Genomic DNA, 71,403 nt, shown 5'->3' on the forward strand with positions numbered 1-71,403 from the left:
TTAAGGGCAAGCAGTACAATAAGGAAAAAACAAGGCAGTAAGCAAAGCCCGGGGATTACTGTCATGACAGTTGTTTAAAAGGACTTGTCATAATGACCAAAATACTTGAGTCCATTTCCCAGTCCAAGCCCAAAATCTTGCCTGAAGCCTACTTCTTTTGTTGCACCCTAAGATTAAAATTCCTGCCTTACCCTCCTTCCCTATTATAGCCTAAAGTTAGATTCTTGCCAAAACTTACTTCCTTATCATGCCCTAATGTCAGATTCCTGCCTGAGCTTATGTCCCTGTCATGGCCAATGTCAGATTCCTGCTTGAAGCCCATTTCCTTGTCCTTGGTCAATGTCAGACTCCTGCCAAGCGGCACCCCAAAAGTCCCTCCATAGTGACATAGGAAGAAAGCTGTGCCCTTCCTCAGCACAAGCTTAGAAAGAAGGGCAGTTTCAGATCTAACACTCTTGGATGGATTGGCTGGCCTGTCTAAGGGGAGAGAACAAAGCCCAAAAGTAGGCTAGAGGTGAGTACAAAGTATGAGATCACCAGTGTGCATCCCAACCATTAAGATGTGGTGATGAGGCCAGCTCAGGCCTGCCAGGTTCTTCTCATGTAATACTCCAGCAGTATCTGAGCCATGTGGATGCTTATGACACAAAGAGCAGGCCACATTGATAGGACCAATGGAGTTAAGTGGAGCTTGACAGGCAAAGGGCTCCTGGTCACTGAAGCTCTGGCCAGCTTCAGGCTTGTGGGCAAGGGACAGGTATCCCGAGCTTTTGTCCCCTCTGCAAGAACACACTCGGGACAACCAGAATCTTCTGTGGCAAAAGCTTTATTGCTTCTTCAAGAGGGAAGTCCGCGACCCCAGAAAATGGAGTCACTTATATAGCCCTCAGCCATGGCGTTTCAGCACCTGATATGGCCTGTCAGCTCCTGATTCATTGCTCGCCCATAACCCCACTACTACGCCCCGATATGGGCAGTGACTAGGAGTGAGTTCACTCTCACACCTGCATACAAGGCTTGTTTACTAGTTAGGCACAGCAGAGGCCAGCGCCATCTTATAATGGCGATTGCTCGTGGCTCACGATTGCTCGCGGCACGGCTCTCCACAGACAGGGAGCAGGGCAGCAAAGACCCACCAGAGTCAGAGATGAAAGCTCTCAGTAAAGTAGCCACTTCTACCCTGGGACCCTGGCTGGGCTCCAGGGACAAAGGAGGAAAGTGACGTTGTTTTAAGTTTTCTCCAATCCACTTGTTTTCAGAAGACCTGCAGCTCAGTCGAGAGGTTTCACATCAGACCAGAAGTCCACAGAAAAGCAGAAAGGATAAAGGGTATAGTTTACAATCAAGTGTGTTCCTTGATCCTTTTGCAGGCCTGGGCACCTCTGAGCCTCAACTTCTTTTTTCCTCCCTACTCCTTCTTCCTTTCGTTTAAAGTCTCCCGAATCCCAGCAGGCTGGCCTCAGACTCGGGATGACCTTGGATTGCTGACCCCGCCCCCCAACATCCACTTCTGGGAATTACATGCATGGTCACCATGGCTGGTTTTGTTTGTTTGTTTTGTCTTTTTGTTTTGATCTAAACATGAGGATAGTCCTGAAATGTCTTGTGCGAATATAGTGAAGTCAAAGATGGCAAAGTGAGTAACGGAGTGTGCAGTTGGGACAGTCCATTCCTGAGTGCCTACTATATACCTGTCCCTGGCCAATGGGAAACAATCAGTTTGTGAAGTGGTGGGGGATTAAGGACATAGGACCTCAAACAAGAAAACTACTGCACAGTAACCAGTGTCAGAGAGGTGAGATGGGGTCACACACAGGACCAGGGCTTTAGATCAGGTAGTCAGAGCTCCTCTGAGGAAGGGACCTTCAGTTAAGGACTGGAAAATGAAAGGACCAGGTGCAGTATAAAGAAGGGAGGTATTCTGAGAGAAGATAATGTCGCCACGATATCTTGAGCAACTGTGAGCTTCAAAGGTAGAGCAAGCTCAGACTCGCATCCGAAGAGCTGAGACCTGGAGGGCAAGAACATTATTAAATGCCCACTACAAGCCAGACTCCACGCTGGCAGGTACTGTTCTCTGTCATCTCTCGGAGGGAAGGGCTGAAGCCGCAGCTCTTTGTCCAAAAGTCACAGGAATCTGAAGGGTTCCAATAGCTGGGACTATAAGTATGCAACACACACACACACACACACACACACACACACACACACATCAGCAGGGCAGCTCAGTGTTAAAAGTAGTCACTGTCCAAGTCTGATACACGAATTGGCCTGAACAGAATCTCCAGAACCCACGGTTGAAATAGAGAACTGACTAAGTGAAAGCTGTCCCTCCCTTGACCTTCACACATTTGTGGAGAGACTTCTTCATTTGCATTCACACTCAGCTCACACACATGCACACACACACACACTAATAAGTACATAAATAAAAATAGACATCCAAACATAAGATTTACATTACGAACAAAGATCTTGGTGTGCTGGCTAATTTTATGTCTACCTGACACAGCTAAAGTCGTCTGAGAAGAGGAGTCTCGGAGAATGCAGCCTTAAGATCAGGCTAGTCAGGCAGGGGTGGCGCACGCCTTTAATCCCAGCACTTGGGAGGGAGGCAGAGGCAGGTGGATTTCTGAGTTCGAGGCCAGCCTGGTCTTCAGAGTGAGTTCCAGGACAGCCAGGGCTATACAGAGAAACCCTATGTCAAAAAACATAAATAAATAAATTTTTAAAAAATCAGGCTATATTTCTAAGTTAGTGATCCAAGAGAAAGGATCCAGCCTATTGTAGGTGGTGCCATTCCTGGGAAGGTGGTCCTGGGTGCTATAAGAAAGCAGGCCGAGCAAGCTTTGATGAGCAAGCTAGTAAGCAACATTACTCCATGGACTCTGCATCACTCCTGCCTCCATGTTCCTGCCCTGTTTCAGTTCTTGTCCTGACTTCCTTCTTTGATGAACAGCAATATAGAAGTATAACTTTAATTTTTTTCAAAACCTAATTTTAATGATGGTTCTTTTTTTTTTTTTTTGGTTTTTCGAGACAGGGTTTCTCTGTGTAGCCCTGGCTGTCCTGGAACTCACTTTGTAGACCAGGCTGGCCTCGAACTCAGAAATCCGCCTGCCTCTGCCTCCCGAGTGCTGGGATTAAAGGCGTGCGCCACCACACCCGGCTTAATGATGGTTCTTAAACATTTTAACCTCCTTTCCCACCACCCACCAGAGATAATGGAAAAGAAACAACACCTGGCGGTGGGGGGTGGGAGATTAGGGTATAGGGGTCAGAGGGACGTGGACCTGTTTAGAAAGATTCTTTGAAGCAAGTCCTGTCCGTGTTGTCTGGAAATCAGCAGTTCAGTTCAAAGGTTAGCAGCAGCAGCTCGACCCACTCGCAAACACCTTACAGATAGGATACACCAGCAGTCCAGTTTGTTAGAGTTGGTATAGCAAACACGAATCAGGAGCAGTGGCACTACCTACCAGACAACCAGGCCTCAGCCTCCACACAAGTCAGCAGGAGGGACCTGGAAGGACAACAGAAGTTCTTGGCTGTGCCAATCTCAGGGAAGTGAAGATCAACAAAGATGAGAGAGACCCACAAGTGTTGCTCAGCTAGACCAATAAGCAAGCCAAGCTCAGTCCCTATCACTGTCTGTTGAGTCATAGATATACTCTCCAAACATCACATATCTCTCACGGGTCTCGCCTCAGCTGACGTCACTCTGCCAATCAACCCAAGTCTGTGGAAGCAGCAAGAAGCTGCAGTCAGGTCACCACCAGAAATTTTTTTAGAGTGTTTTTCCCTATGGAGTCCGGACAAATGCAGCTCAACTATGCACTGTAAGGCGTCCCAACAGATGTGTGTCGCTAGCAAAGAATCCTTCATTATGTGTCCTTTCACGTGCTTGCTTTAGCAGAACATTTTCTCTTCCTGTGTCGGCTTCAGCTAAACATTCCTTCATATGTTTGCCCCAGCAAAACACCCACCATCCAGCCAGCTTTCCACAGAACCCTTAAGTTTCCACTTCAGGGTACTTGTCAGCAAGAGTACCAAGCATCAGATGATAAATGAAGAAATGAAATGTTTGTGCTTTGTTGGTGGGAATGTTACAGCTACAATTGACATGTGGTTCCATTAGACTGACAGACAGAAAGACAGAGCAGTTACACGCTAGCCAGCAATTCTTTTTCTAGAAACACACATCAGATACTTGAAGGCAGAGACCAGTGTTTCTAGCAGCACTTTCCCACAATACAGAAAAAATGAAAGCAAGCCAGGGACTAGTGACAGATGGATGCATGCACAACGCATGGTTGACCCCTAAGATGAATGTGGTTCTGCCTCAGGAAGGAGGAAATGTTGACAGTGCTACAGTGCTGATGAACTTGAAGGCGTTTGTATTTAGCAGAACCACTCCAAAAATCCAGGTACTCTAACTCAATTCATAGAGGTTATAAAGGCTGGTCAGCTTTACAGACAGCTTGGCACGGTGGTACACAACTAATGTCTATACTCAATGAGGTAGAGGCAAGAGAATCACTCTTCAGTTTGAAGCTAGCCTGGTCTACATAGTCAGGCAGTCAGGCTTCTTTCTCTCTTTTCCTCTTCCTTCCTTCCTTCCTTCCTTCCTTCCTTTCTTTCTTTCTTTCTTTCTTTCTTTCTTTCTTTCTGTCTGTCTGTTTGTCTGTCTGTCTTTTTTCCTTCTTCCTCTTCCTCCTCTTCTTCTTTTGGTTCTCTATGTAGCTCTGACTGTCTAGGAACTCATCCTATAGACCAGACTGGCCTTGAACTCAGAGATCCATCTGCTTCTGCCCCCAAGCTCTGAGATTAAAGGTGTGCTCCACCACTGACTGGCATTATCATTTGTTTTTAAGACCCTGCTTCAAACCAAGTGAACAGGCCCAAGCTTATAAAGGCAGTGGAAAGGAGGGTAGGAACAAGAGTCAGTTTTTACAGGAACATTTTTAGCTGGGGAAGATGAGTTATTTTGGAGATGGGAAGAAATTATATTTGCCTACACTGTGAGTGTGTTTATCTACTGTGCATCTCAAAATGGCTAAGATGAACCAAGTTTGATGACAAATTCAGCATTATGAGGTGGGTACAGGAAGCTCTCTGTGATTTTTGTGGCCAGCCTACTCTATACAGAGAATTCCTGACCAGCTAGAACTATAGAGACTTGGTCTCAAACACCATCAATAACAAAAACTTAAGATAGAGCTATTTAACAGAAATCTGATACACATCTTGTGGTCAGTTCTGAAATGACTAGTGTTTGGGAAATACCATCTGAGCTAAAGCTCATCTTCTACAGCACTGGGGATCTACCCTGGGCTACTACCACTGAGCACATCTCCAATCCAAACTATACCTTCCTACAAATACCCACTGCTGTACCCAGTTCATGGGCTAAGGATGTGGGGAAATGGTTCTGGAGTTAGCTCAAGCATCTTTTAAAGAAAAAAGCGCAGTCTCAAAGTGGAGCTGCTCCTGAAACAGTCCAGGATTCCAGACACTTAAGTAACTTATCTGTAGACCCGACCCTCTGAGAGATCAGCAGAAAGTCAAACTGCAGTGAGCTGACAAGATTTACAGCCTACAGGGAAGGGATCTTGATCAACTTGGTATTCTCCCATGCTGCTTTTCTTATTTTTTATAGAAAGATATATCTTAACTCTAAATTTTTGAGGGGCATGTATGTGAGTGCCAGCCCAAGATGTTGAATCCCCTGGAGTTTTAGGCAATGAGTCAGGTGGCATAGGTTCGGGGAACTGAACACATGTACTCTGCAGGAGCAATAGATGCTCGTAACCAAAAAACCATCTCTCCAGGCCATAGGTTTTTTGTTTGTTTATTTTGTTTTGAAACAATGTCTTTCTCCTTAACCCTGGTTGGCTAGAACTCTCTATGCAGACCAAGCTGGCCTGGAACTCACAGAGATCTGCCTGTCTCTACATCCCAAATGCTGGAATTAAAGGTGTACACCAACAAACCCAGCCCTGTTTTGTTTTGTTTTGAAGATTTATTTATTTTTATTTATACAAGTACACTGCAGCTGTCTTTAGACACACACCAGAAGAGTGCATTGGACTCCATGACAGATGGTTGTGAGCTACCATGTGGTTGCTGGGAATTGAACTCAGTTCCTCTGGAAGAGCAGTCAGTGCTCTTAACTGCTGAGCCATCTCTCCAGCCCCTGTTTTGTTTTTAGGACAGTTTCTAGTAGCCCAGACTAACCTCCATCTCACTCTGATGATGACTTTTGAATTTCTGATCCTCCTTCCTCCATCTACCTTCCTGTTTTTTTGTTTGTTTGTTTGTTTTTGTTTTGTTTTGAAGACAGGGTTTCTCTGTGTAGCCCTGGCTATCCTGGAACTTACTCTGTAGACCAGGCTGGCCTCGAACTCAGAAATCCGCCTGCCTCTGCCTCCCAAGTGCTGGGGATTAAAGGCGGGCGAGCGCCACCACCGCCCGACTTACCTTCCTGTTTTTAAGACCCTGTTTGGTTTTCTTTTTTTTTTTTTTTTTTTGGTTTTTCGAGACAGGGTTTCTCTGTGTAGCCCTGGCTGTCCTGGCACTCACTTTGTAGACCAGGCTGGCCTCGAACTCAGAAATCCGCCTGCCTCTGCCTCCCGAGTGCTGGGACTAAAGGCGTGCGCCACCACGCCCGGCTCCTGTTTGGTTTTCTAGACAACACCAATGAACACACTAGGGAAGCACTCCAACACCAAGACACACTGCCAAGCCTTGTAAAAAATTCAATAGATTCATAATTCCAAAGATACACCAGGTAGGAAGGGTGTGTGACACGAGATTGCAACAATCCATCTCGTGTTAAACTTCACTTCCCACTAGCATTGCCACTAGCTGTCCTCGTGATGTGAAGGCTGCCATCGTCCCAGGAAGCTAACACTACACTGGAACTGGAAAAGGGGATCTTACTGTCTCTGCTCCAAGCAACGTCTCTCCTTCCCACTGGTTCAAACCAGTTCACAGGCCCACGGCTAGACAATCACTGCCAAAGAACTGGCTCTAATTTAATTCGTCAATAAAGCATGGGGGTCTGGGAGCTTTGGTAGAGAACAGTTCAGAACTTTGCGGTGGGCCCTGGAGGGAGGGAGGGAGGAGAGGGAGAGCCTATTCAAGCTGCAGCAGGAACCCTGGCATAGCTTCTGAGAAGTCAAGTGTGTAGTTTTCCGTAAAGCCAGGCCGAGAGCCACTCCGTAACCCCGACGCCTGTGGCTGTCCCTGCCCCAGGTCACCGTGTTCCTGTGTATGCTCTCGACCCGCCAGCAAAATCACAGCAGGGCTCTGCCCACTAGGCCAGGTTGAGAATTCGAGTTCTCTTGTACCATAGAGCAAAACTGATAGCTGTCAGACTGCAACTCCCAAAGACAACGCCCAGCGCAGCCTCAGGCGTGCCGATTGGTCCGTGGATCTACTTATCAGGACTCAGTAACCAATCACAAGGAAGGAGAGGAGGGCGTGCCTCCCGCGGACCAAGGGTTGCAGAAGGGTGGCAAATCCTAAACAAACGTCCTTTGGGACTGACTTTGTGAACCGAGAATCGACAAGCCACTCACGGCTTGGGCTTGCGAGGCATCGACCTGTGGCTGCTGGAAGAATTCCCCGCACTTCAGCCCGTAGGAGACTCGGGTTTCGGCTACTCCTGCCTGCAGCCCCTCTGCGAGGGCAGTCAGTGGATTCTAGGCTACGCCCCACGCTTCCTCATTGGCTTCTTCAGACACGTGGTCGAGTGGTTCCCGCCTCGGAGTGGCCTGAGAGGCGGTACGCGAAGCCGCATGGACAGCCTGGCGCCGGGCCGCTGGAGACGGCGGAGGACAGAGGAGCTGCCAGCGGCAGGGGACGCGGTAAGCTCCGGGCAGGGCGTAGGCAGAGGGAGGTGGCGTCCTAGCTGGCGCGCGGCGCCCGGGGCGTGGTCCTTCCGGATGACCGGCCGGCTGGACGGCGGAAGCCTGCTGCCGAGGCGGGGCCAGGGGCGGGGTCTGGGTGGAGCTAGGCAGAGGACAGTCCCGCCTCTCCCGCTGCGCTTGCGCAAAGATGAAGAGCTGTCTGCTCCCTTGACTTAAGCTGTAGTATTCTGAGTGTTTATGGAGTTTATGGATCACAACTTGTGCCACAAGTCCGCTCTGGCGATCTATCCTCATAAACAAACTGAAAGAGCCAAGTTAAAATTGGAAAGCGGGAAAAGATTTAAAACAGCTAGTCGGAAGAGGAACAAAGAGATTGAGGAAATCACTCCTAGTCTGACTCAGGAGTCCCGAAGTGAGACTAAAATTGAAATAGAGAGCCAAGAATATCTAAGAAGTCCGTGTCAAAAGTATAGTCTAGCCAGCATTGTCTAGGCTTCAGTGTCTTTTTTTTTTTTGGTCTTTTCTCTGTGTAGCCCTGGCTGTCTTGGAACTTACTCTGTAGACCAGCCTGGCCTCAAACTCAGAAATTCTCCTGCTTCTGCCTCCCAAGTGCCGGGATTAAAGGCGTGAGCCCCAATGCCCCGCACCTTCAGTGTCTTCTTGTGAAGGGGTCTGACAGAACTGTGTGAAATCTTTCTTTGAGACAAGTACCCCACCCCCACACCCCCACTCCCCACTCCCACCCCCATCCTGCTTTGGGACGCAGGTGTGAGATTCCTGGAGAAATTACCATTTCTTTGGAATCCATTGTTTGAATAGTCTGATAGTTGGCTAAGAGAAGGATCTCTGTAGAATGGCCTCATTTCTGCCAAGCCTATAAATGGAGCACTTTGAAAGCCCAGGTGCTCAGTCTGTCGCAGATACCTAACTTCCTGCCCCAAACCTCGGGAGAAGGCAAGGGGAAGTTAAGCATTCCTTTAAGGGGAGGTGGAAGTCTTTGGGTAGGCTAAGCTGGCTGTGCCAGGTGCTGCCCAGGAGCTGAGCATGCAAGGCATGTGACATGCAACAACCTCTAGAGTTCTCACTAGGTACCTGCACAGTTGAGTTACAAAAAAAATTACCAATAAAACAAAACAAAAGAACCCTCAATTGTTGCAGGATATTTGATCACACTCTTAAACCCCCAGATTCTGTTATTTACTGGGAAAACAGCCCAAGCACACACCTTTCATGCAAACGTTTTCAGCTTGACTGTTGTAAACAGGATAAAACAAAGTCAGCCATGGTCAATAGGCAGAACAAGCAACCGGTTGACAGGAAGTGAACATAGAAGTATTAAAACATCATAGAGAGTAAGGAGGAAGGCAGGAAGATGGACAGAGAGATACACAGGAAGTAGAAGAGAAGGACACGCAGTTAAAGGGTATCTTTGATGAAGGTGTGGGAGAAGGGGCATGGCTTTTGGGACATCGACTGAGGAGGAAGGTCAGCTGGGTGTTTTCTCTGTTTCTGAACAAGGAGACTTTCGTGCCAGCATCTGGCTCCCGAGTCTTCATTGGTAAAATGTAAGGATTGATTTCCTTACAAAGACTTAAATGTACTTAAACCGTAAACTTACTTCAAACTGCACTCAATGTTTTTTTTTTTAATATTTTTTTTATTACGTATTTTCCTCAATTACATTTCCAATGCTATCCCAAAAGTCCCCCATACCCCCCCCCCACTTCCCTACCCACTCATTCCCATTCTTTTGGCCCTGGCATTCCCCTGTATTGGGGCATATAAAGTTTGCAAGTCCAATGGGCCTCTCTTTCCAGTGATGGCCGACTAGGCCATCTTCCGATACATATGCAGCTAGAGACAAGAGCTCCAGGGTACTGGTTAGTTCATCATGTTGTTCCCCCTATAGGGTTGCAGATCCCTTTAACTCCTTGGGTACTTTCTCTAGCTTCTCCATTGGGAGCCCTGTGATCCATCCGATAGCTGACTGTGAGCATCCACTTCTGTGTTTGCTAGACCCCGGCATAGTCTCACAAGAGACAGCTATATCTGGGTCCTTTCAGCAAAATCTTGCTAGAGTATGCAATGGTGTCAGCGTTTGGAAGCTGATTATGGGATGGATCTCTGGATATGGCAGTCTCTAGATGGTCCATCCTTTCATCACAGCTCCAAACTTTGTAACTCCTTCCATGGGTGTTTTGTTCCCAATTCTAAGAAGGGGCATAGTGTCCACACTTTGGTCTTCATTCTTCTTGAGTTTCATGTGTTTAGCAAATTGTATCTTATATCTTGGGTATCCTAAGTTTTGGGCTAATATCCATTTATCAGTGAATACATATTGTGTGAGTTCCTTTGTGATTGTGTTACCTCACTCAAGATGATGCTCTCCAGGTCCATCCATTTGGTTAGGAATTTCATAAATTCATTCTTTTTAATAGCTGAGTAGTAGCACTCAATGTTTTAAGTAAGTTTATGGTTCTGTGTTGAGGCTTATGCATGGAAGAGGTTAGGAGTAGGCAGTTTGTTAGCAGAACGGTGCTACCTCTACTCCTTGCACATTGACCAGTTCATACTCAGTTTTCACCTTCATTTACTACCTCTTAGTAGTTTTTTGAGATAGAGTCTTCTCTAGTTGAGGCTGTCCTCAAATTCTGTTACATAACCCAGAATGGCCTTTCCTGAACCTGCTGCCTCCTCTCAGAGCTGAGATGACAGGTATGCAGCATTTAATTTTCCTTGCTGCTACAAGGCTGTAGACATAATGCATGCTGCTGCGTCTTTCCAGTCAGCACAACAAAGTGTTACTTTTACTTTAGGTTTCACTTTTGGAGACAGGATCTTTCTACCTATCCCACAGTGGCTTGGAACTTCCTCCCTTTGTAGCCCAGGCTGGTTTGGAACTCTCAATTGTTCCTATTTTAGCCTCCCCAGTGCTGGGATTACAGACATAGCCACCATTTCACCAGCAGGTAACTTTGAGGTTTTTGTTTTGTTTTGTTTCCTTTTTTTTTTTAAGATTTATTTATTACTATACATAAGTACACTGTAGCTGACTTCAGACGCACCGGAAGAGGGCATCAGATCTCATTACGGATGGTTGTGAGCCACCATGTGGTTGCTGGGATTTGGACTCAGGACCTTCAGAAGAGCAGTCAGTGCTCTTACCTGCTGAGCCATCTCACCAGCCCTTACTTTTGTTTTTTACCATAAGAAAGACTAGGGTAGGCGTGGCTCAGTGGCAAAGCAGGTACTTAATATGCACAAGGCCCTGGGTTCAATCTCCAGCAGCACTCACAAGAGAAAAGATGGAGCTGGGGAGATTAGCCAAGGAAATTCTTGTGAGTTCAATCCCCGGAGGTCAAATGAAAAAACCACGTTTGTAACCGCAAATGTCTCTGGGGAGTCAGAGACAGGCAGGTCCCTGGGGCTAGTTGATCAAAGCAGCCTAGTTTACTTGGTTAGCTGTAGGCCAGTGAGAGACTTTGTCTCAAAAAACAAGATGGATGGTGCCTGATAAATGATACCCAAGGTGGTCCCCTGGCTGCTTCTTAGCCTTTTATCTAATAATCCAGAGTGGCTTAGTTAAGTAGCTTCTTGTGCAGGGGCTTTCTGTCCTCTCCCTCCCTCACCTCTGGTGCTCACATGCAAATGCTTTTGTTTGGTTCCTGTAGAGCTGAGAATGGTCTCCAGCTTCTGCCCACAGCTCTGTGCACTGTGTACTTCTGCACTTTGTGCAGCTGTGCTGGCTAGTATCATGTCAACTTGACACAAGCTAAAGTCATCTGAAAGGATGGAATCTCAACTGAGAAAATGCCTTCATAAGACCAGGCTGTAGGCAAGCCTGTAGGACATTTTCTTGATTAGTGGTTGAAGGGGGAGGGCCTGGCCTATTGTAGGTGATGCCATTTCTGTGCTGGTGGTCCTACATTTTGTAAGAAAGGAGACTGAACAAGCCATGGGGAGCAAGTCGGTAAGCAGCACCCCTTCATGGCCTCTGCATCGGCTCCCACATCTAGGTTCCTGCCCTGTTTGAGTTCCTATCCTGACTTCCTTTGATGATGAACTGTTAGGTAGAAAGGTAAGTTGGATAAATCCACTCCTCTGCAACTTGCTTTGGTCATGATATTTTATCATAGCAATGATAACCTTAACTAAGACAGTAGCCACCAGCAGAGCTGAGAAAACACTTTGGCCAGAATCAGCATTTGGCAAGTGGTTCTTAGGCAGAGCAGAGCCAGTTGGATACCAACTTCTCATAGTACTCAGTATCCTGGCCTTGTAAGAGAAGTTTCTAGCACTGAGAATAGCTACCGTGGTAGCAAGTGTGGCAAATGGATAGCCACAGTGTCCCTCTGTTCCACTGGGCACCTGCTATATTCCATGCATTGCTGTGGGCATTGGTGATGTGACAGCCTTGGTTAGGTTAGGTTTCCTCTACAGAAACCCTGTGCCATTTGCACGGCATTGTAATTATTTTTCTATTGCTGTGAAGAGATACCATGATTAAGGCAACTTATAAAAGAAAGCATTTAATTGGGGGCTTGCTTGCAGCTTTGAGGGGTAAGTCCATGACTGCCATAGTAGGGAGCACGACAGGAATGGCACTGGAGCAGTAGCTGAGAGCATACATGATGAGATGACAACCACCAGACAGAGAGAGACAGAGACTGGAAAATGGTATGGGCTCTTGAAACCTCAAAGGTTGCCCCCCAGTGACACACCTCCTCCCAAGGCCCCACACCTCCTAATCCTTCCCAAACAGCTCTACCAACTTGTTCAAATATGTGAGTTTATGGGGGCCATTCTCATTTAAACCACCACACTCAGTCACAGGGATTAAGCTGGTCTGGCTGCTCACCTGTTGAGGCAGGAGAGACAAATTTAGGAGAGAGTCTGGCCCTATGGAAAGGAAGGAGTCACAGAGGTCTTTACTTGGTTTAGAAATGTGCAGGGCTTCCGTAGGGAAGAAAGGGAGCAGTAGGGCAGGGAGCCACCAGGGGTGTCTCCTCTTTCTCTGGACTGAAGTTTACCAAGGAGCGGTGTTGCGAAGGCCATGTCAAGTTGTGTGTGTGCGACTCTGAAAGATTTAGCAGTTCACATCAGACCATTTGGGGTTGAGTGCAGAGGAAGGGTTACAGGAATGACAGCAGCCTTGCAGAGTTCTGTTAAAGACAATCCCTTGAAGAGCTGCTCTGTGACAGACAGCACCACATAGGTTTATTAGTCACGTTGCCTGCCCACAGCATATGAATGTGCTTGCCACCAAGTTTTCTGTCCTTGAGTCCTCTCAAGACAGCTCAGTTCTGGGCAAGACAGTGGGGCAGAGCCAAACCTGTGATGCCCTAGTGAACCAAAACATGCTTCTCTAGCTCGTGAGTTCCAGGGAGAAATGACTGCTTCCTCTTGTAATTTTTCCATTTGTTCTTTAGAAACAGATTCGAAGAATATGTTGACTTCATAGTCTTCTGCTTCTCACTTTTACTTTTTTTTAAATTTAGTTTTAAATATCATGATTAAATTATTATCAGCATATGACCAACTCACATTAGGAAGGCATAGCTGGGTTTTGTGCCCCCCACAAATGCTAAGTACAAATATGAATGCACATGTTTTCCTTCCTTCTGGATGTAGGATGAGATTGAGATTTATAGGGGCTATGGTAAATATTTGCTTAGTCATCTAAAGAGCTTCCAGATTCCAACACCAAATGGTTTTAACACTGTCTGTCTCCCCAGCTGGGAGCTAGCTCCCAAGTCCTCCTCACCCCTGTCTTTTTGAGGAGAGCCTCCTAGCTTGGCGCGAAGTGTGATCTCATTGCTTTTAATATGCATTTCCTGGGCAGTGACCTGCTGTCTCCATTACTTCCTGGTCATTTGTCTGTCTTTTTAAGGACTTCCTCTGCCCAAACCTTGGTCCTCTGCAAGAGCAGCAGATACGCTGAACCACGGGTCTATCTCTCCACCACTATTCCTCTTTTTTATATATGCTTATAGAAGTTCCTTACCAGATTCATGGTTTGCAGAAACCCTCTCCCACCTTGAACCTTTGTGTTTTCTTGTAAGGAAGTTAGTTTTGACTCCTTCATTTAGATCTGTGTTCCATATCCACCAGCATGGCACAGAACAGGCTCAAAACAACTGGGTTGTGTTGCACTCAGTACTAAGTTCTCAGCACCCTTTGTAGACCAGCTTATTTTCCTCCTCCCAGGAATCACCTTGGCAGCCCTGTCAGAAATCAGTTCTTTGTAGATGGGAGAGTTTTTCGTGGACTTTCAGTTGATGCGTGCATTCATCTTTATGTTCGGACAGTACAGGCTTAGGCAGTACAGTATGAAAGGGAGTTCCCTGAAAAGGGCACGCCCGCGCTAAAGCTTCCCCACATTGATTGAACTTCTGTGACTGGGGAGAAGTACAGTGTTGCAGATCGACAGCTAAGATTCTCTTCAGCTGTCCTGAATAGCCACTTATCACCTACCTCTTTATCCTATGTGACACTCTTTTGCTATCAGATTAATGCGTTAATTTGGGAGACCGTTAGCTTCCATGAGCCCTCAGAACTCTAGAGGCTTCTTTACCTGCCTGCAGCATGCCTACCTGATACACCAGCGTGTTTAGTAAAAGCCTTGAGCTATGACTGTCTCTGCTCCCACGATGGACACATCATTCAGAGTCCATGGAGTCACCCAGAATAAACCATTTTTTCCCCCTCTGAAGTCAAAGTTGTGTTTTGCAGATCCTTTACGTAAAGTCAGTGTTGAGATCTGTAAATTGCAATTTTATTTTCACTTTGTTCTTTTTGTAGACTATGTCTGCTATTCTGGGTGCCTTGAATTCCCATATGAATTTTAGGGTCAGCCTTTTAATGCCTGCAGACAAGCTAGCCAGTGTTCTGCTGTGCTGAGGAGTGAGCTCAGGGCCTTGGTATGCTAGGTAGGTGGTCTGTAATCGTGGTCAGCTTGGAATTCACTATGGGGAACAGGTTGGCCTCAGACTTGTAGAGCTCTTCCTGGCTTTGCCTCCCGAGGGATTTTCTGTTGTGGTTTGCTTTTTGAGGCAGGATCTCATATGGCTTGGGCTGCCCTTGAATTCAGGATCTAGTCAAGGATGACCTTGGGTTTCTAATGCCACCCCACTGCTTCTGCTGAGCTGGGGTTACAGGCATGTGGCCTACTGTTTGTTTTCCACTTAGGTGTTCTTTGCTTATTTTGCCTGTTTTCCTCCTTTGTTTAATGGAGCATTCTTGTTTGATTGTGTGCTAATTCCCTCACTGGTTGGTTAGTTGTGGTTTTGCCGGTTGCTTGTGATCTAGTGTGCATCTTCAGTTTACACCACCATTGTGATCTAGTGTGCATCTTCAGTTTACACCACCGTTGTGATCTAGTGTGCATCTTCAGTTTACACCACCGTTGTAGGCGTCATCGGATCACCTCATGGCGAAGAAGCTCCCATCTCTTTCCTCTCTGTCTGTTCTTCTCAGTTGTAGTCCTGCGTTTTACACTGACCTACGCTCTCTGTGCTGTTCCTGTTTTACTCACCCTGGTCTTAATCCAATTGGACCCTGTTTATCTGTCTGGATTAGAAGAGATCTGATTATTGAAGGTGCCAGCTCATAGACTTTGGTTCAAGCCACTATACTTTAAAGAGGTTTCCATGGCAAGAATCAAGAGACCATAGATTTACTCACAAAATTCCATCATAGTTGAATTCTTCTTTTAGTCCATATTTCCTTCTGGATGTTGAGGGTCAGGGATTGGTTTGCATGTCTGTGTTGGTGATTGGACCCTCACATCCTTGAATGGGTGGTTGTATCCTTGGTACTCTAATACTGAGCAGAAATATATAATCCATTTCCTCCTGATTATTTTTTTGTCTGTGTTAGGAAATCAAACACTAGGTCTTGTACATGTTAGACAAGAACTCTACACTGGCTTTCATCCCTGGATTACTTTGAAAACTTCTGGAGGACAGTTGCTAGGGACCATATACAAGGCCTCATTTGTGGCAGACAAACGTTCTATTGCTAAGCTACATCGCCAGCTTTCTTTTTGAGACAGGGTCTCACTACGTTACCCAGACTGACCTTTAATCTGTCTGTAGCCAAAGCAGGCTTTGAACTTGTAATGTTCCTGCATAGCCTCCCAAGTGGCTAGGGTTAGAGGCCCATGCCAACAGGCATAGCTTGGTGTCTCAAACTTGATGGCATCTATAACCCTAGAGGTCAGCGAATCTCAATAATTCCAAGCATGGACATCATGAAGAAAATGGTGGCAGAGACAGCTAGTGAGGAAATTGCTCAAAGGTACTGATAGAAAAATTTAGAAGTAGCCAGAGACAAAAAGACACACTGTGTACTGAGACACAAACATACAGCTGCAACTTCACACTGGAAATGCTCCTGCAGGACAGTAGAGTTTCATCAATGACAGAAAAAATCCTGTCTATTTAGAATTCTGTACCCAGTGAAAGTTATCTTTTGTGTTCAGTTTCTGAACTTCTATTGCTTTTTTTTTTAAAGCTCACCAACCTTTTCTTTGAAAGTGTCTAATTTGCCACTAATTGCATATAGTGCATTTTTCATCCCAGGAATGATAACTTTTGATTTGGATCATGTACACACACATAACTCATGTCTAACATTTTGAGCATATGCAGCTATAGGAACTCTTTGAGTGTTCTCTGTGGGTAGAGAGGAGGGGACTGAGGATGAGATGAAGGCTTTAAGGCATACCCCATGACTTACTGTCAGCCCATGCATCCTGTTAGCTCATCAGGCTGTGATTCCACTAATGAGGTTAATACCCTCACTGTCCATCTCTTGGAACATGGTCCAAGTACATAGTCATGTGAGGAGAATTCTTAGTGCTTGTGAGAAAACTCTAAGAAAACAAGACAAGAGTCTTGTGACTTCAGTTTCTAAAAACAGTGGACTTATTCTTGGAATGTGTTTTCAGGCTCCTCCCAGGTATAGCAGATAGGAGTGAGTTGACTTCAGATTACTCATTATTGCTGCTGCTGTTAATCCTTTTATGCCTCTATGGAAAAACATGTTTTTGCCACGTGCAGATTGTCCTTGTGATTCTATACCACTGGAGAGAACTTAGGTTATTTTTAACCCTCAGAGTATAAATTGTCTGATGCTCTGGATAAAGTTGACTATTGCATGGGACTTTAGTCTGCCTCATTTATGGGCTCCATTCTTCCAGGTCCCACCACTGCTACAGTGGTAAACACCCATCACTCCTGGGATCCCATCTCAGAATACTGCTGCACTGGGATCAAGCCTTCAGTTCATGAGACCCTGGGGGACACCTAATAACCAAACCATTACAAATTATTATACCTAGTAATTTTTTATTAGTCATACATTGCCAATTAGAGATGTGGTGGTTTAAATAAGAATAGTTCCCCCATAGGCTTACATGTCTCAACACTTAGTTACCTGGGACAGGCACTATTTGAAAGGATTAGAAGGATTAGGAGGTATGGCCTTGTTGAAGGAAGTTTGTCACTGGGGTGGGTTTTGACATTTTAAAAGCCCATGCCAAGCCCAGTGTCTTTTGTTATCTCTGCTGTGGATCAGGATATAGCTTTCAGGTACTGGACTAATCCTCTGATCCAATTAATGCTTTTTTAAAATAAGAATTGGTCGTTGTGTCTCTTCACAGCACTATAACAATGACTAGGACAAGAAACATGGGTGACATCTACATTAGATAAAGCTCACCCCAGTCTGGTAGTGACTCTTGAAAGCTGCATTCCTGGAGCTCCCTGAACAGTAAGCAGGCAGTCCACAGAGTCTCTTGTTCCCAGCAATTATTTGCTGCTTATATAAACTCAGGGAGGGGCCTTGTGTATCTTGTAATTTTCTGAGCTTCCCAAGTCTTATAAAGTTGAGCTTCCTGTTTTCTTAGGTTTCTTTTTTTTTTCTAAGATTTATTTATTTATTATATGTAAGTACACTGTAGCTGTCTTCAGACACTCCAGAAGAGATTTCATTACAGATGGTTGTGAGCCACCATGTGGTTGCCGGGATTTGAACTCGGGACCTTCGGAAGAGCAGTCAGCCCTCTTAACTGCTGAGCCATCTCACCAACCCCTTTCTTAGGTTTCTAAAAAAGAGCTTCTCTCCAGGAGATATATTTCAATTCATAGGAAATGGCTACACCACACAGTTGTATCCAGTAAAGCTTATTCTGAAGGACTTTTTAAAAGTTTGCGCTGGACTGGAGAGCGATGGCACACCATGGTTAGGAGCATTGGCTGCTCTTTCAGAAGATTCCCAGCACCCATTTATCAATCAGTTCATGACTGTAACTTCAGTTCCGGAGTATCTAATGCCTTCTTCTGGCCTCAGTGGCCACCAGGGGCAAGCAAATGGCACATAGACACATATGCCGGCAAAAACACCCATATATGTGAATGAATGAATGAATGAACGAAAACATCCATATATGTGAATGAATGAATGAATAAAAACATCCATATATGTGAATGAATGAATGAATAAAAACATCCATATATGTGAATGAATGAATGAATAAAGACATCCATATATGTGAATGAATGAATGAATAAATAAATAACATTTAAGAGCTCTTAGCCCTAGAGTTTGCTTCTTCAGAACTCTTGAGCCATGGGGTCCAGGTGGATGAAGAAGCCAATATGGGGGTTGAAGTGCAAAGATGAAAGATAAAGTGTAGGTCTGAGTCTGCTATATGTACCCATGGAAGCTGAAGGAGCAGATATAAGGGATGCTGGGGCCAGGAACCATGTTGCGAGTTTTTAGGCTACCTGCTGCTGTCAACAGCTTGTCATCAGTAAATCTGGAACTTTTGTCACCATCTGATCACCAAGACCAGGATCACCAACATCTGCCTAGTTCATGACCAGAGCAGCCCCTACCCACCTTTGTGCTGAATCCGTAGCATTCTAGCCACCTCTATTCTCAGGTATGCCTAAATGTAACATAGATAATAAGAAATCACCTCTTCTGCTAAAAGCACAAAGGCTGGAGACTGCCAATTTTAAATGATTTCTACTTTTTTTGACTGGAAATATTTTAAAGATTGCCTTAGAAGTTCAGCTGCAGGTACTTCACAGCTGGCTAAAAGCACCAGGAGCCTGACTTGCTCCCCATCTGGCCAGGTTAGCCTAGTGACACTTAACCCTTGCTGTGGTCTCCTCTCTGAATTCTCCCGTGGGCAAGAGCAGCAGCGTGGAGAGCAGAATAGCCTCTCCTTTCATCTGCATCCCTAGCTCGGCAGGCCAGGTTCTTGGTCCAGAGATCCCAGACGTAAGGATCCGGAGAGGTCAGATAATTTTCAGTTCCAACCTGGAGGATTTTTAATGCAGTTTCACAGACTGATGTGAATGAACTGGAAGGCTTCAGTCTGCCACGTTCACCGATTCTTACCATCATGGACTGGTTTTAAAAGGGTGGGAAGGGGGAGTAGGTGGGTGAGAGGGGGGACTGTTTTTTCTTTTCTTTTCTTTTCTTTTCTTTTCTTTCCTTTTCTTTTTTTTTTTTTTATCCATTCATTCAGTCTGTGGGTGACTTCAGGACCTACCTTTGCTAACACTTGGGAAATTATCCAATAAAGCCAGTAGTCCTTGTCAGCAAAACCACTTAAATGTATTGATGGCTTGAACACCATCCGAGAAACCCTAAGGGGTCTAACTTAAAAGTGCGAAGATGGAGAGCTGAATCTGCCCGTTTCACTCCGTAGGATGCAGATTTGATAGCTCATCTGCTGAGTGCCGTCCCCAGTGGAAGCCTAATGAGCACTCGCTGATGAGGCCGAGCCCCTCCAGCAGAACCCTTTGCTTTGCCCTTTGGTGGTCATTAAGACTTTCTTTCTCAGTCATTATAGCCCACTCCTCAAGAAACAAGCTACTGAGCCGTCAGCCTGCTTCTTTCTCTTAGAAAGAATCTGCTGAGCTGAGGACCATGCCTTACTGGGTTTAGTTTTGTTTGGCCGTGCTTCTCCTTGGTACAAGAAATGGGTCAGTGGTTCATCTTTGATTGTGACCTAAGTTAACACTTAACTGATGGAGGTTGTGTGTTCTCCTGCAGAGAACAGAGTTCTCTACAGTTACAGCGTGTCAGTACTTACCAGGTGGAGACAGATGTTGTTATAGATGCACAGAAAAGCAGAGGGGAGCTAAGGGCCCACAGGAAGACGGCTTTCCCCTGCTAGGGTACCTCCTGCATGGACGCTGTGTCCAGCAGCCACCCTGGAAGGAGTGTGGGTTGGCTTCTTGAGCAGGTACTCAGCATCAAGAGAGGTATGTAGTAGGTGTTCTGGGAAAACCACTTGTTTGCATGACTTGGGAGGGCACATGCGTTTAACAGAAAAGAAACGGAGGAGGCCTAGGTAGATGTGTCAAGTCGCTGATATTTTCAAAACATCATCTATTTAGAAAAAACTAGAATTCAGGTGTGTCGTAATGAAATGCAGTATCTTGTACACTTAATACACACTGGTGAAAAAGACAAAAAAAGCAGCCCGTGATGCCAGCAGCTGGGAAACCAAGGCAGAGGGATCACCATGAGTTCAAGGCTAGCCTGTGGAACATAGTGAGTTCAGGTCAGTCAACACAAACAAAAGACTGTCAGTGCTGGGTATGTGCTTTCCTATCTGGACTGTAGAGTGCATCTTAGAGTTTTCAAGACCATGATGTTAGATAAGCATGGAGTCTTTTCCTCTCCTCTCCTCTCCTCTCCTCTCCTCTCCTCTCCTCTCCTCTCCTCTCCTCTCCTCTCCTCTCCTCTCCTCTCCTCTCCTCTCCTCTCCTGTCCTTTCCTTCTCTTTCCTTCTCTTTTCTTTCCTTTTTTAGGGCTGTGGCTCCAATAAGCTGACTCTTCCCCTTCCAGAAGCTATCACATGTCCTCAAGTAGCATTAGGGCTGCACGAACCCTTTCCTACCCCATGCTAAAGCATTGACTGACTGGACCTTCTGTAGCAATTCTGTGAATTCATGAGTACAATGGACCTGTCATGTCCAGAGGACACGGTTTCACTCTGCTCTTCCTGGACTTTTGACTCTTACATCCATTCATTTTCCCACAGTGACCCTTAAGCCTTGGTGAGAGGGTGTGTCCCATCTGTGGCTGAGCTTTGACCATATGCGAGTCAACCAGAATCCACTACACAAAGACAGTTCTCTGCTGAAGCTTGAGAGCATACAGATGTAGGAATGTTAGGAATAAGAATTTAGAGAAATTGGATATTCATGTCCTCGTTTCTTTTTTCACCCATAACATCCTATTTAAGTTATTAAAAAAAACTTACCTAAAAATATATTTTTATTTTATATTCATGATTATTTTACTGAATGTATGCTTGGTATCTGCTGAGGTCAGAAGAAGGCATTGGATCCCCTGAAACTGAGCCTCTAGGTAGGTGCTGGGAATCAAACCCAGTGTCTTAGTCAATGTCCTATTGTGAAGAGACACCATGAAACTGGCAGTGCTCTTTTGTTTTTGTTTTTGTTTTTGTTTTTGTTTTTGTTTTTGAGACAGGGTTTCTCTGTGCAGCTCTGGCTGTTCTGGTACTTGCATTGTAGACCAGGCTGGCCTCTGAACTCACAGAGATTCCCCTGCCTCTGCCTCCTGAGTGCTGAGATTAAAGGACGCCCTACCACACCCTGCCTCACAGCCTCACAGCATCTCTTCTAAAGGGAAGTATCCGCTGGGGCTGGCTCACAAGTTTCACTGGTTTAGGTCACTGTCACCATGGTGAGTAACATGTTGACACGCAGGCAGATGGCCACTAGGCCTGGCTTGCATCCTTGAAACCTCAAAGCTCATCTCCAGTGAACAGTGACACACTTTCTGCAACAAGGCCATACCTACTCCAACAAGGCCATACCTCCTAATAGTGGCACTCCCTGTTGATTCAGCATTCAAATACATGAGCCAGTGGGGGCCATACTTATTTAAACCACCACATGCAGGCACGCTTGGGGAGCGCTCTAGAAGAGTCTTTTGAATAATGCTCTTGGCAAGTGCTTTCAACTTCTGATTGTTACCATGTTTGCATGCCACAAATACCTGGCTTTACTATTAATTCTTATATGTGTAGGGTCTTATCTATATTGGGTTAGTTTCTGTATGTGTCAACTACCCAGTCCTCAGTCTATCTTTTCACATTTGAGAGTGAATCCTCTTAGAGTCCTTTTCTCCTAAAGACGGTCACCCCAGGAATTTTCTTGACTCCGTTGTCAAGCATCACTTAGTTGTAATGATTTTAATGTCAAGTGATAAATGTGAATGCTTATTTCCCAGCTGTCAGTATCCTTCCATTGATGGTATGCTTGCTCTTAGACCAGTAGTGTACACTCTTGACAGGGATAATTGTATGTTGAGGTTCTCTTAGGCTTTGCTATCTCCCCAATACAGTGTTTCATCTTTTAGGGCTCTGACAGTTGTATTTTTCAGTTCTGTCTCCAGCTAGTTTAAAAACACAGGGACAGCCTAGGTCTGTCAATTCAGACCCTCAGCCTTCAGCCAAGTCAGGCAAGACCTTTGTGCTTTATTTTCTCATTCCAAGACACAAGTGGACTTCTTAGCCTTCTCAGTGGTGTGAGGATGAAATGAAGTCTCCTTTTCTTTAAGTACAGGGTGTTTATTAGGTTCTGCTTGCTGTCCGTAGATGTAGATTATTGCTTTCCTTAAGATCTTTAGAGTTGGGGCTTGAGATGTCCTCAGTAGTAGAGTGTCCCATCCTTAACACTGGGAAAGTGATCTTTAATGTCTTAGTCCAAAGTGACTTAGGCTTCTTGTGTGCTGGGTAAACTCACAAACCAATCATCAACAAGTCTGTGGGGGTAATACCTGTCCTTCCTGCTCCTACCCCTACCTTCAGCTTTCTATCGCACATGTGTCAAAAGAGGGCTGATCTGTGCCTGAGTCCTCCTGACTCCTCAGGCCCCTCATTTGTTTCTGATGTCCTTTCAGCCCTGGGCAGCAGTGGCAGGGTTGCAGGATCTCCCTCCAGTGCTGCTCAGCTGTTGGACCAGGCCCCAGAAGATCCAAATGTATAACAGCACTTTAATGAGTACTCCAACGTTGCCCTTGGTGATGGTCACCTCATTATCCATGCAGCTCAAGGCAGAATAATTTAGGCAGCCTCAGAGATGGCTGCCAAGCATGGGAATAGACATTGCAGGAAAGGAGAAAGGACCTCTCCTCAGTCTATTCTCAGTCCCTACAAGGATGGAGCACCTTGGCAGCTGAAGGCCTGTGTCCTTCCTTTCTGTGGAAGGCCTCAAACTTACGGTGGTCCTCCTGTCTCTGTCTATCCTTTTTTTGAAAAAAAGAAATTAAATTATTATTTTTAATTATGTGTAGGTATCTGTGTCTACATGTGGGTATGTGCATATGTGTTTAGTTCCTGGGAGGTCAGAGACTTTGAATCCTTTGGAGTGGCTGGTGTGGGTCCTCTGTTTTTTTGTTTTGTTTTGTTTCTCGAGACAGGGTTTCTCTATAGCCCTGGCTGTCCTGGAACTCACTCTGTAGACCAGGCTGGCCTCGAACTCAGAAATCCGCCTGTCTCTGCCTCCCAAGTGCTGGGATTAAAGGCGTGCGCCACCACTGCCCGGCTGGTGTGGGTCCTCTGAAGAGCAGCAAGTGCTCTTAATTTCTGGGCCATCTCTCCGAAGCCAAGGAATAGATTTTTCCTTTATTCTTCTCTATTGCTTCCTCAAGGTAACCATGTATCCTCGTGTTGGTTGGCCTGTGGTTTTGACCGTGGCTTGCTGATGCTGTAACTCACTCTCTCTTTGGCAAGCTGGAGTCGGTTGGGAAGTACTGGAAGATCTTGCCTATTCAGTTGAGAGTCTTTTGAATAACACTCATGGCTGAATGGGGCTGCAGCATTAAGATGTCACAGTCTATTTGGCAAGAGCCCTTAATTCCTTGTAAGGTAGAGGCCAAGAGTGAGAGTGAGAGGCCTAACCTCCAGCCCTTTTCTGCTTGACATTCAGCCAGATTCAATGTGCTGGAGGAAGCAAACCTCTCAAGAGTGCAAGGTCATTTTCCAAATGAAAATGTCATCATGAAGGAGTCTTTGCTTGATGGGAACCATGCTTTCGCTCTAAACGGCAATCTGTGGGGCCTTATTAATCTCGATTCCCCAGCAGTCCCTGCTCCCTGTGCAGACTGATGGCCTTCCAACTGCAGCACAAAGAAACTTCTTTATTATAGCAGACAGAATGGAGTGAAGCAGGGGAAACCTTCAGCCGTGTTTCCTGTAGCAGGATGGGAGCGATGGTGTACGCTCAGGGTGTGTACCGACTCCAGGATAAGGCCTTTAGAAAAGCTTCCCAGAATACCTTGACAATGAAGGACTAGATCAGTGTTCCTACTGTTTTTATTATCAGTATTATTTTCATAACATGTCACTGTGTAGTCAGGTTGGTCTCAGACTTGCAATCTTCCTGCTTTCCCTTCCCAAGTGCTGGGATTACATGGGTACATCCCCATGCCTAGAAAATTAGTTTATTTCTTTTATGTTCATTTTTATATAAAATATGTTTTCTTGTGTACTTGGCATCAGTGCATAACTGATATCTAATGACTCTTCCTGGTTTTCTAATTTTCTAACTTTAATTTTAATTATCTTTTTTTTTTTTGAGACTGCCTCACTTATGTAGACCAAGCTGGCCTTGAACTCACAGAAGCCCACCTGCCTCTGCCTCTGAGGTGCTAGGATTAAAGGTGTGTGCCACTACGCCTGGCTTGGTTTTCTGATTTGTGCTGTGCACAGATCAAGTAGGCTGAGTCAGGTTAACACAAGCACTGTAAGGGCTTCACTTGGAGCGGGGTTGATATGCCATCTCGTTGCTCTGCCGACTGTGGAGACTGGGCAGTGCTTTCCTGTTCTCAGTTTATATGTACTCCGCTCTTATTAGCAATGGTTTTCAACAGGGCTATGACCCTTTAGTACAGTTCCTCATATTGTGGTGACCCCAACCATACAATTATTTTCATCACTACTTCATAATTGTAATTTTGCTACTATTCAGAATCATACTGTAAATGTCTGACATGCAGGATGGTCTTGACCCTGTGAAAGGAGTCCTGACCCACTGATTGAGAGCCTCTGGTCTAAAGTTTAGAGTAGTAGGAAAGGAAGATGGACTTTGGAAGGTGCCTTAGAATCCAGAGCCATCCCCACAGTGGAGCTGCTGTTTGGTCTCCTGGATATTCAGTCCCCTGTGTATTTACAGGGGTATCAGGGTCAGGCACGTCCTGCCTGGTTTCTGGAAGGGCTCATCTTGTCAACAAAGAAGCTATGCCTTTGAATCTCATTTCTGGCAAATTGCTAAGTCTTAACCCCCTCCTCCCTCTGGACTCTTCATTCATTAAGGTCATTTGGGTCCATCACTTCCAATAAAGGAAGCATCCACATCAACAAAGAGGTGACCTCCTTCCTCCTGGGAGGGCAGCCAGACATTCTGAAGCCTGTCCCAACTTTGTCCCATCACTGACGCAGCAGTGGATTTCTGAGTTCCAGGACAGCCTGGTCTACAGAGTGAGCTCCAGGACAGCCAGGGCTACACAGAGAAACCCTGTCTCAAAAAAAACAAAAACAAAACAAAACAAACTTTCCCTGTACTGTGGTTACGGAGCAAGCCACTCTGATTTTTTTTCTTTTTCCCTAGCGACTGTACAATTCTTCACACTTGACATTTTTTTTATATTTACATCTCTGATCCATTTGATTTTTAATTTTTAAACCTTTGTTTATGTAGTGTATATCGAGATTTTGCCTGCATGTATGAATACAGACCGTGTGCATATCTGGTACAGAGATCAGAAGAAGGTATAGGGTCCCCTGGAGCTGCAGATGGTTGTGAGCTGCCTTCTGAGTGCTGGGGGTTGACTTGGGTCCTCTAGAAGAACAGCCAGTGCTCTTACCCAATGATCTATCTCTCTAGCTCCATTGGTTTCTTTTTAAATATGATATCAAAGCCAGGTATGGTAGTTATATACCTTTAATCTCAGCACTTGTAAGGCAGAGGCTGGTGGATCCATGAGAGTTGAAGGATAGCCTGCTTTATATAATGAGTTCCAGGATAGCCAGAGGTACACAGTGAGACTGTCTCAAACAAACAAACAAACAAACAAACAATAAACAAACAAACAAACAAATGGCATCAGATAGAGCTATCCACATCAGATAAAGCTTTAGTTGTTTTGTTTGCTTCTTTGTTTTTTGTTTCCTTTTTCCAAATGGTTGCCCAGTTATCCAAATAACTTATACTGTATTTAAAAGTCAACCAGGTATAAGAGGCTAAGGCAGGAGGATTGCTATGAGTTAAGGCCAGCTTAGGATGCATAGCAAAACCTTGTCCTTAAGAAGAAGGGGTGGCTGGAGAGGTAGCTCAGTGGTTGAGGTATTTGTTTTTGCAGAGGACCCAGATTCAGTTCCCATCACCCACATGGCAGCTCACAAGCACCCTAACTCTAGTTCCAGGCGACCTGAAGACCCCTTCTGAACTCCACAGGCACTGGGGACACGAACAGTGCAGATGCACGCATCTAGGCAAATCAGCATTTTCATAAAATAAATGAAAAATTTTAAAGCCTTTATTTATTTATTTATTTATTTATTTATTTATTTATTTATGGCACAAGTCCCCACCTGATATTATACAGTCATGGTGTGTTTTAATGTCCAGAGTGCTTTTCTCCGGGTGCTTCTGGCTCTGCCCTTCTGCCTTCTGGCTGTGTGCTTCTTCCCTGTGCCCTTTACTGTCTATTTGTGTTACTCATGAAATATTTATAGCTTGTTGGTACTTTTGCTGGGATTATGCAGAATTTTCAAGTTAACTTGAGAGAATTCTCATTTTTGTAGTCTCAGGTCATTCTATCTAAGAATAGAAGACTTTCAAAATTAGTTCTTATGTGCTTTGTGCTTTGAAAAGTGTTTTAAGCTGGGATGGGGACTTACCTGTATTCTCAGCACTGCTGAGGCATGGGCAGGAAGATCAGTTCAAAGGAACCCTTGGCTACATAGCAAGTTCAAGGCTATCCACATAAGCCTTTATTTTAAAAAACAAACAAACAAACAACACTTCCCCAAGAATGTTAAATTCTCTAAGCCAGGTTTGATAGTGGATGCCTATAAGCCCACCCCTTAGGAGCTTCAGCTAGCTCTAGCTTCAGGGGATCTCCTGGCACCTGCATGCATGTGGGTGCCATATAAACTCACACAGGCACACAATTACAGACACATAAATAAGAAATAAATTAAAATTGAAAGAAGACCTCAAACATGTACATCCTTGCTTCCTGTTTTAGCTTAGGTTTTTCTTTATTTTTTAATTTTTTATTTATTCATCTCTCATATATTGCATCCTGAGTTTCCCCTCCCTCCTCCCCTCCCTTTCCTCTCCCTCCCTCTCCTCACCAACCACTTCTTCCCCTTTCTCTTCTAAAAAGAGATTGCAGGCCTCCCATGGATATCAACAAATCATGGCATATCAAGTGTCAGTAAGACGAGGCACCTCCCTTTGTATTAAGCCTGGAGGAGGCCACCCAGTAGGAGGAAAAGGATCCCAAAAGCAGGCAACAGAGTCAGAGACAGCTCTGGCTCCTACTTTTATGATTCCCACAAGGCCAAGCTACACAACTCTTTTACTATATGGGCTGTCATCCGCTGTCCCACCAGCTTCCCTCAGGTGTCAGAGGCCTCAGTGCCAAACCAGACCAACGAAGGTGAGGCAGAGCCAGGGACAAATAAGTTCCACAGGGCTCTGGTCTGGCTGGGAGTGCAGGGAGTGAAGAGAGGAGGTTTGGGTGGCCTGTGGGCCAGGCAGCCAGGGTCCAAGGTCTCATCAGCTACCAGGGAGGCAACAGCCAGGTGGGTCCAAGATCCAGCAATGAAGGCTTTGGGAGATAGAACTTTTCCCAAGGGTTACTTGGGAAATAGCCACTCGCAAATGATCTTTGATGAAATGACTTGTGTGTTTTATTCAGTATGGACAGGGACTATATAAACCTTGAGGAGTAGGGTGGGGTGTAGGGGGGTAGGTGTTTCCCATTGGCTGAGTTTGAGATGTTAGTGATACTCTGTTTGCATGGGGAAAGACTCCAGGTGTGACTTCCCAGTGACTGTCTATCTGCCCGTGGTCCTCTCAGTGGGCTGTTGTGGCCATGAATTGGAATGTGGTGGTTCAAATGAGAAATGTTCCCCAGAGGCTTATATGTTTGAATACCTGGTCCCCAGCTGGTGGAACTCTCTGGGAAGGGTTGGAAGGTGTGGCCTTGGAGGAGGTGTGGTCCTGGCTCAGGCTTTGAGAGTTACACCATTCCAAGTTTCATGCTTGTGGTAAAGAATATGAAAGCTGGGTATGGTAACACACACCATTTTTTTTTCTTTTTTCTTCGATAGTTTACTTACATTTCAAATGCTTTCCCCTTTCCAGGTCTCCCCTTCAGAAATCCCCTATCCCATCAGTCCTCCCCCTGCCTCTATGAGGGTGCTCAGCCACCCACCCACCTACTCCCATCTTCCCACCCTGGCATTCCCCTATATTGGGGCATCAAACACCCTCAGGCCCAAGGGCTGCTCCTCCCACTGATGTCCAACAAGGCCATCCACAGATGGGGCCAGAGCCATGGGTCCCTCCATATGTACTCTTTGGTTGGTGGTCCAGTCCCTGGGAGCTCCAGGGGGTCTGGCCATTTGACACAGTGGTAGCACACACCTTTAATCCCAGCATTATAAGTTTGAGATTAGACCCTGTCTTGAAAAAAAGAAACCAAAAAAACAAAAAGCAATTTGCCCTTTCAGCTTCCCACCGCCATCCATTTGCTGCACCATCATGACCTCGAAACGTCTGCAACTGTAAGCCCAAATAAACGCTTTCTTCTCTGAGTTGCCTTAGCCATGGTGTTTTATCATAGCAAAAATAGAAATATAGAAAATGTATTATTTTATTATTTTATCATAGCAAAAATAACTAGTATATATTGATGATAATGACTAAGACTCACTATGTATTTGAAACTTTCAATGAATAAATAAAATATAAAAGCCACTGGGAATTATTAAATAAATAATACCTTAGATAATAAACACAGTTGGGGAAACTCATTCTTGGCAGGGACGGTGATTTACAACTGAGTATAGGCGCTGGTGAGCAGCAGACCAGAGTAGGAAATGTTTCCTGACTTGGGAGGTGGCCAGGAATAGGCCTTTCTGGGTGGCTACAAGGGGGGCACGTTGGCCCTGGGCTGAGGGCAGGTTGGTGAGTGTTGTCCTCCTGACTGTCGCCCAGGGCATGATGACTCTAGGGATGTGTCTTGGGGTGTTAAGACGTGATACTTTCTTCTGAAGTATTGAAGGACCAACTACCTTTGTAAGTAACCTTCTTTACTTCGTTTGGATGCAAAAACCAAATGTTACCTTCCCCAAAATTACCTGGTTACGGGCTTTGTGTGCAGACTCTGAGATCAATAAAAGTAATTTGTTCTTCCCTGCCAGGAAGAGGATTATTCACAAGTGAGCCATGTGTACTGTGTTAAGAACGAATGCAGCTCGATGCTAAGCAAGATGTGTTGAAGCATATAAGGAGTTTCTTGAACAGAATTTATAGGTTTGGTACATTTTCAATAAACCAGTCACAATAGTTTATTACCAGAATTTCAGCCAAAATTGTTTAAAATGACTATTTTAAATCTATCAAGGCAAGTAACTACAGACAGTGCTTGAACTAACAAGGTTAAGCGTAAGTGATGGCTGCTAGCCCTGAAAGGCACCCCATACATGGTCTATAAAGTTTCCCACCTTCTCAGGGCTCTGGTTTTGGAGCTGAAGTTTTCCGAAAGTAAATTCAGTCAGTGCTCTATGTAGCCTGAGGTCATCTGAAGTGAAACCTTGTTTTTCAGAAACGGGCGTGCAGGAGGTCAGAACCAGGTGGATATGAGTGCAGCGGCCACATGCTAACCACCTGTGGCCTGCTGTCCTGGAGCACAGAGGACCAGGAGCCCAGGCCACGAGGCCTGCCTGCATCTCAACCAGAGTGTACCCAGGAGAGGCTGAGTTCAATGGTAGGTCCCTCTTGCCAGCAAACCTGCTGTGAGCCCATAGAATTTATTGAGTAAAACTGTGACTCTGTCTGGGCTGATGCACATATGCCTGTGATTCGTTTCCTAGGTTCTGCAGAACGGAGGAAGGAGTTCAGCCCAGCCTTGCCTGAGGTGTATCTCGGGGGAGTCTGTAAGTGTGGCCTCACTGAGACCTAAGTGATAGAGTTCTTAAGCATCAGATCTGGAAAGCAGCCACGAAAGTCTGCACCTACATACATAAGGAATGAGAGATGTAAATAAAACTAAAGGTTGGTTTGAGCTAGTCTTCATATTCTGCTGAGGTTAAAAAAAAGTTCCAGCTTCATATCCCGAAGTAGACATTATAAATACTTTTAAAATTCCTACGAAAAAGCAACATTCGTGTAGTGTGCGTGTGTGAGGGTACTGATGACCAGAAAGCAGCCTTGAGGAAAAGACGTTGACTCTCTGCTAGGATGAAATACAGACCTCGAAGGTCATCTTGGAGAAGAGGCGTGATCTTATTTAAATGATCTCAATGGCAATCAGCATTGGGTTTTCCCTCTTCTGCTTAAACTTTTCCAGTGTGTTTCCATAAACTTTGCATAAGCTGTAGATTTCTGAAGGGAGCAGAGCGTTCACACCATCAGTTCAAAGTAAAGGGAGGTCAAAGACCGCCAGTCAGTTCTCAGCCTCTGCTGTAGGGCGGAATATCATAAAGTATATATTAGCATAATAATGCCTTTGTTATTAATATTGAACTCACTCTAAGAACAAGTTAATATGTTTTTGATAACCTCTGTAATTCTTGGGTTTTTTATTTTAAATTTGAAATCTCAATATTGCAATAAAATAGAACTGTATTTAAATTCCACATAGAAACCAGGAGAGTGAGTTTGCGTCTGAGTCTGAGTATCAGAGATTGCCCCCTAAAGAGCTTCAGAGAAGTGAATTGCTGTTTCTGATGAGCAAGAGATTGAGTCCGTAACTTACAAGTGTCTTCAGCTGACTGGCTGCTGGGTTTTACAGTGACAGGCGCTGATTTTTGCACTAGACAGACCTGGCACCCTGGTAGCTGCCATTCACGGGAATCCGAGTAGCTGAAGACATCAGAGCCGATGCAGAAGCAAACATGAGCGCTGCACTTTTTCCATGGAGGTGTGCTTTGCTACTCTGTTGTCAGTTGGCAGAGCATCGTGTCGCATGCGTGCTGTAGTTCTGATCGAGATGCAGTAATTTGAATTTAGTATATTTAGGTAGGTTCCCATGGCTGCCAAATATACCCTAGGATGCAGATAGGTCATACTTTTCTTGAGAATTGTCCCCCCTCTGTATTTAAATCACCTCTCTCGTTGCGAGTGGCTGGTTCTGTTTCTTGCCCCTAACCTCATATACATGGGATATAGCTTTCAACTCCTCCTGTCTGTCAGAGGCACATTTGGAATTCGTGTGAATTCCTAACACTCATAGAGCTTGTGTTCTGGAATGAATGGCTTAAAGGAGAAAAAAATTAGCTCAAACTCCTGATTGGATCATTTTGGCTAATATTCTGTTTGAACAACAGTACCTGTTTGCCTAGGGTTTTCTGTTCCTTTCTAATTCCCCAAGCTCGCCTCCTTTAGTTTCATAGGAAATGAATCTATGAGCAGAAAACCTACATTGATATGTAAATATCATTTTTTTATAGTTAATGCTCAATATTCTTTTCATCTAAATTTCAGAATCTGACTTTAAAAAATCAGTTTCCTTTTATTTGTAGTTACTCTCAATAAAATTTGACTCAGGCTCAGGCAGTTTAATATTTACACCCACTGTTTCTAAAAGTCTTATGTAAATAAAGACTGAAATGTGAATTTGGAAAGTCACACCTCCTGCTATTTGAACAGACTGCTCTGCCTATATCTTCTTTCTCTCATAATGCGGCTAGTTGCTCTCCTAAGCTTTTAAAATAATAAGACACTTACTATTCTTATATTCTAAAACATCAAAAGGTTCAGTGTTAAATAAAAAGCAAATAGTATTTTTAGAGAGGTAAGATCCCAGGGAGCAGTACTTAGGAGTAAATCACTGGTGGGCAGCAACTGCAAACTTCAGAGGACTTTATTACACTCAGGCTCATTCATAGCCACTTGCCCGCATGCACAGGAGTGCTTCCCTGCCTGCTCACCATTCCCAGCCTGACTCAGGATGGCTCCCCTGTCTCTGTTGGGGACAGAGGCTATGTCAGTTTAGTTCAGTGGAATCCCTAACAGCAGTCTCACGTGTCCCTCTCAGCTTGTTTGGTGGCTTTGCCCTGAAGCCGCTGTGTGACCTGAGCCTCTTTCTGTGTTTCTGTAGTGTGCGGATCCAACTGACTCATTCCTGCTCTGAATCCTAGGCAGAGCAGAGCGGTCTCTGTAGGACCCGAGCTCCTTGCTCTTCAGCTGCCTTACATCTGTTTATTTGCATGTGTTTATATTTATGTGTGTTGTGTGCTCTCTCGAGTATGGACATAAATATGTATTTGACCATGTGTGGAAGTCCAAACTTGATATTGAGTGCTTTCCATGGTCACTTTCTGCTTGCTGAGACCACACCTCCCGCTGGAATGGAAGCTCACTAAATCTGGCTAGCCCAGCTGGCCGGTTTGCCCCCGGGATCCCCCATCTCTGCCTCCCATGTACTGGGATCACCAGTGGCCTTCCAGGACTGCTTGTCTTTTTCATGGATTCCTGGGATTAGAATTGAAGTCCTCGTGCATGCACACATGCAAGTTTTTTTTTTCTGTCAAGCTATCTTTTAGTCCTCTGTCATGGTTTTTGGTTTTCTGAGACAGGGTTTCTTGATAAACTCTTGGCTGTCCTGGAACTAACTCTGTAGACCAGGCTGGCCTTAAACTCATAGAGATCCACCTGCCTCTGCCTCCCAAGGGCTGGGGTCTAAGGTGTGCGCCACCATTGTCCAGCCTCTGTCGAGTTTTAATCAATGAGTTGTTTCTCATGAAGGCATGGACCATTTCTCAATATATCTTGAGTCTCACTCTCTACATTTGCACTTAATCTTTCCATCGATCTAAGTCACTCATACGGTGCCTTCTGTTCCAGTAACTGATGACTGAGTTCTTTTGTTTGCTTGCTTGTTTGATTGACAAAGTCTCAGGGCATAGCATAGGCTGGCCTTGACCTTATCATGTGGCCTGGACTGACCTAGATTAGTTGTAATCCTCCTGCCTCAGCCTCTGAGTGCTAAGATTATAGACAGGAGCAATTGCGGACAGTTTTCTCTGTAATTGTCCCTGTTGAGTTTGTGTTATACGTCATCACCCAGGCCATCTCCCCTCAGCCCCATATTATCTGTTCCGCTCCTGAGGATTTAAATGCGTATGGGAACAGTGTGGATGTGAGACACTTAAGAGTCTGTCCCCACAGTTGTCAGGCTGCTGCTTTTCCTGCTTTGCACTGTCTTGTCTTACACTTCAGGCACAATGGGTGAGGACTGTTTGTTACCAGCAGATTTCCTTTCTTCCCACAAATGACCGGGTGCTGACTTCTCTGCAGTCAGCTCGGCTATGGGAACGCTGCTGCTTCTTGTCAGTTCAGACCAATTAAGTGAGGTGTGATGCTGCTGCCAGGGGGCTACAAAATAAACACAAGAGGACCTGTGAGGGGATGGGGCTTATAATGTAGACATGAAGAAGGGTGGAGGATTATAAGCAAGACCCATGAAATGTGGGGAGCAGAGGAAGTCCTCTCACGAGTCCTCAGAGAGTTAGAAGGAAATGAAGTCCTGAGTGAATGAGTATTAGTGACAGGGACACAGGAATGTCACGGATCCTAGAACCTTAGACCCATGGAGAAAATGGCAGAATCTCCCAGGGAGTGAGGCTCAGAGGGCAAATGGCAAAAGCCTTCCTTTTGGTCCATGTGTGGATGTTGATAGTGAGTACAGAAAATATCCACTATAGCTTTCTCCCCAGCCGGATATTTAGGGCCTGAACACTGCTCCTCCCAAGATCAGCTAAACCTGCCTCCTCGATCCAGCTGTATACTATAAATAAATCCAGCTTCTCCCTATGTACTAATCCAACATCTTTGTCGAGTTGTATACAATATAGAGTTGTATGCAATAACCCCACCTCCATGGTCAACTCTATGTAATAAACATGCTGTACTCTTGGGGTGCTGTGGTTTCTCTATCAGAGAGTGCAGACCATCCAACCCCAGTTTCCTGTCCGTTTACCTGCTTGTCATTCTCTATTCTCTCTGCTCCAGTCAAGTCCAAGTCCCTGGAGCTGTGAGTGGACATGGCAATGGGGATGAGAAGTTAGGGTCATATTCTATCCAAGAAGGTAGGGGAGTTACAGTGGACATCTGTGACAGGTGAGATTTGTACAGGAGAGTCACGAAGAGTGGGATTTATAAGAGACATCTGTGAAGGTGGTTTTAAGGGAGAGTCACAACGGGGAGGTTCTAAGGGAAAGAGCCATGATATGTGAGGAGGTCTATAAGGGAGAGGCATTACAAGTGGGGGTTATAAAGGAGATCCATGAAGGGCCAGAGAGTTATAAGGGAGAAAACTATGAGAAGAAAGTCCTTTATGGGAGAGGGAGGGAGAGGGAGAGGGAGAGGGGGAAGGAAAAGAAAAAAAAAAAGAAAAGAACAGAAAAGGAAAAGAAAAAAGAAAAGAAAAGAAAAGAAAAGAAAAGAAAAGAAAAGAAAAGAAAAACTGGTGACTTAATTAAGCTCGCCATGAGCAGAGTTTATCCTGCTAAAAGTTGAACACAATACTTCCTGGAAGTGTTTCCATTGTCTAGGAGGAAGAGCAGGACACTTGCTGTGTCAGTTTATGCTCTGTGTTCTAGAGTTTCTAACTGGCACAGTAAGACAAGAACAAAGGAGCAATGAGTAGAAGAAGTGACAAGGACAACCAGAAACATTTAAGTTTTTGTTTCCAGATTATATAGCCACCTACATAAAATATCCAGGGAAGCCTGCAGGTCAACTACTAAGCCAGATGGCAGAGCAAACAGATATGCAAAACCATAGTCTTATTCACTAATAGTCCTGAAAAGAAGCCCCACCAGCGGCTTCCCACTCACACAGGTGCTTGCTGTCAACTGTGCTTTGTGGATTTCAGCATTTCAGTAGGCCCACCGCAGGGGCTTTCTGTGTTTGTTTGTCTAAGAATGTCTTAATTTCTAAGTCACTTTTGAAAGATAGTTTTGTTGGAAATAAAATTCTTGATTGGTAGGACTAAGAAGGACTAGGAAGCAGTGAGCACATCTGGAAACCACTGGACATGAAGAGAGTCCATTTCCATCCCAGTAGTAGAAGCAAATAAGAACCTGAGGCCCATGGCATGGTTCAGCAGGGAAAGGTGTTTGCTGTTGGTCCTGACGACCTGATTTCCATCCCCAAGGTCCCCAAAAGCTGTCCTCTGACTTCCACATATATCATACACATACATGCAAAATAAATAGTATCTTGGTTAGTGAGAAGAGACTGGGCTTTTGCCATATTTTCCACCGTTGCTTTATTTTCCCTATGTAAGTCTTTCCAACAGAAGCAGGCTTTCTATTGTCTGTGGTAAGATGTACTGCCAAGACACAGCAAGCTTTGCTCTTTACCCTTAACTTCACCAAAGCTTAGCTCTGCTGAGCAGACCATCCGTGTCAGACATGCTTCTGGTGTTGGGTGTATGTTATCTTTGAATCCCAACATCTCAGGGCTTCAGCCCCTTCACACCCTAGCCTGTCCTGTGTAGATCAGGCTTCTCTGTATGTCACTGTGGGCCTTGTGGCCTGAAAGGCCTAACAAACTGGAACAAGTATGGAAGACTCAGGAGCCAAAACTGGGCATGGTAACATATGCCTGCAATTGTATCTCTTTGGATATGGAGGCAGGAGGTCTAGGAGTTTAAGACTAGCTTTGGCTACTCGTGGAGTTGGAAAACAGACTGGTTTACATGAAACCCTGTGTCAAAAAACAAAAATATTTAAAAGAGGGGAAAAGAAATCAGGAGTAAGTTGGTGGTGAGTGGAGAGTTAGGGATGGTGTGAGGGAAGTCTAACCGATCGGCTTCTGAGGACTGCAGGTCACTGTGCTCATGTCGATGTGACCTGTCTTGAAGCTTGAGTCCATATGATCTGCTTTCCATCTGTCTTCTAAGTGGGTGCAGAAGGGAAATAAATGTCTCAGTGAATACTTTTTTAATAAGAGGGAAAAACAATTTGCTTTTCAAGCTTTGTGGCAGTGATGGCATGATTGGAACTGAATTGATTAAGAAGTATCCACCCAATTCCATCCCCAGGTCCTGGACTTTCCTGTAGGGGAGGCCCCCACACTCTGCAGTAACTCCCCAAACTCCCCTGACCTAATCCATAGCACACCAGAGCCCCAGGAAGAAGAGTCCTGTGGAGAAATGGGGGCATACTGCATTCTCTTTCTCGAGAGCTGTTGTCCTGGACCCTGCAAGACCTTAAGGACCACAGTAGGGACTTCATTTCTAAAGGGGTACCTGTCCTGTATGTCATTCTTCTAGCTTGTGGGCACACGACCTGTGTGTCCTTTATAATCTTTTATGTTCTCATATGATGATCTTCTATGGAAGTTCTTATATGATATTTTTCTGTGGTCTTGTATGCATTTATGTGATCTTAGATATTCTATGATCTTGTATGTTTTTATATAACATTCTTAGATTCTATGATTTCATGTTTTGTGTATGTTCTTACATGTTTATCAGTGATCTTGTATGTGCTTATATGATTGTGTGTATTCTTTTTTTGATTAAAAAAATTTTATTAGATATTTTCTTTAATTACATTTCAAATGTTATCCCTTTTCCTAGTTTCCCCTCCAAAAACCCCCTATCCTCTCTCCCCTCCCCTTGCTCCCCAACCTATCCACTCCCATTCCTGGTCCTGGCATTTCCCTATACTGGGGCATAGAACCTTCACAGGACCAAGGGCTTCTCCTCCCATTGATGGCTGACTAGGCCATCCTCTGCTACATATATAGCTAGAGTCACAAGTTCCACCATGTGTTTTCTTTTATTGGTGGTATAGTTCCAAGGAGCTCTGGGGGGGTACTGGTTAGTTCATATTGATGTTCCTTCCATAGGGCTTCAATCCCCTTCAGCTCCCCGGGTATTTCTCTGGCTCCTTCATTGGGACCTTGTGCTCTGTCCAATGGATGACTGTGAGCATCCACTTCTGTATCTGCCAGGCACTGGCAGAGCCTCGCAGGAGACAGGTATATCAGGTTCCTGTCAGCAGGATCTTGTTGGCATCTGCCTAGTGTCTGGGTTTGGTGGTTGTTTATGGGGTGGATCCCCAAGTGGGGCAGTCTCTGGATGGTCGTTTCTTCAGGCTCTGCTCCGAACTTTGTCTCTATAACTCCTTCCATGGGTATTTTGCTCCCCATTCTAAGAGGGAACGAAGTATCCACACTTGGTGTTCCTTCTTCTTGAGTTTCACGTGTGTGTTCTTATATGATGTTCTTTTATGATCTTACATGAAGTTGTCTATGATCTTATATTCTGTGCTCTTCTGACTTTTATATGATCCTTATATTGTGTGATGTTCTGAGATGTTTTTCTATGATCTTATATGTTCTCATGTGTGTTTATATGAATATCTTCTATGATGATGTATGTTCTTATATAATATTCTTAGATGGATATTCTTGTGTGGTCTTTGGATTTACTTATGATCTATGTTCTTATATGATATTCTTATATGTTCTTCTATGATCTTTTATGTTGTATGTCCATAAACAATGATCTTCTGTGATCTTGTACGTCATATGTTTATGCATGTTCTTTGGTTGGTTGGTTGGTTGGTTGGTTGGTTTTTGTTGTGGTTGTTGCTTTTTGAGACAGGGTTTCTCTGCGTAACCCTGGATGTCCCAGAACTTGCTTTGTAGACCAGGCTGGCCTTGAACTCACAGAGAACCACCTGCCTCTGCCTTCCAAGTGCTGAGATTAAAGGCATGTACCACTCCACCTGGCTATATATATTCTTTAGACCGTGTGTATAAGTTTTCACATGTCCTTACATGTGCTCACATGTTCTTGAGAAACACTCCACCATTCTCTGTCATGGTCTGTGGTGTCCTCTTGACCTCAATGAGCTTGAGCTTCCAGACGGATACTCTAATCCTGCCCATGTACCACGTGCATACCAAGCTTCTGTTGTTACTGGTTCTAGAACATTCTGACCTTAACGTTGTCGTCTTCATTTCCTAAAACGCCTCTGCCTTATAAGGTAGACACACATGTGCCTTTCCTGGCTTTCATAGCATTTTCTCTCATGGTCCAGGTGTGACGTGGATTTGGCCTAATGTTGTGTGTATTATAATGTTAATTTTAGTCTCTAAAACTGTTTACATGAGTGCATTGGTACAGAATTTATAGATTGATACAGATTTAAGTTTTTCTTTGATATAAATTGCTACATTGATACAAAATTTAAAATTAATATTGTTACTCTTAAATAGACATTGTGCCTATACAACCCATTTAAGAATACAAGGCTTAGACCCAGTCTTTCTGACAGCTGCTGTTACAGACTATTTAGTATGATTAAATAGCACAAGTTAAGGGCCAGATGTAAACTCATGGTTATACTAGATTCTGATTTAGTTATAATAAGGTGTTTTCAACTTACTCAAATAAAAATGATTAAGAATAGTTAAGCTTTAACAGTTCAGATATAATATATATATATATATATATATATATATATATATATATACACACACACATAAATATGTAGTCTTCAAAGACATCAGAAATCCACAAAATCTGACATTTAATCATTTAATGATTATTTGAAATTTGACTAGAGACATGTCTGCTCCTGGCAATACCCCCTTCATGGTTCAAAGAAGAAATTAAACATCAAAACCTCCACATACAGTTACTCCAATAATGACAAGATAGCCACTAGACAAAAATTGCCCTATTCATTTATAGACAAAATACTGTCTAAAGAAGACAACCAGATGTGGGATAGTTGACTACTAAGCTCTACCAAGACAGGGTAAGCTAGTCCTTCATATTCCTGCTTCACTTAAGATCTGTCAGATGGTTCTGGGCCAGAGGGCTGAAGACGGATGCTCCAACATTAGGACAACATCCAGCAAATTAGGGGCTGTCCGTGGAGTCAGTTGTCTCTATAATTTTTTTTTAAGTTTTAGAAGCTATGTTTTTGTGCTTCCTATATATTCAGGTTATATTTGTTTCATTCTTGGGTTTCTGACAGGATTGAAGACTAGTTATAGTCTCATAATCAAACTCAAGTTGTTTAGCATTGAGAGAGATGATATAGATTTAAAAGAATGGTTTTCAGATGGTAATGCAAGCTAAAATCAAAACATAATTCAAATATAACATTATAAGCTCATTAAGTTAAGATAGATAATAAAATACTTTAACTAATTGACAAATATAATAAACTAGATATTAATTATATATCATACTTTATAATTTACATAATTGTTATGGTTATACTCAATTTATGTCTGAGAGAAAAAGGCCTTTTTCATTGGACAAGAGGGGAGAAATGAAGTGGGTTTGGCTTAATGCTGCTTGTGTTATAATGTTAATTTTTGTCCCCAAACTGCTTACAGAAGTGTCTGCACATAAGACACTGAGGGCCCTGACCCCAGTTGATTCCAATTGGTAAATAAAGGTGCTAACAGCCAATGGCTGGGCAAACAGACAGAGGCGGGACTTTTAGGATTCCCAGGCTTGGAGAGAAAAGAGAGGAAGAAAAGAATCATTATGAGAGGGGTGTAGGACAGACCAGCCATATAAGAATTTAAGTGAATGACTCTAATGGCCACTTCCCCGATTGGGTCTGGAGGAACAGAGATGAGATATAGATTTTAAAGATATTACCTCTGGAATACCAGAGGGGAGTGTTTACAGGAAGAATTAGAGGTGCCCAGCCTTTGAGCTACTGAAGACATATCAAAATTAGCTGACATATATGTCTGTCTTTCTTTCTCTTCCTTCCTTCTCTCTTTCCTTCCTTTCTTTCTTCCTTCCTTTCTTTCGTTCTTTCTTTTTTTTTCTTTTTTTTTTTTTGAGACAGGGTTTCTCTGTATAGCCCTGGCTGTCCTAGAACTCACTCTATAGACCAGGCTGGCCTCAAACTCAGAAATCTGCCTGCCTCTGCCTCCCAAGTGCTGGGATTAAGGCATGTGCCACCCCTGCCCGGCTATATATGTATGTCTTTCATTCACAGTCCAAATAACTCTTGGGCGGGTGTGCACATGCGACCCGTCAGGAACAAAGAGCAGGCTAACCAAATACTACTACACAGGTGAACCACAGAGCCATTGGCATAAAATGGATACATGGCCACCTGCCAGTCTTCTCCAGGCAAGGCCTGAGTCTCTTCCCCTTGGCAGCACCTCCTTTCTGGAGAGTGGATGAGACCTTTGGCTGGATGTTCATCTCCTCATTTCCTAGTCACCCAAACATTTCTGTATCTTAGCCCCCTCAGGAAATCAATTAGTGTCTTAGGATAGGCCTTGTAGGCTGGGATGCCAGCCTTCTTTTGCCTCTAGCCAAAAGTTCCTCTGATGGGACTTCTCGTTGCAGGTAGTGCAGTGCCTGGCCAGCTGTCATCCCCAGGCATCTGGTTCTCCCGGTTACTGCTGAGGGGCCATGAGAGGCCTGCTTCAGAAGCATGGTGAGGTGCCCTGGTGGGAACCGCTACGATCCTGGGGAGCTTCCAGACATCCACAGGACCATCAAGCCACACTGCTAGTGTTTTGAATCCTGATTTGGTATTCTGACAGCATATTTAAAAATTTTATTTTATGACAGGCTGAGTGATATTTTCATTGTTTTTCTCCAAGTAATAGAGGATGTACCATTTGTTTAGACTGTTCTTTGTGGGAGTAGGGATACTTTAATACCTTAGTTACAGTGTAGGGAATATTAATAAATATATAAGTTATGACTTAGAAGCCATTATTTATAAGTGCAAGCCGGGCCTATACAGAAGTATCATTTATGTAACTCCAGTACTCTAGAGGTGGCATACAGCAGCTAGCCTGTTTACTGTGTGTATGTGTGTGTGTTTCTCTCTCCCTCCCCTGTTAATATATTATTATTACTATTATTTTTGAGACAGGGTCTCACTGTGAAGGCCAGGCTGGCCTGGAACTTATTCTGTAGCACAGGCTGGCTATGCTCTTGTGTGCGGATGCTTCACATGTGTGGGGATTATAAGCGTATGTCATCACACCCAAGCTAGCCCAGTTATTATAGTGTTCTCTGTGTTGGTGAATATCTAACTGAAGCCTGTTATTGAATGTAGAGTGAATTAATGCTCACAGTGTGTTCTTTTACCATTGCAGGGCCATTTTAACCATACAGACAATCATTAGAAGATGCAAATGGGGCTGGTGAGATGGCTCAGCGGTTAAGAGTGCCGACTGTTCTTCCTAAGGTCCTGAGTTCAAATCCCAGCAACCACATGGTGGCTCACAACCATCTGTAATGAGATCTGACGCCCTCTTCTGGAGTGCCTGAAGACAGCTACAATGTACTTACGTATAATAAATAAATAAATATTAAAAATAAAATAAAATAAAAAAGAAGATGCAAATGGGACGAAGGAAGATGCCAGTTGAATTTGAATCCTCACTTGATGGCCAGTGCACATCCCTTATAGCTTGCCTGGGTACCCACCTGTTCAAATGACAGTCAGGGCTCCCTGCAGAGATTTTCTGCCTCTTAGGTAATCCCACTGTCCTCTGCAGAAGGCCAGGAACATCCTGAGTGGGATGGCTCATTGCAGCCTCTTTTGTAATGTCTTCTGCTGGACAGGAAATTATCTAGAAGTCAGAACATTCTGTACCAAGCTGCCTGGAGGTTCTGGATCCTCATAGCTCATGTAGTCATTGGGCGCAGCCGGAGATCTCCCTGCCTGTGGACTATGGGTTGCTTCTGGACATTGCTGGGCTGTTCAGTGCTCTTTTTAATTAAAATACTTATTTTTGTATTTTAAATGCTCTATGATCTTGATGTGAATTTTATTAAATGCTGATGTCCAATCAAGCTATGTAATTCTCCAACTGAAGTAATCAGGGCAGAACCCCATTTATATTAAAATGGAAACTGTGGACAGCTGTCTGGCTTTGGTGTGTTGTGTAACTCTGGAGACTGGCCTTGTTTTCCCCGGGTCAGGAAGCTTCCTGAGTGGAGGTCCTACAGAAATGACTGGATTCTAGAACTGATTTCATGGTCTTTAACTGGAAACTGGAAGTGGACCCCAGCCCTGTCTTCCATGTGTCCATAATGCTCTTTACAGGGCTGTGGTCCCTGCCAGGAACACATGGAAGAACCCAGTCTATACTAACCCTGATGTGTGGCCATGATGAAGCCCACACTGCAGAACTGAGACAGGGGAAATCAAGCTGCTGGAACGACTATGATGCTGTGTGTGAGGGAGACGCTCCAACATCACAGGACATAGCTGTTAAACCACGGAAGAAGCTAGCATTGCAGCTGACTTAGACACGACAGCCCATGCCCAAGCAGCCAAGACAGAGACAGGCTGTGGTTTGTGGCCTTAAAATAGTGGGTGAAGGTGGTTGTTGTTTAGTTTTTCTCAAAAATGACACTAATTTTTATAAACAAATGGAAACCTCCTAAGCTCCCATTTATTTTCATCTGTAAACTCTGCCTCCATATTCATTAAAAGTGATGTTCATACTTTTGTGCTTGGAGAAGCACACAGATCACCCAGGCTGTGAACCCAGCAGCCCCTCTGACCATCATCTAGCCCATGAGACACATTGCTGCTCCATGCTAGATAGAACCCAGCAGAATCTGATTCTGTCTACTGAAAGTGTCATGAGTGACCTTAAAAGTTTAAAAAAATTAAATTCAGTGTGTGTGTGTGTGTGCATGTTTGTGTGTCTGCATGTATATGTGTATGTGTGTCCCCAGAATATGTGTGGAAGTCAGAAGACAACTTGCTGGAGCCAGTTCTCTCTTTCCACCATGTGGGACCTGGAGATCAAACTCCAGGCTTGGCAGCGAGCACCTTCACCCACTGAATCATCTCTCCAGCCCAAGAAGTTCTTTAAGCCTCTTTCTTCTCATCTGTGTTGGATGGTGGTGGCACATGGGATTTTCCCATCAGCATGGAAAGCAACACGTTCAGACGGCCTGGGGAATCTCCTGTGAGAGCCATTTTCCCTGCTGCATGTCCCTCTATATCCCTTTTCTTCTATGAAGCCAAGCCAGGGGAGATTATCAAGAGAAAAGAGCCAGAGGGTAGGTGAGGTGAGCCAGCTTGTGGAACCAATCGTTTCATCTGAGATGCCTGGAATTCTAGACTGCATGGAGCAAGAACACTGAGGAGGTGGCACTGGGCAGCACACGGGCTCTCCTGGCTTCTTCCCTTTAGAAACAAGCGGGGCTCTGACATCCCAGACTTTCTGCTTTCCCTGTTGACAGCAGGAATCCACCTGTGGCTGTGCTAGCCTCGGGGAGTAGCAGAGCTTGGCATTGCTTCTTCCACTGACTCTGCCACCTTCACCATCCTCGCCCTCACCTGGACCCCACTTGCCCAGATCTATCAGTCTATCTCTTCATGACTGGGACCACTGGTCCTTGGGCCCAACCTCTCTCCTGTAGACCATGCAGCTGTGAGGGTGTAGGGATAGAGAACATTTAAGTAATATCTTGTTTAAAAAAGTCTCTGTATGAGTATAAAACAATTCATGGCAGAGGGATAGGGAGATCACGGGTGTCAGTGGCCTGTAGCAGCTTGGGGTCTAACAAAATGTCACCTAGGTGTCGTTGATATCATCAGAATCATTATCATTTTTTTGTAGGGAAAAGATGGTTTGATACATGGGATGAAACTATAAATTTAGAACATACAGATCATGGTTAGCTCTATAACTCATCTTTAAAAAGTTATATGGCTGGGTGGCACATGCCTTTAATTCCACATACAGAAGGCAGAGGCAGGTTGGTCTCTGAGTTAGGGGCCAGCCTGGTCTTTAGATTGGGTTCCTGGACAGTTCAACCCTGCCTTGAACAAATCACAAAAGATTTTATCAATATCCAGTCAAAACCAACGGTGTCTCTCTTGAGATGTTATCTATATAGATTCCAAGTTAGAATATACAGTTGTGTCCTTACTGTCTTGGAATAGCCTCACAAGGCTCCATCATTGAACAGGAAACAGCAAACACCCCCCAGAGTTCTTTCTTTCAAATGAAGAAAGGAAGATGAGAATAGAAGTAATTTTTAAATTTTGTCTTCTGGTTTTGTGGCTTGAATTCTGTCATCTGGCACCTCAGGAAGCCTCTGGCACCTCCAAAACCTCCCTAGCCTTTGCCACCAAGTTCACTTCTTCCTCCTCCATTCCCATCTCAGCCACTTTTACCTGTAGGCTTGAACTAGCCCAAGGTACCTTTCTTCCCATCACTTTTACCATCTTCCATGGCCTTATTGGCAACGTTGGCATCTTTCCCACTGTTGAAGTCTACAAAACCAAACCCTCTGGAAGACCCAGTCTCCTCATCGTGACTATTCTTGCATGAATGGAGCCCTCTAATGATTCTTTTAAGGTCTCTTCAGGGCTTTCCTCAGACAGACCTTAGCCAGAGTTTTGGATGGCCGACTTCTTGTATTAGGCGATCCCCTGGGTCCTTATAACTTCAGCCTGATTGTTCTGCCCTCAATCTCCATTTTCCTACAGAAGTTTAAAGCTTCAACATCTTCAAATGAAGCAAATTCTATAGACGCATGCCCTTTAGATTTGCCATTTGGATTCTGGGGCAATTTGATACAAGTTCCTTAGTGAAATACTTCCTGAAGAGTTTCTTGGGTTGTACTGTAGGAAAGTTACTTTAACCAAAGCTTTTGCTCCCCAGTCTGACCACTTTCCCAGCTCTCTCTTGCCTTGCCCTTTCTTTACCCATCCGGCTCTGCCCCCTGCTTTTCCTAAACTTTTTCTCTGGGTTGACTTCTGCCTTGAACTCATGAGCGATCAATCCCACCCTTGCTGACCGATCTGACCTCTGTGGCATCTTCATCACCTCATCCTCAGTAATATTGAAAGACGATTTTGGCAAAAAGTGTTCTTGCAGCCCACACTTTCTTACTGTCTCTTTCTTTTCTTTTCTTTTCTTTTTTTTCCTCCTTTAATTGTATTGCCAAACACTTGTTAAGCCGGTGAGTTCTAAGGCCTTTGCTAGGTTTTTAGCAGACTTAAAATTCACATAGCCAAAGTTTGTAACTGTCTTAATTATCTAATATTTATACCAATAAAGACATGGGAGGTGATATAAACCGAAGTAAATTTGGTCATTTCTTTTGTTTTCCAGGTGCTGCTATAACAGGCTGCTCTTCTTTGTCCTCCTCCTCCTCCTCTTCATCTTCCTCTTCATCTTCATGGCCACACTCTTGGCTTTCACAAGAACAACTTTTACAGAAGCACTCTCCCGTTTGGCCAGTATGATCTTTGTAGAGTCTTCTTCAGAGTCATCTTCCTCCTCACCTCCGTCCTCCTCTTCCTCACCTCCCTCCTCCTCCTCATCTCCTTCGTCCTCCATCCTCTGAAGCAGGAGTAGCAGCTGCTGCTTTCTCTGCTTTCACTGCTTTCACAAGTGTCAGCCCAAAGGACTCCTCCTCCTCACCTTCATCTTAATCCCCATCATCCCCATCTTCATCTTCATCACTGTCTTCCTCCTTAGCGTCCTAACTGCACTTAGTCCCCTTCAGCTGGAGTGGCAGCCTTCCTTTTTTAATAGAGGTTGCTACCAATGCTTTTACGTGTGTGGCCACTTTAACCTTTCTTGTCTGTGAAGTGATTACCTTCCTTACTTGTTTTTCCTTTGCCTGTTTTCTGAGGGATGACTACCTCTTCATCATCTTCTTCATCATCTTCACTGTCTTCCACCTTTCGGGGAGGAGCCATTTTCTTGGAGTCACTGTGATTTTGACCTTTGGCCTTTTTGAGTTTCATAATGATGGCAGGTTATGACAACAGCATGTACGGTGAGAGAGAGGGCAGCACAGAAGAGCCTGGGGAAGCCCAGGCAACTCCTATGGCAAACTCAGCTGAGGACAGTGAGGACACTGGGGCACATGCAACTGAATGCCAGCTACAGCTAGCACCTGAGGCAAAAGGTGCCAATGCCATCTTAAAAGGAATCAGAAAGTTCCGTCTTAACCAGGCCTCACTTGGCCAGTCCTATGCTGCGTAGCTCCGGGTGTGTCCTGCTACCAGTGGGTATATGTGGAGTCAGCAAAGAGATGAGCTGATAGATGCTTCTTCAGCTGTGGAAGTCCCTCAGGGTGGGGCATGTAGCCTGCTGGGGGTGTCCAGGTCATCTGTCCTTACACAGTTTGCTCTCCCTGTCAGGCCCCTTGTCAGCACCACAGGTACTAAGCACAGCCCATTAGCCAATAGGCAGAACCTGCACAGATTTCACTAAACTGGCTTTCCAGCCACCCCATGTGGAGCGTGAAATGGGATTGCCCCTTCCCAGTGCTTCCTTGTCACTCTGTCAAGAAGAGGAGAGAGACATTTCCTTCCACCCATGGAAACACTGGGCATTTATGTGTGTGTCATTTAGATAAGTTCTCATTTGTCCCTTTAATTTGCCACTGTTGGGTTTTATATTAGGGTAAAGGTATGAAAGTGTATAAACCTTTAAGGATGCCTGAAAATAAATTGATGGCAACTTCTAAAGCAACAACTTGAAAACATTGACCTCAGAACATTTGAGCATGTTAAATCCCTAACAGAGAAGGACGTGCGAACACCATTCAAGCTGCTTCACCTGAAACACAACTCTTTCCACCTCTTTTATGTGTACATGTGTGCACATGCTTGCCCATGGTGACTGGAGGTCAAGCTCAGGTGTCATTCCTCAGGAGGCCACTGAGCCTGGAGCTTGCTGTGTTAGCTAGCCTGGCTGGACAAAGAGCCCCCGAGATTCATCTGTCCTCACTCCCCACACACTAGGTTATAGACACGTGCTGCCAACCCAACTTTTACATAGACACTGGGCATAGGAACTCAGGTCTTCACGCCTGCTCAGTGTGGTATTAGTTTGAATAGTAATGGCCCCATAGGTTCATGTGTGACTGCTTGGCTCATAGGGAGTGGCACTATTAGGAGGCAAGGCCTTGTTGGAAGAGGTCTGTCACTGTGGAGGAGGGTTTTGAGGTCTTATAAGCTTAAGTCTGGCCGGTGTGAAGCAGTCTCCTCCGGCTGCCTGCAGATCAAGATGGAGAATTCTTTCGTTGTCTTGTTTCTTGCTCTTTCTTTCTTTTTCTTTAGAGGTACCATAAAATCCAGTTGTTTCCTTTACTATGTGTGCATCCAGTTTTCCTGATTTCATTTCTTGACAAGGTTGGTGTGGTAGTTTGAATATGCTTTGTTGCGCTCACCTTGTCCAGCAAGAAAAAAACGCAACACGGTCGGGTTCTTCTCAACAGCCTTTATTTCCGGAACACCTCAATGCTACGGGGGAACTCTGAAAACCCCGGGAGGACTGCTTATATCCACCCCAGCACTGGGGACAGCTATGTGTCCTCCTGGGATTCGTCAGTCTGTTGGCCCTTTGATATGTAACACCCGCTCGGGAGGGGTTGGCGCCAGATTCAGGCTGGCGCCTGCACAATGGCACCGGTGTACCGGAGGTCGGCGCCATCTTTTGGGCGTGCGGCTGCCTACAATGCTTGGCTGGTGGGAATGTCACTATTAGGAGATATGGCCTTGTTGGAGTAGGTGCAGCCTTATTAGAGGAGGTTTATCACTGTGGGGGCGGGCTTTGAGGTCTCCTAGTGCTCAAGCTCTGCCCAGTGTGGAAGAGGAGCCCAAGATGTAGAACTCTCAGCAACTTCCCTAGCACCATGTCAGCCTGGACACTGCCAGACTTCCTGCCGTGATGATAGTGGACTTCATCTCTGAACCTGTAAGCCAGTTTCAATTAAGTACTCTCCTTATAAAAGTTGCCCTGGTCATGGTGTCTCTTCACAGCAATGGAACCCTAACTAAGACAGCTGGCCTTTCTACATTTTAAAAATATGTCCTCTTTGTTTGTCCTGCTGTTTCAACAATGTGGGTAAACCTGGGTAACATTATTCTAAGTGAAAGAAGTCACTCTCTGGCAAATGCTCCATGTTCTCGGGCACATGTAGAATCTAAAAAGGTTGAGTTCATAGAGGCAAGGTGTAGAATGAGGGCTGCCACTGGCTGGGGCTGTGTGGGATGGTGGTTCAAGTCCATAGTTTCCATTATGGAAGATGAGTGAAGTCTAATGTTCTGGTGGGCAGCATCATGCCCGTGGGTAACAAATCATATCACATGGGGAGCAACCAGAGCAGAGGGTAGATGTTCAGACAAGTGCGCTCATCATGGAGTAAGTATTGCCTGGCAAGCAGAGGGACCTTGCTTCCATCCTGAACATGGAAACGCAAGGGAAGGAGGGAGTACTTCAACAAAGGATCCTCAGATGCAGGAGATCTGGCCTTCCCAGGGGCACCCTGGCCTGCAGCACACCAAGCTGGCCTCACCGTGGATGGATGGCTGGTACTGCCCTGGGTGGCGTGCTTGCTCTGAGATGAGTAAGTCAGTTGTGTTGGTTTCAGCAGGCCTCGTCATCTGGGGTACATCATCCATTTCTAACAGCTATATACACCACTGGTGTTCTCCCCCCTCCACACACACACCCCAGGATCACAGAGGGGCTGCCACACAGCCCTCGCTGCTTCAAAGTGCCTGTCTCTCCAGACCTCCTTACTGGATTATTTAACTGTGGGTTGGGACCAGATATGTGACATCCACTATTTAACTCCGGGCACACTACACCTGGCATTGCAAAGTGAAGCCACAGGCATAGGCTGGAGTTTGATCCACCCTGGCCTTACCCCGAGTGATACTTCTGGGACATCCAGTCCTTGGAAATCAGAAGTCTCCAGAGGCCATGTGTGGCCTTGCACATTCCTTCTCAGAAATGGGGTAGGTTAAGGTAATTCTTTAGAGCTGTTTCATCCTCTCAGGAGCTTTAAAGCTGGGTTGTGACTATAGGGCTAGGGAAATGGCCTTTGGAGACAGAAAATGGCCAAGATCTCTATGAAATTTTGCCTCCCTAGGCCCTTGTGAGTCTGAACTTTGTCTGATTTAAGGGTTTGCATTGCTGGCTGGCTGCTCTGGCCAGAGCAACTGAGAGGGGCCATGTTTTCCCAACTAAAGACCAAGATAATTACAGGGGCATTAGGGTGCCCAAGGGTGCTGGCTCTGGGAGCAGGGTCATCTGTTTCCACGCCATTTGCCTACCCCACCAGTAGGGGGAGGCAGGAGGTGCTGGGGCCATGCTGAAGGTGGAGACAACTAGAAGACTCAGGCTGACAGACTGAACACTCCATTTGTCTCTGGGTAGCTTTGACAGAGCCACTCTGCCAACTCTGGCCTGCAGAAGAGAAGCACACCTGTTCTCTGGGAAGTACCATGTGCCTTTCCTGGTCCTGAGCTGTGGGTGGTGGTGCTCATAGCATCTTTATATAAAAGACATGGATGGGGGCCATGCCATCCTTGGCATCCTGTCAAATGCTCAGCCCTCCCGATAGTCTCTCCGATGCCCTGCATTCAGATGCCAGGATGAGAGGGTGAGAGCATGGACGGCTTTTCTTCTTCCTAGCAACAACATAAATGGAAGGGTACATGCTAACACTTGTCCCCTGAGGCCAGCACTTCCACTCCTCCCCGCCATGAACTTTCTTCTTCCTCATCACAGTGTTGTAGGGGCTCCTGCCAGTCCCAACCCTGCTTCATTGATGATAGCTAGAAGGCCCGAGAAGTTGAAGGATGCACACCTTGCCCTCTAAGGTCACATTTGTGTAAGTAATATGAGTGTCAGCCTCCAGGATCCACATGTGTATCAGGAGGAGACTAGGTGAAGCTCAGAGCCATGGTATGACAGCTAGGTGACATGGTTAATAGAAGACATCAGCTCTGTGCAGGTACCTGGATAAAAAAGTACATGCCTTTCCTTGCAATGTTTAGAACATCCGATGACACAAAGTGACTCTGCTGGTGTGCTCACACACACCTGAGAGGGATTAAGACATTCCCCTGGCTAGTAAGGTAAGGGGGTCCTCTCTGGGGCATGTGACAGGCACTTTGTAGTTAGGTCGATCTGCACAGGTGCATTGATCTATGTGAAACAGGTGAGGGACCACAGCAGGTGCAGCCTGGGGTATGGGGGTGTCACTCTTCACAGACTGTGAGCTCAGCGGCAGTGTGGGGTGGCAGCAGAGGCATCCTCGCCTGCCCTCGTGACTCACAGGGAGATGGCAGCTTTACATATTTAAGAGGAGCATGGCCGGTTTCTTATCTGAAGTATGCTTCCCCGGAGAGACCACCACCATTTGATCTATTTTTGATTAAAATGTAAAAATTAAAAATTAAATCAAATGGTGGCATAAGTCCTTGGGGAGAACACACTTCAGTTATGAAGTATTCCCCGTAGCAACCTTGGCCCTCTCACGGCAACATTGTCTCATCTGTAGGTGGTCTTTTTATGTCACACGTAATTAAAATGAATTGCAATGAGATCCACCGACAACTGCCTTCCGTGTGACGACCTACGGCTGGTACTTCCCAAGCAGGTCCCCAGGGGTGTAGCCTCAGAGGTGAGCTTTGTGGTAGTGGCGGTGAATCCAAGGGTTCCAGGCTTGAGAGAGGAAGGGATGCCCTCAGCACACCGTAGTACCTTCACTTGTAACCAGTCTGCCAGAGATGGTATGGTCAGATCTAGGATATGCGCTACCAGAATCTAATCTGTAGCTGCTCTATGCCTAAACACTTGGTTGCCTCAGTATAGGGAAAGGATGAGGGGCTTGTGGGTAGGGCTACAGCTCCACCCCAGGACTGCATTTGTGTTGGTTTCACACCTAATTGACTAGGTAGATTCAAATATGGATCCCGAGCCACATGCGCAGTTGTGTGGTTGGACATGCTCTGGCCACCCAACACCTTCTTGGCTGCTTTTGTGTTTGGAAATCAGCTTTGCATGAGCTGCCAGAGAATCAGTTACTTCTGGGACACAAAACCCTTGCTCGCTCCACCACTACATACTGGTACATATCTCTAAGGCATTTCTTTATATATAAATGTGTGTGTGTGTGTGTGTGTGTGTGTGTGTGTGAGTGATATGCCTGTGCATGGATGTGTGTGTGCCACAGCGAGTGTGTTGAGATCAGAGGACAACTTTGTGGAGTCAGTTCTTTCTCTCTATGTAGGATCTGGGGATTGAACTCCGGTCATTAGCACTTTTACCCATTGATCTCTCTTGCTTAGGACCCCTAAGGCACTTCCGTTGGCCACATTTGCATGTACAAGCCATCCCTGGAATGTGAAGCTGACCAAGACACGCCTCCAGGAGAGCATGTGATTTTTTGAGGCAGATTTGTTGGCAGAAGGGCTAGATCTGACCTGGTTGTCTGCTTTAGGACCCTGCGGTCTGTCTGGCAGCAAGGATGTGTCCTTCCGTTCAAAGCCAAATTGGATTTTTAGAAGCCAAAGAATTCACATCCCTGCATTTGTGACTCTGCAGCTGGGTACAATTTGAAGCCCTGAGCAAGGCTTTGCCCAGAATTAGCAGGAGCCCAGCGTGCAGCTGAGCTCAGGGAAGCCCCTCCCTTCCTCTGTGTTGAGCTCCATCTTTAGGACCTGACCCATCTACCTGGCAGGTAGAAGGGAAAGAGAGGAAAGAGGAGGGGGTGAGGAAGTGGGGATCCCTCCATGTCAGATGGGGTTGTCATTGCAGGCTCCAGCCTTCACTCCAGTTCTGGAGATCACTGTGCCATTTCTCCAGTCTCTGTGGCAATTTTGCCCTCCTGTAATGGGTGGCCTGGCTCCCAGCCCATGACAGCTCAGTCACTCCACCTGGGATGGCCCACCTGCTCTCTCAGCATCCTCCTGCTGAAATCCCTGTGGCTAATTCTCAGTCATGTCCTCTGTCAAGGTGCCATGTTGGCTCTGTCTCAGGACGGTGTACTCCCTGTTTCTTGGTCTCCCCCTGACCCCAGCTTCCGCATCTTTCCTGTCTTCACATTGCTTTTGTGTCTCCACATTGCTCCCCTCTGCATTTCCCTCTCTCTGCCTCTCTCACTGACACAGACTGCCAAAACTTGTGGGTTCTGTCAAGGTCATATAGAAATTAGAAAGACCCCTTTGTTCTGCAAAGATGAGTTATGAACACCCCAAGGACATATGTGTGGAGACATGGTGACTTCTGGAAGACTAAGCCATGTTCAGGTTTTGGGCTTCAGGGGCCTGCCTAACACAGGCCATGTAATGGTGTGTAGGAGTGCAACTGTGGGAACACCCCATTCTTTTTCTTTTTCTTTTTCTTTTTCTTTTTCTTTTTCTTTTTCTTTTTCTTTTCTTTTCTTTTCTTTTCTTTTTTTGTTTTTTGTTTTTTGAGACAGGGTTTCTATGTGGAGTCCTGGCTGTCCTTGAACTTACTCTGTAGACCAGGCTGGCCTCGAACTCAGAAATCCGCCTACCTCAGCCTCCCAAGTGCTGAGATTAAAGGCGTGCGTCACCACCGCCCGGCTCCATCCTTTTTCTTGATCTAGGTATGTGCTGGGTTTGGAATGAAAGAATGGGGTTCTAAGTCAACAGGACTGTTTGGAGAGACTTTCTGATTCTTGTCTTAGTGTAGCACGGAGGAGCCTCAAAGCAGAGCTGTATAAATGATAGGGTTCCCAGTGGCTCCTAGGAGGCACACCAGTCTGAGTAGAGGGGGTATTAGAAGGTTCTCAATTTGGGTGGCTTATGGGTGGCCTTGGGGGGAGTTTTAGGGTTGATATGAAAGTTTCCTATTTGAAAACTCCTTCAATTTAGCTGTAAGATTTTAACAATTTTCTCAGAAGTACTAAAACTATCAATGTATTATAAATGTCAATAATCTGTTTTAAATATCTCAACGCCTAAACATCACTATTTTGAAAAAAAAAATTCACAATCAGTAGATGCTTTGAAAATCCAAACACACTCAAAACCAGGGTCCAGGGAGATGGCTTAGTAAGTAAAAGAATTTGCAGCCTGAGCGTCAGTCTCAGAATGGACATGGTAGGAGGGAAGCAACTCCTGTGAGCTGCCCTTTGACCTCCACACACAGCGAGCTGCCCTTTGACCTCCACACACATACCGTGGTGTGCAACCCTCTGCTCTTCTCACCCTTCATTCCCGGAAGAAAGAAAGAGAGACGGAGAGACAGAGAGAGAGAGAGAAAGAGAGAAAAGAAAGAAAGAAAGAAAGAAAGAAAGAAAGAAAGAAAGAAAGAAAGAAAGAAAGAAAGAAAGAAAGAGAAAGAATTTTTGTGTGTGTGTGTGTGGTGTTAAGCAACTAAGAAAATGAGCGCTCTCTCTCTCTCTCTCTCTCTCTCTCTCTCTCTCTCTCTCTCTCTCTCTCTCTCGTGTGTGTGTGTGTGTGTGTGTGTGTGTGTGTGTGTGTGTGTATGCATTCGTGGTATGTTAAGCAACTAAGAAAGTGAGTCATGGCCACCTTGCCAGGCTTCATGTGATCCTTCTGCTGGCCTGTACCCTCTCCTTCCTAGATTTTTCCTGGACTGTGCCAGGACAATAGTTTTGATCCATTCTAAAAGACTTTAGTATGTATCTCCAACAGCTACGAATATTTGACATATATTACTCATTATTACTTGTAACAAAACAAAAACCCACCACCACCAATAATTGATGGCTGCTTAGCATAACCCCATACCCAATTCATTTCCATTCTCAAGCTGTGCCCCCAACCCCTCCAGGAGTTGCTCTCCTGATCCTGTTGGCAGCAGGTGGACTTTCAGAAGAGTTGAGCCTGTGCCAAAGACAGCCAGTGGCTTTGAGCAGCTATGGGGTTCAGAATGAGAGATAGACACTCAATAGGCTCAGATTTGTACTGTGAGGAGCAGCTCCAGAAGGAAGACTGAGGGAGGGGGCTTGGGGCTGGGCTTGAGGCTTGAGCAGCACAGAGGGTTTCTAGGGTTCTGCTCAAATGCTGCCTAGCTGTGAAGAATTAAGGGTATTTTAGAAAACTCCCCTGCATCTCGAGCAAGCTGAAGGAATTTGTATAGAACCACCTGTGAACATTTCTAGGAATGTGAATGTAATCAAATCAGCATAATTTTTATTATCTAATGTATTTTTTTCATTAGATGGCTTGTTCGAGGAAGTGGTCACTGGGGGCAGGCTTTGAGGTCTCAGATGCTCGAGCCACACCCAGTGTGACTTCATCTTTTCCTGCTGCCTGTGGATCAAGATGTAGATCTCTCAGCTCCTACTCCAGCGCCATATCTGCCTGTACACTGCCAGGCTTCAGGCCATGACAATAATGGACTAAACCTCTGAACTGTAAGCCAGCCCCAATTAAGTATTTTCTTTTATAAGAGTTGCCTTGGTCATGGCGTCTATTCATAGCAATAAACTTAACTAAGACACTGTCTTATTATTGACTATAATCCAGTCCTGAAAGCCAGAAGGTACTAGCCACATCCACCCAGAGAGGCACAGCCTGCATCTTCCCACTGTATACCTGTGGTACTCAGCCTACAGATATGTGCATGAGTGTATACCCGAGTATGTTCATGTGTGTGTACACACATGTATACATGCATATGTCTGTCTTTATATGCATTATTTGTGTTTGTGTCCATTTATGAGTGTGTATATGATTTCATATTTGTTATATGTCTGTGATATGTATGTGTGTACATCTATGGTTGTGGAAGTGAGTGCATGAATGTTTGTGCATGTGTATGCACACAACATGTTAAAATTATAAATAATGTCCTACATTTTCCCACTTCTATCTTAGAGGTAGTGGGTTATCCCAAGCCATGTATGATTACACCGAACAGATGCACTTAGTCCACGTGCCTGGCATCTTACTAAGAGATACTTGCGTTGCTCTTAGGTTAGGGTTTTTTGTTTTATGTTGTTTTGTTTGTTTGTTTGTTTGTTTGTTTTCTAAATCAAAAGATGTTAAACCTCTTAGGCTAAAATTCAAGTCAAATCTACAGGATTTGAACACCTTCCTGTTAAGGTGGCCAATTTTGGATACACACAGTACTGGGTGAAGATATTAGCAAACAGATTCTCTGCTGCTATTCATCAACATGAAACAGATCGACAAAATACCCACTACAATAGTGCCTTTTTCTTTTTTCTTTTTCTTTTTTGAGACATGGTCTTATCATGCAACCTCACAATCTATTATACAAACCAGGCTAACCTCAAACTCATAGCGCTCTGCCTTTCAAATGTTGGAATTCAAAGTGTGTGCTGTTATGCATGGCAAAATCCCTGCCCTTGAAATATCCTGCTGTCTGGTCCATCTGTTGCCCTACTAAGCACTAATTCTGAGCTCAGGCTTAAGTTCAGAGCTGCCTCCTGAGACTTATTCCCAAGACCTACCCCAGGGACCACTGACTTCTTTTTAGGGGACACATCAGCAGTCATTGCCAGTGTGCTTGAAACTGATATTTGCAGAAGGTGCCTAGATTCAGACCCAGAGTGTCAGAAGAAAGGAACTCACCACTTGTAGTTTATCTTTGGAGAAACGTCAGCCTGACATCTATAAAGGTAAAGCGAATCACGTGGAACCTTGGGTAGAAGGACAAGGAGTCTAATGTGATCTATCCCATCAAGGTTTGCAGGGGTTCAGGGGTGGAGCCTCGGCACAACCCAAGCTTCCCATTGCAGGCTAGCTCGTGCCCAGGACTGCCCCTGAACAAGAAGGCCAATACAGTTTCTGAACCAATCCATGGCCATTGGTACCCCTCTCTACTGGGCCTGGCCCACCTCCCTGCTCTATTCATTTTAGTCTGCTAAGCCAGGTGCTTGCCATCGAGAGGCAGGCATGTGTCTTAGTTTCTTTTCTATTGCTGTGTTAAAACACTATGACCAAAGCAGCTTATAAAAGAAAGAATTCAGTTGGGCTCACATAACCAGAGTGTTAGAGTCCATGATGGCAGTGTGAAGGCATGGTGGCAGGCAGCTGGAGCAGTAGCTAAGGGCTCATATCTCAATCCATGAGCAAGAGGCAGAAAGAGCTAAATCAAAATGGCTAGTGTCTTTTGAAAGCTCAAAATCTGTCCCAGGAATGCATCTCCATCAAGGCCACACCCCCTAGTCCTTCCCAAACAGTTCTACCAACTGGAAACTAAGTATTCAAATACATAAGCCTGTGGAGGCCATTCTCATCCAGACCATCACACAGGGTGTGGCAGTGCGGGGGACAGCCACGGAATAGTTCTTCAGCTTGAAGGAAGGGATTCATGCCAAAACCCAAATGACCCTCTTCCTAGGTTCTTCTGCAAGAAAAGCCTTGCTTGGAACTTTCCCTTGGAAAGATCCATAAAGCACCAACCCATTTCCCATGCAACCCAGCTTTCCATTCAAGGCTGGGGAGCGGGGCTGATTTGTCTTTGCACAGAGATTAGCATGTTCAATAGCATAATCCTAGGGCTTTTTCTGGACTGTTTATCCACAGACCCTCTAGGACAGAGTCCTTCAGCCCAATAGGGAGTGGAGATTAGAGTCACAGGCCTCAGGCTGCCTCATGCTGTGTTCTCATGAGGCAGTAGCACTAAACCCAACTTGCCCTGCCCAGCTGCTCATGTTCCTCTTATGGTTACCCCATGAAAGGGAGCATGCCAGCAGATGAGGACTCTATCCTGGGTCCTCACAGATCAAAAAGCAAGAGACTGGAGTTTCCCAGGCAAAGCTGCTTCTCAGCCTCAATCTTGTGTTATGATTGTGCAGTTCACCACGTCTCCAAATGTAACATCCTCGACGCTAAGGCAACAGGACATCACTGGTCACCCACCATGCTTTCTTTAGCGGTCTCTAAAATCTCAAGAGGAGGACAAAGGTTTCCAGGAGTGGGGATCCATCCCTATCGTTTGTGACATGCATAGGAGGAGACAAAGCCAGGGACCAAGATGACTCATGATGGTGAACTTTGTGTCAATTAGACTGGGCTAAGCGCTATCCAGGTAGCTTAGGAAATGTTATGGGGATGGGTGTAGAGAGCATAGCAATATCTCTTGAAGAGATATTTGAATCGGTCGTCTAAGAGGGTCCGCTGTCCAATGAAGACAGGCACCATCCAGATTGCTGGGGCCCTGCTTGGTACAGAATGGTGGGAAGGGAACCCTTGCTCTCTGCTGAAGCTGAGATGTCTGTCTCTCTGGTTCCGCTCACTGATGCTTGTCCTTCCACCTTTAATTCAGACTGAGCCCTCTCTACTGGCTTGCTGAGTCTCAGGCCTTGAGCAGGATTAACCTCAGACCGGTGCTAGGGCCTCTAGCTCAGAGACCTGGGGAAGCATCCCAGGCTTCCTAATCTCAGACCAAGCTCTTGTATTAGTCAGCCTCTTGCTGTGGTCTGTACATCTCTTCTTGGTTCAGTTTCTTTGGGCCCAAGCACCCAGAGCATTGTGATGCCGGGTCCATGCTAACTTTTGACGTCTGTAGAGTCAGTCACCTGTCCCAGTTTTTCTGAAATGGAGAATTTCTCGGGATGTAGGCAGTTGAGTTGGTCACATTGCACAATTTTTCCATGACTCTGTTTCCTTGCAGCTGGGACCCGACCCAGGTCCCTGTGCCCCTGCACGCGGTTTAGAGCCCACCGCTTCTTTATTCATGACCAGTTGCCCTTCTTTCTTTAACCCCGTCGTAGAACATCAAGGAAGAGTGCATATAGTCAGCACTTAATGGGTGTGTGTCCTATTACCCTGAAGTGGCTGGAGTTGAGACCCACAGATAATAATTGTGAGGACTGTCACAGTCCTAAATACATCAGCTGAATAGTCCAAGGCCAGGGCTAGTACCATACCTTCCTTGGCTAAGATGGGGGGATCAGGAGGACTCGGCACAACTGGACACCCGCTAGGCAGCCCTGCCCATACCTCTCCATCAATCCTGCTGGTGCCTCTGCAGCCCATCATTTAAAATGAACAAATACCAATTAAGAAAATGATCTCCGAAATAATTCTCTCCAAAGCAGGGCTGTGAGCCTGTACCCAATAGGCAAGGCCTGGAGTCAATGTCAGCCCAGGGTTGAAAAGCCCATAATGTGAAGCCAATGCTATCCTGGCCCAGGGCACCACCACACAGGGGCAGGCTGATCACTGAGATGCCTGGATCAAATGAAGCAGGGAAGTGGCCACAACAGGGACCAGGCAGGCAAAGGTCTTTCTGGAGGAGAGAACTGAGCCCCAGGTACCCCATTTCTCTCCCAGGAGACGAATATGACTAAAGATCTATTCCTCAGGAGCGAGTGGAAAGTCCTGAATGGAAACTTGCAGACCCACCTGCTACCCTCTGGTCCAGCCACAGTGAGATCCACACTGCTCTGGGCACCCGAACCTGCTGGAAGCAGCCTACTCACGTTTCTCCCTGTCGTGAGAGAATTAAAGACAACATCTTGAGTAGGAAAGCAATCGCGGAGGGTGGAAGTTTCTGGCCAGGCAAATAAATTGGATTTAAGTATATTACAGTCATAATCTTTCCTGCCCCTCTCCAGACGGTCTCTGTACATGGAAAAATGAGAATATATTCGCAGACAAAGCTTGACCTGAGGGAGAAGCCTGCCGGAATCTGGATTTCCAATAACGTAAGACAATAAAGCTTAGACTTCTAACCTGCCGCAATATAGTAAAAGTATAAAGAGCTTAGCTGCTAATAAAAGGGAAGGGTCTCCCCTCGTATTTGAAGATCCGGACCCCCCAGAAGGACACTTCATAAAGATCATGACGGGTTAGCTGGGATCATGCAGACATGAGGACCCTTGTTGACCGATTGTCTGACAGTTGTCACCTATGGGTCCTATATTAATAAGTCCCGTGTTGATTTCCTTGGGGTATTTTTGTCCCTGTAATTGCACATCTTCCTGTTGTGACTGTACCCTATGCTACACGCTGAGCTACATAGAGTTTCCTGATGCCAAGAGGTTCACCTGTCTCTCTATTCACCCAGGAGGGTGCACACCTATCAATGACACCTCTTTCGATGATGAGGTGGCAGGACCAAGGGTCAGCCATTTCTCACGGAGTGTGTGTGTGCTGCAGTCCAATCCCCTTACAACATGGGGTTGCAGTGAGGGATGGAGTGGCGAGGGCAACCATGGGTGATGCAGCAGTGCTCAGCTCAAATGTCCCTTAGCGTGTAACTGCTACCAAATCACCTCTCACACTGGTGAACTTGAATGTCATGAGTTGTCTTTGCTCACCCACCTGCCCATGTGCAGAGGTCATGGCTCTGGTCTCATGGGTCGACCTCTGGGTCTGGTGATGACAGGGGTTCTCTTTGATACCATCTACACACTAACACAGAAGTCAAACTTTCTAGAATGTTCCAGTTTGGCTTCTTGCAGGCATCCCCTCATCCCCGTGTCTGCACTTCGGAAGGTCTACTCCTGTTCCATATGGGACACTGCTCCATAGAGGATTTTATTTCAGGAAGGCAGGGTGGGGGTTGTGGTAGGAGGTACTGCAGCTCCAGCCCAGGCCAAGGCATAGTCTGAAACCCTGCTGAAAACTGGTCAGTGTCCTGCTCACATATACTAATGGGAACACTTTGTGCAAAGGACTGTCACAGGACCACATTGGCTTCTCCCTTTGGCTGTCAGTATAGACAGATAGACCCACAGTCTCAGGACACTCAGAAACCATTCAGCAGCCCATGAAGGGTGATTTTCTCAGAGTGATATGGTGACAGACAGACAGCAGCCAAGACTGAGGAGCTGCCACCTGACTTCTACAACACAAATCATGAGGCAACTCTTCTATCTTCAGCCTGTGGGTTGACCTGTGACCCCCTAGATTTCCTGTAAAAGTCCTAATCCTAAATTAACCAGGCCGTGGCCATTTTGAGATAAGGCCTTTGGAAGTTAAATGAGATTGGTGGTGAGGGCCCCGACTCAGTATGAATGATAGCATTTTCAGAAAGGGTGTTACGACAGAAAATAGAACCAGGGATGACCTTACGAGGACACAGCAGGAAAATGGCCACCTACAAACAAATCGGAAACCTCTGCCTGGACCGTGACAGATGTCCCACCTTCAGAGCCCTGTGAGTTAGTTCAGATGGTTAACCACCTAGTGAGCGTGTGTTAACTACAGTTTTCCTGACGGTTTCATGGGACAAGTTTGCCCACAGCTGTCTCTACTCTTCACATAGAGTTGGCTGTGTATTCTCCAACCTCTTCAAAGGCTTTCCTCTCTTACAGTCCATATTCCTACTCAAAGTCCTCCCAGCCCCGAGACAATTGAGAAGACATCATGTGGACACAGACAAGTCAGTTCTTACTGCAAATGAGAGCCTCAAATCCTGGACAGAGATCAAACTCTCCCCAAGTTCTGGCTGACCTTCAACTATACACACCTCACTTCAGCCAAGGAAAAGCATTCTGAACCGTGATGCAGGCTGGTGCTTAAGGTATTTGCAGTGAAGAGTGGGGGACCCCTCAAAGCACCCAGAGAAACAGACACATTCCATACTGCTGACAAGGACAGTGACTACAGACTTCTCATCAAGACTGTGGCAGCCACAAGGCAGTGGGACCAGAGGCCTTAAATCCTGAAAGAGCACCTGCTGACTTCAAAGTTTGGAATAGCATCCTTCTGGAATGGAGGCAAGATTGAGATGAGAGAAAGCTGAGCCAATGTGTTGCACTTATGGAAAAACAGTGAGGGAAGCCCTTGGGAGGGGTGTTTTTCTTGTTGGAATTTCCAAGTTAAGGAAGTAATGGAGGGGGCTGGAGAGATGGCTCAGCGGTTAAAAGCACCAACTGCTCTTCTAAAGGTCCTGAGTTCAATTCCCAGCAACCACATGGTGGCTCACAACCATCTGCAATGTGATCTGACGCCCTCTTCTGGTGTATCTGAATACAATGACAGTGTACTTGCATACATAAAATAAATTTAAAAAAATAAATAGAATAACAAAAAAGCAGCCATCAGTATAGTGTCATAGAAAGAGGAATGGCTGAAGCACAATGGACTAGCAAGATGGAAAAATTACAAGTATCAAAATAATCCAAAATATGGCAGACCATGAAGACCACAAAAAGGAAGGAAATAGAAAATTAATAAATTAGCAGTCTGCTCAACTGTATTAAAAATTATGCTAAATGTTAGTGGTCAAAGCCCAGTAACTCAATGACAGAGGTCAACAGAATTGATTAAAAGACAGGCCAATAATAAACCCATTTTTTACATAATTAATGTGTGTTAATAAAAGGGGGAGTGTGGTGGTTTTAATGACAGTGGACCCACTAAGCTCATAGGCTTGAATAATTGATCCCTAAATATGTCCCTAAGGGCAGGCTTTGAGGCCTCAAAAGACTCATGCCATTCCCAATGTGATCTCTTTCTCTGCCTCCTACTTGTGTATCAAGATGTGAACTCTCAGCTGTTCCTGCGCCCGCCTTCGCTCCATCACCATGGCCTCTAACCCTCTGAAACCATAAGCTCAGCTAAATGCTGTCTCTTATAAGCTGCCTTGGTCACAGTGTTTTACCACAGCAATAGAAAAGAAACAGATGGACTGGGACAGCCATGAAAATGGCCATTGGAAAGGAAGGGAGGTGGGGAGAGGCAAAGAAAGCAGTGATTTCGTAATATAGTGAGGAGGAGGATTTGGAGACATTGGAAGCCTTAGACTTAGTCAGTAGAAATGTAAACAGGCACAGCCTCTATGGAAGATCGCATCGTAGTTCATTAAACATCAAACATAGAACTGCTCTACAATCCAGCAACCCTGGGTGATTCTACGAGTGACCCGAAGGCAGCATTGCTCACAGTGGCTGAGAGATGGAAGGGGCCCACTTGCCCACGGACAGTGGAGCGGGTGAGATGCAGCAGACACACAGTGCTGTATTTGTTACTGTTCTGTTGCTGTGAGCAAACACCAAGGCAGCTTCTATCAGAAGGAATTTACCACGGCTTATGGTTTCAGAGGGAGAAGAGGCCACCATGGGCAGGGAGGCATAGAGCAAGCACCAGGCATGGCGGAGAAGCAGGAAACCGAGAACTCACTTGCAAAGATACAAATGTGGATCAGAGACAGACAACTGTAGTAGTTTGAGAATTTAAAGTCTCAAGGCCTTCTCCTCTGAAAGGCTTCACCCAGCAGCAGTGACCCACAGCCAAATATGAGGCAGAGCTTGGGGAATCTTGTGGAAGAATGGGAGGAAGCCCTGAAAAAGTCTGAAGGGTCAAGGGTACCCACCGCAAGAAAACCCACAGAGTAGAACTATTCGACTAACATGAATAGTCAAACATGAATAGACTAACATGGGCCCACAGGGGCTCCCAGAGACTGACCTGACAACCAGAGAGCCTGCACGAGACTGACTTAGGCTCTCTACACATTACACATATGTACTAGATATACAGCTTGTTCTTCATGTGGGACCCCTAACAACTGGAAGAGGGGCTGTGTCTGACTCTGTGGCCTGCCTTTGAATCCCTTTCCCCTAACTGAGGTGCCTTGTCTAGCCTCAACAGATGATGTGCCTAGTCATACTGCAAGCCATGGGAGGCCTCCCTTTCTCTGAGAAGAAAGGGAGAGGAAATGGGGGAGGGGAGGAGGAAGGGGGAACACTGGGAGGAGAGGAGGGGAACCTGAGAGCAGGATGTAAAGTAAATAAGTAAATTTATATATAATATACATGTTCAAAGCCTGCCCCTGGTGACATACCTCCTTCCTCCAGCAAGAGTGACTCCACCAACTGGGGACCGAATATGCAAAAACCAGGTAGTTCTATGGTTAATTTATGGGGGGGGGCACTTCTCACTTAAACCACCACAAATGGAGTAGCGTTGAAGCCTTTGTAAGGAAGGTGATCCTGACACAGCTACAATGCAGGTGAAGCTGGAGGCTGTGTTACCGAGCGGAATAATCCACGGACGGACTGGTGCCAAGTGATACCACTTTCCCAAGGCAGCCACTGCAGCTAGATTGCTGCAGACAGAAAGTAGGATCCTGGCTGCCAAGGCTGGGAGAAGGGAGAAGTCCACTGTTATTTTATTTCGAGTTACTTTTTGAGCCAGAACCTGGCTACGCAGCCCTGGCTGAATTGGAGCTGGCAAAGGTCCTCCCACCTCTGACTTCTGAGTGCTGGGGCTGTGGACATCGGCCACGCCGAGCTCAGGGGTTGTTTTTCTGCTGTGTGTAGAATCTCAGCTCCGTGAGACGAACTCATTCTCAAGATTCCTTGCACAACCATGTAAACAGAGTTGGAATTGCTGGCCCGTGCAATTGGAAATGGTGAAGCCGGCTGCGTGAGGTGGTCCACACATGCAATCCCATCACTCAGGAGGTGTAGGCAGGAGGATCAGGAGCTGAAGACAGTCTTGGCTATAGAGTGAGTCAGAGTCAACCTGAGTTCCATGAGACCCTGCCTCAACCCAACCCCTGTCCCCCAAATGGCCAAGGAAGTAAGTGCTGTACCATATGTGCTTCACCTCAAGGAGAAGTAAAACCTTGGAAGTTGCAGAGCTGCCTGTGATTATGACTCCAAGTGTGCTGCTTTGCATGTGAAGGTTGAGACCGATGGAACAGAAATGGTTGGACTCAGGTATGTAGAATGGTTACGTGAATATGAGACAGTGCACACGCCAAGACACAGGCATTTAAAGAGATAAAGGAGAACACTTCATAAAGACAAAAGGGTCCATTTATCAGGAAGGCATAATAATAAATATGGATGTGCCTGATAAAAGAAGTACTGGGCGGTCAGATATCTGCCAGCTCAGGGATCTTAAAAACATTTCAGTGACTGTGCGCAGGGGATATGACACAGCACCACTGTGACCTAGCTGGTGCTTACACTGCTTGCTGCAACTTCCCTCCAAGGGCGTGAAGGGGGTTCTTTGAGGCACAGCCCCACATGCTGGGCTACACAGAGAATGGAAATGAATGTATGGGCCTGGGATAATGCACAAGGTATCATCTAATAAAAGTGGAATTAAGTGAGAGAGCAATAACAAGATGATAGCCAGGAAGCCCTCGTGGTAGACAGAATAAGCGTCCCACCCCCAAGTTAGCCACATCCTAATCCCTGGGCCTGTATGTTACCTTATATAGCAGAGGGACTTAAGATTATAGACAGAATTAAAGCTGCTAACTGTCCAGCTTTAGGATGAAGCATCACCTTAGATCACGGTGATGTTAAGGTGAAAGAGAGAGGAGAGATAGTGGCCAGAGGACCGTATCCACTATCCACTGGCCATCACTAGCCTGCAGGACAGGGGAAGAGGTCACAAACTAAGGAAGAGAGGTAGCCAGAAGAGGCGAAAGGTAGTATTCTCGGAGGTGTATCTTTGCTTATATCTTAATGTGTATCTGACAAGACCTACCTTAGAATGTTCATCTATAGGACTGTAAAATATGACATTTATTTTCCACACAATAGAAAGTTTTCCTCCAATTTCAATTCATAAGGGTTGTTATAATACATGTAATTAAAAATTAATACCAGGTCTGGAGAGATGGCTCAGTGGTTAAGAGCACAGACTGCTCTTCTGAAGGTCCTGAGTTCAAATCCCAGCAACCACATGGTGGCTCACAACCATCCGTAATGAGATCTGATGCCCTCTTCTGATGCATCTGAAGACAGGTACAGTGTACTTAACTGTAATAATAAATAAATCTTAAAAAAAAAGTTAATACTAGGGACCTAGGGAAGCCAACTTGATTGGTAAAGTACTTGCATGCAAGCATGACGACCTGAATTTAACCCTCACAGCCCTTATGTGGTGGCATGCGCTTGTAATTTTCAACACCAGGAAGGCAGAGATGGTCAGGTCTCTGGGGCTCAGTGAGTTCTATGTCAATGAGAAACCCTGTCTCAAACAAACACTCCCCAAAACAAACTAAACAAACCAAAACATAACAAACCAAAACGCACATGCATGCACACACACACACACAGAGTCAAGGGTCAGGGATAGTGGCACATGCTTATAATCCCAGCATTTGAGAGGAGAGGCAGAGAGAGAGAGTGATTGAAGTCAAGGCCAGCCTGGGCTACATGACTTTGTAGGCTGTGAGACCAGTGCCTGTAATGGGAGACAGTACCTCTGGAGTGAGGACTTTACATCAGAGCTTACACCTTCACTATATTAGCCCTAGACATGGACTCTTGTCCTGCACACTGGGTTACCCAATCCAGAGCACTGCCCCTGCCTTTCCTTCTGTGGTTCTTTCTCAGGCCAGGTAGAGTTCCTTGAAGCAGACCCTGTCATCCTCAGATCCACTATCACTAGTAGGCAGTGATGCTAGGAACAGCCACTCAGCTTGTCCAAGAGATGCTCTGGAGGGTGGAAGGTGATGCTGCAATCCCACTGCCCAACCTTGCCCAAGCAAGGCTGATTGTGGCTCTCTCTCTCTCTCTCTCTCTCTCTCTCTCTCTCTCTCTCTCTCTCTCTCTCTCTCTCTCTCTCTCTCGGAGGCAAATGAAGGCTCTAAAGTCCCCATCTGCAGCCTGGGTCTTCAAGGTGACAGTGCATGGTATGTGACACCTATGTAAGACACAGTTGCTCGGTGTTAGTTGTTTTTCTATTGCCTGTTTATATGATATAACAACAGGACCAAGGCAACTTATAGAAGAAAGAATTTATTCGGGCTTATGGTTTCTGAGAGTTCATGATGGCAGGGGCTAGAGAGATGGCTCAGTGGTTAAGAACACTAACTGCTCTTCTGAAGGTCTTGAGTTCAAATCCCAGCAGCCACATGGTGGCTCACAACCATCTGTAAGGAGATCTGATGCCTTCTTCTGGAGTGTCTGAAGACAGCTACAGTGTACTGACATATAATAAATAAATAAGCGAGCGGGGCCAGAGAGCAACTATATGTAATGAGATCTGACACCCTCTTCTGGAGTGTCTGAAGACAGCTACAGTGTACTTACATATAATCAATCAATCAATCAATCTTTTTTTAAAAAAAGTTTATGATGGCAGAGTAGAGGCAGCAGGCAGCTGAAGCCAGAAGCAGAGAGAGCCCACACCTTAAACAGCAAACAGGAAGCAGAGACAGTGAACTGAGCTCTTTAAACTACCTCCAGTGACATACTTCCTCCAACAAGGCCACACCCCTTAAGCCTTTCCTACAGCACCATCAACTGGGGACCAGGCATTCAAATACCCAAGTCTATGGAGGACATCTCATTAAGCCATCGTGTCTGCTAAGGTTTAGGTGTCCTGGAGGCAGCTCCCTTCCTCAGGACAAGCAGCTGGAGCAGCAGGCCTGGAGCCCCATCCTGAGAAGAACCCCCACCAGGGCCTCCTGCTGAGGCATCTGAAAGCGAATGTGTATGTTGAGCTTTGTATGTGGCTCCCCCAGGATTCTCACTAGCCAGGGAAATGTCCCTGAGAAATGCATAGTCATGGAAGTCTTTGTAGAACACCCCAGTTACTTTATTCAAGTAAAAACCACACAGTTTAGGGGCTCCTGTTGCCAGGGTATGCATGGCCCCTGCCCATAACAGGATCCGGGCCACCTCAGGATTTAAAGCTGAGTCTAATGAAGTCATGACTTTAACTATGACCCGTCCTCCCACACACACACAACTTTGTTTTTAAGATTTATTTTATGTGTATGAGTGCTTCACCTGTATGTATGTTTGTGTACCATGTGTGGGCCTGGTGTTAAGAGGCCAAAAGAGGTCACTAGATCCCTTGGAACTGGAGTTGTAGATAGTTGTGAACTACAATGTTGTTTCTGGGGACTGACCTAGATTCTCTGAAAGAGCACCAAGTGCTCTTAACCGCTGAGCCACTTCTCCAGCCCCCAATCCCTAACTCCAACTTGGATCCCATCTCAAGCATTGTCTATGGCTGGACTCCAGCCAATGTTTTGTTTATCCCCCAAAAGAACAGACTGTGGGTGAGAAGGCAGCGTGCCCTGCTCATCCTGATGTCATCAGTTATACATGTGGCCCTATAACCAGCTGACTTGGGGCATACAGATTTATGGTAGGGGTTCTGTCATGATGGGAGGTGCATGACCCTCCACTGAAACTGTAGGTTCTGCCATCTAGTTTGATCCCCCTTAATGGAACTGCAGAATGGGGCAGAAGCAGGGAGACATGATTAAAATAAGAACCCCAAAGGTAGTCCAGGTGGCAGCCTGCTCCCTTTCTCCAGCCTGGACACAGAGAGTGTGTTGGATAATACACCAGTGGCTATTCCTCAGCATTCACATAGGCCTACCCTGGCTGCAGCTCCTGCCTCAACTCAGCCTATCACAGGTTGATGCTCCCCACAGCACATCAGATACTATGCTCTGCTAACGGGCATTGTAACTCTGGTCATTTGGACTTCCCAAATGACCAAAGGGCCACAAACTCAGGGAACGGTCCACATCTTCAATGCCAAGGAGGAGAAGAAGTCCTATGGGCAGGGCTGTAGGGTTACTCACTGATCTAGGTCTGTCTCTGCTCCATGGTACCTCCATTTGACTATCAGGGCCTAGTTCTCATTGAGCCCACAAGAAAATGACTTCATGCTGCTGTCCCCCTGTCCCCTATTCCTTCATACATTTTATGTAGAGGTTCTTCTGGTCCTGGTATAGTGCCTAAATTACCTGTTCTACTTCTCCTGACACCCCAGAGAACTCTGAGCCAAAGCTGAACAGTAGCAGCATCTGAACAGAGCCTTCGTGAGTGTTAGGGGAAAGATGAAGAGTGGTCTAGAGACTTAGAGCATTTGCCATCCCAGGTCACCAGGGCAACCATTTTTAAATGCATATCAGAAATAAAAAAAAAAAATTACTCCCTGGGACTATCCCTTACAATGGTGACAAAGAGCCAAACACACTGTCTCCATCACAAACTAAATGTCCTAGTGAGCAAGCAACAAGAAAGACCCTGGCCTCAGATGAGACCAGGTCCTCTTGCATCCTGGACTCTCCTTCTTGGTCCTTTCTCATTTTGCCTGCACTCCATGCAGGCATTCACACATACACATGAAATAAAAACAAACCTTTTTAAAAAAAGAGTTCGGAAATCTAGCTGAGTTCCAGCCTGCATGCATGAATTCATCACTTGCTGCTCCTGACAGTGGCTGTGATGGGGCCAGCTGTTTGAACACACTGTCTTGCCTTCCCCACAGTGATGGACTGTAACTTGGAGTTGTGTGCTAAAATAAACCCTCTTTCTCATGTAGGCTGGTTTTTCTCAGAGTATTTTTATCACAGTGACAGAGACGAAACTATGACAAATACATAGTAGAACACAGCAAAGGCATGTGGAGGGAAATCAGGAAACCCTGTCCTAATTCCAAGCCAAATGTATTTCCAATAAAATTCTAATTCGTTTAACAAGCTCCAGTCCGTGAGTCAAATGCCTATCTTAAAAATCAAACATTCTAACATACAACTTGAATGCAAACTGGCTTGATACCTCGTGCTGAACAATGACAGCTCACAATAAGAGACCTTGTTTTCCTTTGATCAAATTGCTCTGCTTTTTTACAGCAGAGCACATTGTATGTGCAGCAAAAATATAGTGCATGGGTGAGTACTGCCAGAAACACCTCAGGTTCATCCCCTGCTTAGTTTGAATTTGGTTTCTGTCATTGCCTGAAAGTTTTGGCAGCTGCCAAAGCTTTGCAACCTCCACATTCCGTTACATGACCCCTGTGTGGGTTATGACCCACAGTTTAAGAAGCTGGGTGCTATACATGACACTGTGGCCAGGGAATGGAATTTGAAATCCCTGAGCTAATGTCATTTGAGGCGGATTCCCTTTGCAGGACTGGGCAAAGGCCCCACCTGGAGCTAAGCCAAAACCAGCGCCATCAGACTTAAATCTGCTGGGCTCCACGGGCTCTCCTGCTGCTCCCACCTGAAACTGCCATGGGCCTGAAGGGCTTCGTGACCAGGGAGGACAGCATAAAGCCTTTCTTTGGTCCTAGGAAGCCACATGATGTCTTTTCACCTGTTTCCAGCTTGCCCCTGGCCATCTGACAATTGCCTCTATGCCCTCAGTGAGGGTTCTAAGTCCATAAATAGACAGTGTGGGCCCCTGTGGGAGGTAAGCTCATGTTCTACGTGCTTTGTGATGCTGCTAAACAAGCAGAAACACAGATAAGAAAAATATAGGGAAAGGGAGGGTACACACAGAGAAACCAGAAGTCAGCAAGAGGAGTGGCGGAAACTGCACCCTAAGCTAGACCTGAGAGCAAAACAGTAACTGTCCTCATGGGGTAGGGGCTTCATCGCTGAAGCAAAGGCATGGGGAGGATTTATTGGCTTGAACTAGTTTTGAAACATTAGTGGTTTTAGACATAGAAAGACCCAGTGGAAGGCCTGACAAATGCTAGCCTACAGGTCTGGCCTGTCCGACCACTAACATGTACTTTTGTGTCTGTCCTCTTCCCATATGGAAGAACTATTGCTATTGTTGCAAAGACCTATGCCTTATACACACAAAGTCTGCTGACCCCTGTCCTGGAGTTGGCTGGCTATGTGTCCTGTAGCATGGCTGCCAGCTGCAGGCAGGTCTTCTGGGAAGTCTTCTTGGAAGCTGCAGCATGTTGATTACGTAATAGGATTAACGTTGCCCCCTCCCACTTGCAGCTGTGTGTCGATGGGCTTTGTGCTCAGATCCAACACAGATGCCGCCGCTCTCATGTTCTAGTGCCGTTGAGAGCACACTTAATAAAGCAACTGCTTAGACATGGATGTGCACTTGACGTCCACAACAGTGACGAGACTTCCCAAGCAGGGAAGTCTTCCTGAAGCACTGATTTGGAATTCAGTGAACGCCCATAATAAGGACTCAAGGCAGAGCCTGGAGGAGATTTGATTCTGGAGCATCAGGCTCCTTCTCCCAGCTGCGAAACCAAGGTTACCCTCCACTGTGGCCCCAGCTCCTGCAGGCAACACTGGATGAATTCTCTCTGGCTGAGACTAGGCTAGAAAGGCACTTAGTTCCTCAAAGACTTGATCAGGAAGTTAAAGCAAAGCTAACGAATGTCTGTCTTAATCACTGTTGTATTGCTGCGAAGTGATACTATGATTAAGGCAACTCTTAGGAAAGAAACGTTCAATTGGGGGCTGGTTTACAGTTTCAGAGGCTTAGTCCATTATCACCATGGCAGGGAGCATGGCAGCAGGCAGCCATGGTACTTGACAAATAGCTGAGAGCTACATCCTGATCTGAAGGTGGGGTGTGTGTGTGTGTGTGTGTGTGTGTGTGTGTGTGTATCTGGTATGGGGTTTTGAAATCTCAAAGCCTAGTACAGCACTTCCTCCAACAAGGCTACACCTACTCCAACAAGGCCACATCTTTTAATCCTTGTAATCCTTTCAAACAGTCACACCCCCTAGTGACTTGCAAACCACCACAATGTTCAATGGGCTTCTACACATTCTGGTGCATATGGTACTCCATGGGACACTCTGGTATGCTTGTTGTGACTTATTTTGTAAGTAGGTGCACCTTAAGAACAATTTATTCAAATATTAATATCCTTTAAGGGAGTCATCATCAGCCTGACTAGAAAACATTATTGTCCTGCAGTCCTGGGGAATCTTGCTCAGCAAGGTAGCAGGATCAATAAAACACAGACATGTGGTATGCGTGATGAAGGACCTAAAGACTCTCCTGGGTTCAAGGGATGTGTGCAGGCAGGCTAAATCCTTTTCTCCTGAGTACCACCATGACTCCAGGATTTCTACCTGGGAGGCCACTGCTGATCCTGAAGGTACCCCATGAAGGTCAGAGCCACACAGGGAAGCCCTGCTTTTCTGGTGCACCTCAGGTGGTCTCAGTGAGAGCCCCATATTGCTGAGCAGCACTGGAGGAGGAATCAGTGTCAAGCACCTGGAGGTGCAGAAGGAGTCAGCAGACAACCTTCCCTTGCGGTGGGTTGGGCTCCGATGAGCTGACCATCCCTGAGGTCCTGGGAGAACTTCTCAGCCTTCTGTGGTCTGTGTGCCTTACTTTCTCCTTTTATAAATGTGGATATAAAAGATTGTGTGTGTGTGTGTATGATTAAGTAGGGTAGTAGGAGTGATGTTCAGCTTCATAGCCTTTTTTCTGAAAGGGGAAGATTAAATTATATATATATATAATTATTATATTGTTTATATATAAACAATATATTGTTTATATATATAATTATATATATAATTATATATATATATATATATATATATATATATATATATATATATATATAATCTACAGATGATTCCAAGCCTAGCGCCAATCGTAGATAGTTTTGGGTGCAACTTCCCTGTTAAGAACGCTTCGATATAGCTACTTCCAATTCCTGTGGCTGCCCAGGCCCTGGCTTGCAGACCAGTCAGCCTAGTTGGAAAGCTTATTTGGATAGCACTGATGACGTGCCTTTGACCCCGTCTGCCACATGAGAGACAGCCACACAGTGTGGTCTGAAGGAGAGATTTAG

General features: G+C 45.5%; 1 protein-coding gene and 2 pseudogenes across 3 annotated transcripts; 1 reads left to right on the forward strand and 2 right to left on the reverse strand.

Moving 5' to 3' along the window:
- Window positions 1–7,466: 7,466 nt before the first annotated feature.
- CUNH10orf143 (chromosome unknown C10orf143 homolog) lies at window positions 7,467–41,938 on the forward strand. 3 transcript variants are annotated; one of them, XM_085841206.1, is made up of 5 exons: window positions 7,467–7,868; window positions 29,772–29,933; window positions 30,040–30,102; window positions 40,521–40,708; window positions 41,285–41,938. In XM_085841206.1, exons 1-4 carry the CDS (start codon window positions 7,800–7,802, stop codon window positions 40,578–40,580), a joined length of 354 nt encoding a protein of 117 aa, XP_085697332.1. In that variant the 5' UTR covers window positions 7,467–7,799; the 3' UTR covers window positions 40,581–40,708; window positions 41,285–41,938. The 3 variants fall into 3 exon arrangements, with proteins under 3 accessions (XP_085697332.1, XP_085697333.1, XP_021024079.1); XM_085841207.1 differs by lacking the exons at window positions 40,521–40,708; window positions 41,285–41,938 and adding an exon at window positions 30,985–31,090; XM_021168420.3 differs by lacking the exon at window positions 40,521–40,708 and having other exon boundaries at window positions 7,469–7,868.
- A 1,079-nt stretch (window positions 41,939–43,017) lies between these two features.
- On the reverse strand, window positions 43,018–44,792 carry LOC147002838 (nucleolin pseudogene; annotated as a pseudogene).
- A 138-nt stretch (window positions 44,793–44,930) lies between these two features.
- Window positions 44,931–45,918, reverse strand: LOC110298079 (uncharacterized; annotated as a pseudogene).
- Window positions 45,919–71,403: the final 25,485 nt, after the last annotated feature.

This window comes from Mus caroli, unplaced genomic scaffold, assembly GCF_978045245.1.
Source record: "Mus caroli unplaced genomic scaffold, Mus_caroli_1 scaffold_8, whole genome shotgun sequence".
NCBI lineage: Eukaryota > Metazoa > Chordata > Mammalia > Rodentia > Muridae > Mus > Mus caroli.

Excerpts from the sequence above, each read along its gene's own strand:
- CUNH10orf143 (XM_085841206.1), top strand. The coding sequence starts at position 7,800 with ATGGACAGCCTGGCGCCGGGCCGCTGGAGACGGCGGAGGACAGAGGAG. Across the intron at positions 7,869-29,771 it reads TGCCAGCGGCAGGGGACGCG|AAACGGGCGTGCAGGAGGTC; the intron begins GTAAGCTCCGGG and ends CTTGTTTTTCAG. Across the intron at positions 29,934-30,039 it reads AGGAGAGGCTGAGTTCAATG|GTTCTGCAGAACGGAGGAAG; the intron begins GTAGGTCCCTCT and ends TTCGTTTCCTAG.